The sequence below is a fragment of the Procambarus clarkii genome, chromosome 11, assembly GCF_040958095.1.
Source record: "Procambarus clarkii isolate CNS0578487 chromosome 11, FALCON_Pclarkii_2.0, whole genome shotgun sequence".
Classification (NCBI taxonomy): domain Eukaryota; kingdom Metazoa; phylum Arthropoda; class Malacostraca; order Decapoda; family Cambaridae; genus Procambarus; species Procambarus clarkii.
Window position 1 is genome coordinate 47,212,750 of NC_091160.1, and position 61,335 is coordinate 47,274,084.

Sequence of the window (61,335 nt, forward strand, 5' to 3'; positions counted from 1 at the left end):
ACAATTATGTCGACAAACAGCGCTCTTTAAAGAAAAAAACAGACATTGGTTGACAATAGAAGGGTAAGGTAGGTTACAGGGAATTTATTAGGTATAGCTTCGTTTTTAACTTAAACTGGTTGAGAGAGGTACAGTCTTTAACATGGTTGGGAAGGTCATTCCACATTCTGGGCCCCTTGATTTGTAGAGCATTTCTAGTTTGATTAAGTCGTACTCTAGGAATATCAAAACTGTATGTATTTCTGGTGTGGTGCTCATGGGTTCTGTTACATCCTTCTATGAAGCTTTTGAGATCAGGATTGGCATTATAGTTTAGCGTTTTATATATGTATAATACACATGAGAGAATGTGCAGTGACTTAATGTCTAACATATTCAGAGATTTGAGTAGGGGTACCGAGTGATGTCTGGGGCCAGAGTTGGATATTGTCCTAATAGCAGCTTTGTGTTGAGTAATTAGAGGACGTAAGTGATTTTGGGTAGTAGAGCCCCAAGCACAAATACCATAGTTGAGATATGGATAGATAAGGGAGTAATAGAGAGTCACCAGGGCAGGGCGTGGTACATAATATCTGATCTTAGAAATAATGCCCACAGTTTTTGAAACTTTTTTTGATATATTTAGAATATGTCCCTGGAAATTCAGCTTGTGGTCAATGAGAATGCCAAGGAATTTGCCATCTAATTTGTTACAAATTTGGGTATTGTTTATTTTGAAATTTATTTGATTAGAGGATTTATTGCCAAACAGAATATAGAAAGTTTTGTCAATGTTAAGGGTGAGTTTGTTGGCAGTTAGCCACAGATGGACTTTATTTAGCTCAGTATTTACTGTGGCATTTAGAGCAAGGGGGTCAGGACTGGAGTAAATGAAGGTTGTGTCGTCAGCAAATAGAATTGGTTTGAGGTGTTGGGAGGCATTTGGAAGGTCATTATTGTAGATGAGAAAGAGGAGAGGGCCAAGTATGCTGCCCTGGGGAACACCAATGTTGATGGGTAGTGTCGGAGAAATTGTATTATTCACAGAAACATATTGGAGCCTGTCAGTAAGGTAAGACTGAAGGTATTGGAGGGAGTGTCCTCTGACTCCATAATGATGTAATTTATGAAGAAGGTTTTGGTGGTTGACAGTGTCAAAAGCTTTACGCAGGTCCACAAATAACCCAACAGGGAACTCATTTTTGTCAAGAGCTGTATGAATCAAGTTAAGCATACTAATAAGTGCATCGTTAGTGCTTTTTTTGGGTCTGAAGCCATATTGGCAAGGGCTAAGTATATTGAGTTTGGCTAGATATGAGTAAAGCTGCTTATAGATTAGTTTTTCAAAATTTGTTGACAAGTTTGGCAGGATTGATATAGGTCTGTAGTTGTTAACATCTGTGAGATTACCACATTTGTGGACAGGTGTTACTCTCGCTTTTTTTAGAATATCTTTAGAATATCATGCCAGACCTGTCTCCTGCAGCACATATCAAGAGGATAACATCAGCGGCATATGCCAGGCTGGCCAACATACGAACGGCATTCAGAAACTTGTGTAAAGAATCATTCAGAACTTTGTATACCACATATGTCAGGCCAATCCTGAAGTATGCAGCCCAAGCATGGAGTCCATATCTAGTCAAGGATAAGACTAAACTGGAAAAGGTTCAAAGGTTTGCCACCAGACTAGTACCCGAGCTGAGAGGTATGAGCTACGAGGAGAGACTACGGGAATTAAACCTCACTTCGCTGGAAGACAGAAGAGTTAGGGGGACATGATCACCACATTCAAGATTCTGAAGGGAATTGATAGGGTAGATAAAGACAGGCTATTTAACACAAGGGGAACACGCACAAGGGGACACAGGTGGAAACTGAGTGCCAAAATGAGCCACAGAGATATTAGAAAGAACTTTTTTAGTGTCAGAGTGGTTGACAAACGGAATGCATTAGGAAGTGATGTGGTGGAGGCTGACTCCATACACAGTTTCAAGTGTAGATATGATAGAGCTCAATAGGCTCAGGAATCTGTATACCTGTTGATTGACGGTTGAGAGGCGGGACCAAAGAGCCAGAGCTCAACCCCCCGCAAACACAACTAGGTGAGTACACACACACACACACACACACACACACACACACACACACACACACACACACACACACACACACACACACCTAGTCTTCACTCTGAACGACTCCGACATAAGAGAAATCGGTTTTGAGGATCCAGTAGGAATGAGCGACCACAGTGTATTGGTGTTTGAGTACTTGAGTGAAGAAGGGTTATTGAACTTGAGGAGGGATACCGAAACCAAAAGGTTAGCATACCGAAAGGGAAACTATGAGGAGATAAGAAAATTCCTAACAGATAACATGGAAAACAGAGCTCAGGGGAAAGACGGCCCAAGATATGATGGACTACATCACGCAGAAGAGCAAGGACGCAGCAAACAAGTTTGTCCCAGTCCAAAAGGAAAACAGTGAAATGAAGATGAGAAACCCATGGTTTAATCAGAGATGTAGGCTAGCTAAGCAGCAAAGTAAAAGGGCATGGAGAAACTATAGGAATAACAGGACACAGGAGAGCAGAGAAAGATACCAGAATGTCAGAAATGAATATGTCAGGATGAGAAGAGAGGCAGAAAGACAATACGAAAATGACATCGCAAGCAAGGCAAAGACTCAGCCTAAATTGCTCCACAGCCACATCAGGAGAAAAACAACAGTAAAGGGACAGGTTATGAAATTAAGGATAGGGGCGGAAGGATTCACTACAAATGACAAGGAAGTGTGTGAGGAACTGAATAGGAAATTCCAGGAGGTCTTCACTTTAGAGCAAGGAGAAATTCCAGAGATAAGAGAGGGAATAGCTAACCAGGAACCACTGGAAGAGTTTGAGATTACCAGCGGGGAAGTAAGGAAGTGTTTACTAGAGTTGGATATGACAAAGGCTATAGGCCCAGATGGAATCTCCTCTTGGATACTAAAGGAAGGAGCAGAAGAACTGTGCCTACCACTCTCCATAGTGTATAACAAATCTCTGGCAAAAGGGGAACTGCCAGATATTTGGAAAGCAGCTAACGTAGTTCCGATATACAAGAAAGGGGATAGACAGGAGGCACGGAACTACAGGCCAGTGTCCCTAACCTGCATACCATACAAGCTGATGTTGAAGATTGTGTGAAGAAAGCTAGTGGAACATCTGGAGCGAAAGAACTTTGTAACACAGCATCAACATGGGTTCAGGGATGGCAGGTCCTGCCTCACAGGGTTACTTGAATTCTATGACCAGGCAAGAAAGAGAAGGGTGGGCAGACTGCATATTTTTGGATTGTCAGAAAGCCTTCGATACAGTACCACACAAGAGGCTAATGAAAAAGATGGAGATGCAGGCTGGAGTGAAAGGGAAGGTACTCCATTGGATAAAGGAGTACCTAAGCAACAGGAGACAACAAGTCAGTGGGAGGGGTGAGATCTCAGATTGGCGAGACGTTACAAGTGGAGTCCCGCAGAGGTCAGTCCTTGGACCTATACTGTTTCTGATATATGTAATTGATCTCCCAAAGGGTATAGAATAGTTTCTCTCAATGTTTGCCGATGATGCAAAAATTATGAGGAGGATTGAAACAGGATGATAGTAGGAGGCTACAAAATGACCTAGACAGACTGAGTGAATGATCCAACAAATGGCTTTACAAGACTGTAATTACCATTTTATGTATCCTCACATTCCCAATGTACCTTCTTGTATATGCATAAATAAATAAATAAATAAATTAATTAATCTTAAATGTAAAAATAAACTACAGTATAAGCAATGAAGAAATGCATAAAGATATACTGGTGTACTGAAGACAGCTACCATACCACCATGGGATCAGTCACATGATGTTGGCTGAAGGCGGACGACGGGCGAGAGACACAAAGGTGATCCTAGAGCACTAAGGGAGAGACTGGCTCTCCAGGGTTGTTGTTGTTAAAGATTCGCTACCTGGAACAAAAAGTTCCAAGTAACACGGGCTATGGTGAGCCCGTAGATAGTTGCTCTCCAGGGAGGCAGCGCCCTTTATATAGTCCAGCGGTGATGACTCATCCAGTGTCAACGCGAAGCTGAACTATAACGTCAACGTCAAGAACAAGAAGCTGAACTATAACGTCAACGTCAAGAACTAGAAGCTGAACTACAACGTCAACGTCAAGAACAGTCACCGTGGTGTAGTGGTAAGACACTCGCCTGGCGTTTCGCGAGCGTTTTGTCATGGGTTCGTATCCTGGCCGGGGAGGATTTACTGGGCGCAAATCCTTAATTGTAGCCTCTGTTTAACTCAACAGTAAAATGTGTACTTGGTTGTAAAAACGATTCTTTGCGGCAGGGGATCGTATTCCAGGGACCATAGGATTAAGGACTTGCCCGAAACGCTACGCGTACTAGTGGCTGTACAAGAATGTAACAACTCTTGTATATTTCTCAAAAAAAAAAAATACAAGAAGCTGACTTACAACGTCGAAGAGAAGTAGAACGACTGCAAATCCTAGCTCAAGAGCTTCAACTCAAGAGACAAGAAGAGGAGGATGGAGTTGGCATCACATTAGGCTTGGAACAAGGTAGATCAGACACCGCTCTCGAGTTCCGGCGTCAGGAGTTACAACTTGAAAGTCCCCGCCTCTCTCAGCGCCGTGAAGCAGAAGCCAACTTACCGGTATGTTTTAAGCCTAAAGATTGTATTAAAATGATGCCGCCTTTTGTAGAGACAGAAGTAGATTAATTTTTTTGTGTCATTCGAGGCCTTGCCCACCCAGTTAGAATGGCCTAGGAATCAATGGTCTATACTTCTCAAGTCACACCTTACAGGAAGAGCTGCCTTAACCCTCAGTACTCTTGCCAACGAGACTGACTACGATGCACTCAAGCAAGCAGTCCTTGACGCCTATCTGCTTTCCACTGGGAGCTACCGACGACGCTTCAGGGACTATATAAAAACTCAGGCTCAAACCTACGTGGAGTATGTGCAGACCAAAACCAGGTATTTTTTAAATTGGTTAGAATCAGCAGAGGTGACCACATTTCAAGAACTTATCAATTTAATACTGATGGAAGAGTTTACCCGCAGAGTACCAAACCCCATACACCTATATCTTGCAGATAAGGGAGAGACGAACCTCAGTAAATGTGCACAGTTACCTGATACTTACAGTTTAATTCATAAATCTTTTGACTCAGGTTACAATAAACCATCTTGGTCCAGTCAAGCTTCACTTAGAGGAAGGCACTAACTATGCAGATTATGATTTTTTAAATTCTTACTAATCATAACTCTCAGATCCCTTTCGCAATCCGACTTTGTAATCTCAACACGACCCAGTTCGTATCTTGTAACTCTATCATCATTACCTAGCCTCAAAACTTTACATTTATCACCATTAAACTGCATCTGCCAATCTTTTGACCATTTCAAAACTCTATTTAGATCAACTTCAAGAGATAGTGAGTCTTCTTCCGTGTTAATTTCCCTACCGATTTTTGTATCATCGGCAAATATGTAAATGTTGCTACTCAAACCTGAATCTAAATCATTTATATATATTATAAACAACAGAGGTCTCAGGACAGAGTCTTGAGGCACTCCACTTACAACATTTTCCCACTCTGACTTGACTCCATTTATACTAACTCTCTGTTTCCTTTGGTATAGCCATGCCATAATCCAGCTTAATATAGCACCCCCAATACCATGAGCCTCTATCTTTTTAATCAGTCTTTCATGTGGCACTGTATCAAAAGCTTTGCCAAAGTCAAGGTACACAATCCTTACCCTATCAACTGCCTCAACTATGCTAGAATAAAAAGAAAACAAATTTGTTAAACATGAACGGCCATTTATAAAACCATGTTGCGACTCAATTGTTAATTTATGTTTTTCAAGATGAAGACGAATTTTATATTCAATTATAGATTCGAGTAACTTTCCCACAATAGACGTTAGGCTAATTGGTCGATAGTTAGACGCAAGTGATCTATATCCTTTCTTAAAAACTGGTATCACATTAGCAACTTTCCATAACTCTGGCACTTTGCCTGACTCTATTGATTTATTAAATATGGTAGATTGTGGGTCGCAAAACTCCTCTTTGCATTCTTTAAGCACCCTGGCAAACACTTCATCTGGCCCTGGGGATTTGTTTGGTTTGAGTTTTACTATTTGTTTAAGAACATCCTCCCTGGTAACTGCTAAACTCGTCAACCTGTCCTCGTCCCCACCCACATAGACTTGTTCGGCTGAAGGCATATTGTTAAGTTCCTCTTTAGTAAAAACAGATACAAAATATTTATTAAAAATACTACTCATCTCTTCATCACTATCTGTTATTTGACCTGTCTCTTTTTAATGGACCTATCCTCTCCTTAATCTTTGTCCGGTATAATTGGAAAAACCATTTAGGATTTGTTTTTGCTTGCTCTGCTAGGCAAGAATGAGGAAGTCAGTTTAGAACAGGAATTCGTATAACTGGTTAAGTAAGTAAGTAAGTAAGTAATTATCAAAAGAAGGCACCAAACCGGGAAGGCTATGTAGCACCATCAAATACGCAAAATAATCAGAGGGCGCTAAATATCACCAAGGATGCCAATACGAGAACAAAAACGCATAAGGCGAACGATATCAAAAGTATCCGAGTCACCAAGAATTCTATCGAGGGACAGGTGACCGCGAGGGGTGGTCGGAAAGCAAGACACACGCTCGTCCTGGAAGTCAGGACATTCAAGAAGGACATGCACGACCGTAAGAGGGACAATGCAACTAGGACAATAAGGAGCAGGGCGGCGCTCCATCAAGTGACCATGGGTTAAGCGAGTATGGCCAATACGCAACCTCGCCAGAGCTGTTTACCTGGTTAGAAATGTTAAAAAAGAGATAAGGAAAGCAAAAAGAAACTATGAAGGCAGATGCAGTTTAATGCTGATAAATGTAAAGGTCTGAGGCTAGGTAATGAGGATAGAGTTACAATATACGAGCTAGATGGTGTTGAGATTGCGAAAGGGATCTGGGAGTTATGATTAGAAAGAATTTAAAACAAAAGGACCAATGCATAAATGTTCGCAATAAGGCAAATAGGGCACTGGGATTTATTATTCGAAGCGTTAGTAAGAAGACAACTGGTGTGGTTCTTCAGGTATATCTTGCTCTAGTTAGGCCCCATTTAGATTATGCAGATTAGTCGCCATACTATAGAATGGATATAAATTCACTTGAACGTGTCCAGCGTAAGATGATTAAGTAAATTCCCTAAATTAGAAATCTTTCATATGAAGAAAGATTAACAGAGCTCAAATTGTATTCACTGGAAAGGGGAAGAGTTAGGGGTGACATGATAGAGGTTTACAAGTGGATGAATGGACACAACAAAGGGGATATTAATATTGTATTCCCTTTGTTATCAACACAAGACAGAACACGAAGCAATGGCTATATATTGGGTAAATTTAGATTTAGGAATGACTTGGGTAAATACTGGTTCGGTAATAGGGTTTTTGATTTGTAGAACAAATTACCGCGTACAAACGAGGGATCCCTCGATTGTTTCAAGCGTGGATTGGATATGTATATGAGTGGGATTGGGTTGTTATAGATAGCAGCTGCCTCGTATGGGCCAATAGGCCTTCTGCAGTTGCCTTTATTCTAATCGGCGAGGAGGGATGGAAGGACATGTTAGGAGAGGTGTATATACACTAATAAAAACGGCATCTGGATCGCTGGTGCTCAGTATTGAGAAGACACAGTCGCAGTAACAAATCATACGAGATCTTGTCTGAAGCAAACATGGAAGTAAAGAGTGAAAATACGAATGATGTGTCGTCCTGGACGAAGGAGTTGAATGGCCTTGTGAGGCGGGAAAGGCAGTTTCCTCGACCATTTTACCATCCCTATAAGAGACACCTCTCAAGTGGCCGCAAAGAAACCCCAGGCACAGCCACTGCTGAAGTCTCTAGAGTCGTAGCAAAGGACTTTACTCTACAGAGTGTCGTAGCTGAGGACTTTACTCTACAGAGTTTCGTTGCAGAGGATTTAAATAAACACAGTGATGTAAAGCAGGAGTCGCATGGCCTTGTGAGGCAGAAAAGGCAGTTTCCTCGACCATTTTACTATCCCTGTACAAGTCACCTCTCTAGTGGCCGCAATGAAACCCCAGGTACAGCCACTGCTGATGTCTCTAGTGTCGTAGCAAAGGACTTTACTCTACAGAGTGTCGTAGCTGAGGACTTTACTCTGCAGAGTGTGCTAGAGAAAGATTTATATCTCAGTGATTCAGACGAGGAAGGCACAATCAACATTGATTCAGACGATGAAGGCACACGCAACATTGATACAGACGATAAGAGCACTATTAACATTTATTCTGATGACGAGGGCACTATCAACATTGGTTCAGATGATGAAGGAACTATCAACATTGATTCAGATGATGAAGGAACTATTAACATTTATTCAGATGATGAAGGAACTATTAACATTGATAGTTGATGAAGGAACTATCAACATTGATTCAGACGATGAAGGAACTATCAACATTGATTCAGACGATGAAGGAACTATCAACATTGATTCAGACGATGAACGATATTAGTGAGTCAGACGATGAAGAGCAATAGTTATAAACCAGTCAAACAATGTGGAAACGGACAATAATAGTTAAGACCCTAGAGAAATATTTGCACCCGAAGGCAAGAGTGATACTGCAAATTCCTATTATGTACAATATGACTAACTCATATTGTAGCCCTGTTACAATTTTAATGATGTAAATGAACACTATTCGCGATAAGGGCACTATTAACATTTATTCAGATGATAAGGGCACTATCAACATTGATTCAGATGATGAAGGAACTGTCAATATTGATTCAGATGATGAAGGAACTATCAATATTGATTCAGATGATGAAGGAACTGTCAATATTGATTCAGTATTTATCCTGCACTTTCAGTATTTATCCTGTATGTTATTATTTGAAAGTAAAAAAAATGTTATTTTGTTTTCCAAATAAAAAGTTACTTTATCCTGGTAAACATATTTTTGTTAAACATAATTAACCTTTTAATAAAATTTAATAATTATTCAAAAAATCCAGTTTTGGGTGCCAATGTTAATCCCTCAGATTAGAAACCTCTCATATGAACAAAAATTAACAAAGCTTAAGTTACATTCTCTGGAAATGTGAAGAATTAAGTGACATGACAGAGGTGTACAAGTCGATGAATGTTAAAGGGGAAATAATTGAGTTATTATAATTATCAACACGAAACAATGGGCATAAATTGGGTAAGTTGCAGTTTAGGAAAGACCTGATTGAATACTTGTTCTGTAACAGGCTTGTTGATTTGTGGAATCAATTACCGCGTAGATTAGACATATTCAAACTGTTATATTTTCCGCTCATTCATATATATCGACATATATATGATATATATATGATGTATATGATATACATCATGATATACATATATGATATATATATGATGAATGAATATGACACATTCATATGAACATATGATACATTCATATATATGAATGAGATTGGGTGGGTATAAATAGAAGGTGCCTCGTATGGGCTAATAGTTATAAATCTTTCTTCATGTCCACTTTCTTTAGACTCTTGACCAGATTATCCGTCCATGTACTTGTCTCTATGGAAGGTTCCTTTGTAAGTTTCTTCTGTTTTCTTTGCATGCTATCTTTGATTGACAGTCTGGAGGTGGTTCCAACAAGTTTTGTTGTTATGGTGACTACTCTTTGTTTGATCCTGTTTTCTAAGGCTGGTAGTTAGTTTCCATTCTTAGATTCTCTCGACGCGTCCACATAGGTGCTCCCAGCATTGTTCTGAGGGCATCATTTTGTGATAGCTTTGTGGGGAGCACAAAGCTTAGTTACTGGAATACGTTCCAGTAACTAAGTGTCCAGCGTAACTCCTCAATAACGCTGGACACGTTCAAGTGAATTCATATCCATTCAATAGTTTTGCGACCAAAACTGAACTGCATAATCTAAATGGGGCCTAACCAGAGCAAGATATAGCTGAAGAACAACACCAGGTGTCTTGTTACTACCGCTTCGATTAATAAATCCCAGTGTCCTATTTGCCTTATTTCGAACATTTATGCATTGATCCTTTTTGGTTTTAAATTCTTACTAATCATAACTCCCAGATCCCTTTCGCAATCCGACTTTGCATTCTCAACAAGATCCCATTCGTATCTTGTACTCTATCATCATTACCTAGCCTCAAAACTTTACATTTATTACCATTAAACTGCATCTGCCAATCTTTTGACCATTTCAAAACTCTATTTAGATCAACTTCAAGAGATAGTGAGTCTTCTTCCGTGTTAATTTCCCTACCGATTTTTGTATCATCGGCAAATATGCAAATGTTGCTACTCAAACCAGAATCTAAATCATTTATATATATTATAAACAACAGAGGTCTCAGGACAGAGTCTTGAGGCACTCCACTTACAACATTTTCCCACTCTGACTCCATTTATACTAACTCTCTGTTTCCTTTGGTATAGCCATGCCCTAATCCAGCTTAATATAGCACCCCCAATACCATGAGCCTCTATCTTTTTAATCAGTCTTTCATGTGGCACTGTATCAAAAGCTTTGCCAAAGTCAAGGTACACAATCCTTACCCTATCAACTGCCTCAACTATGCTAGAATAAAAAGAAAACAAATTTGTTAAACATGAACGGCCATTTATAAAACCATGTTGCGACTCAATTGTTAATTTATGTTTTTCAAGATGAAGACGAATTTTATTTGCAATTATAGATTCGAGTAACTTTCCCACAATAGACGTTAGGCTAATTGGTCGATAGTTAGACGCAAGTGATCTATATCCTTTCTTAAAAACTGGTATCACATTAGCAACTTTCCATAACTCTGGCACTTTGCCTGACTCTATTGATTTATTAAATATGGTAGACTGTGGATCGCAAAGCTCCTATTTGCATTCTTTAAGCACCCTGGCAAACACTTCATCTGGCCCTGGGGATTTGTTTGGTTTGAGTTTTACTATTTGTTTAAGAACATCCTCCCTGGTAACTGCTAAACTCGTCAACCTGTCCTCGTCCCCACCCACATAGACTTGTTCGGCTGAAGGCATATTGTTAAGTTCCTCTTTAGTAAATACAGATACAAAATATTTATTAAAAATACTACTCACCTCTTCATCACTATCTGTTATTTGACCTGTATCTTTTTTAATGGACCTATCCTTTCCCTAATCTTTGTCCGGTATAATTGGAAAAACCATTTAGGATTTGTTTTTGCTTGCTCTGCTAGGCAAGAATAAGGAAGTCAGTTTAGAACAGGAATTCGTATAACTGGTTAGAAATGTTAAAAAAGAGATAAGGAAAGCAAAAAGAAACAATGAAGGCAGATGCAGTTTAATGCTGATAAACGTAAAGGTCTGAGGCTAGGTAATGAGGATAGAGTTACAAGATAAGCGCTAGATGGTGTTGAGATTGCGAAAGGGATCTGGGAGTTATGATTAGTAAGAATTTAAAACAAAAGGACCGATGCATAAATGTTCGCAATAAGGCAAATGGGACACTGGGATTTATTAATCGAAGCGTTAGTAAGAAGACACCTGGTGTGGTTCTTCAGCTATATCTTGCTCTGGTTAGGCCCCATTTAGATTATGCAGTTCAGTTTTGGTCGCTGTACTATGGAATGGATATAAATTCACTTGATCGTGTCCAGCGTAGGATGACTAAGTTAATTCCCCAAATTAGAAATCTTTCATATGAAGAAAGATTAACAGAGCTTAAATTGCATTCACTGGAAAGGCGAAGAGTTAGGGGTGACATGATAGAGGTTTGCAAGTGGATGAATGGACACAACAAAGGGGATATTAATATTGTATTCCCTTTGTTATCAACTCAAGACAGAACACGAAGCAATGGGTATAAATTGGGTAAATTAAGATTTAGGAATGACTTGGGTAAATACTGGTTCGGTAATAGGGTTTTTGATTTGTAGAACAAATTACCGCGTACAAACGTGGGGTCCCTCGATTGTTTCAAGCGTGGATTGGATATGTATATGAATGGGATTGGGTTGTTATAGATAGCAGCTGCCTCGTATGGGCCAATAGGCCTTCTGCAGTTGCCTTTATTCTTATGTTCTCATGTATTAGAAATCGTTGTTAATCGGCGAGGAGGGATGGAAGGACATGTTAGGAGAGGTGTATATACACTAATATAAACGGCATCTGGATCGCTGGTGCTCAGTATTGAGAAGACACAGTCGCAGTAACAAATCATACGAGATCTTGTCTGAAGCAAACATGGAAGTAAAGAGTGAAAATACGACTGATGTGTCGTCCTGGACGAAGGAGTTGAATGGCCTTGTGAGGCGGGAAAGGCAGTTTCCTCGACCATTTTACCATCCCTATAAGAGACACCTCTCAAGTGGCCGCAAAGAAACCCCAGGAACAGCCACTGCTGAAGTCTCTGGAGTCGTAGCAAAGGACTTTACTCTACAGAGTGTCGTAGCTGAGGACTTTACTCTACAGAGTGTCGTAGCTGAGGACTTTACTCTACAGAGTGTCGTAGCTGAGGACTTTACTCTACAGAGTGTCGTAGCTGAGGACTTTACTCGACAGAGTTTCGTTGCAGAGGATTTAAATAAACAGAGTGATGTAAAGGAGGAGTCGCATGGCCTTGTGAGGCAGAAAAGGCAGTTTCCTCGACCATTTTACCATCAATATAGAAGTCACCTCTCAAGTGGCCGTAATAAAACCCCAGGCACAGCCACTGCTGATGTGTCTAGAGTCGTAGCTAAGGACTTTACTCCACAAAGTGTCGTAGGAGAGGATTTCAACCTCCTACAGAGTGTTGTAAAGGAGGACGAGTCGTGTGACCTAGTGAGGCGGGAAAGGCAGTTTCCTCGACCATTTTACCATCCCTGTACAAGTCACCTCTCTAGTGGCCGCAATGAAACCCCAGGTACAGCCACTGCTGATGTCTCTAGAGTCGTAGCCAAGGACTTTACTCTACAGAGTGTCGTAGCTGAAGACTTTACTCTACAGAGTGTCGTAGCTGAGGACTTTACTCTACAAAGTGTCGTAGCACAGGATTTAAATCTACCGAGTGTAGTAAAGGAGGAGTTAACTCTACAGAGTGTTGTAAATGAGAAGTTAACTCTGCAGAGTGTGCTAGAGAAAGATTTATATCTCAGTGATTCAGACGAGGAAGGCACAATCAACATTGATTCAGACGATGAAGGCACACGCAACATTGATACAGACGATAAGAGCACTATTAACATTTATTCTGATGACGAGGGCACTATCAACATTGGTTCAGATGATGAAGGAACTATCAACATTGATTCAGATAATGAAGGAACTATCAACATTGATAGTTGATGAAGGAACTATCAACATTGATAGTTGATGAAGGAACTATCAACATTGATAGTTGATGAAGGAACTATCAACATTGATTCAGACGATGAACGATATTAGTGAGTCAGACGATGAAGAGCAATAGTTATAAACCAGTCAAACAATGTGGAAACGGACAATAATAGTTAAGACCCTAGAGAAATATTTGCACCCGAAGGCAAGAGTGATACTGCAAATTCCTATTATGTACAATATGACCAACTCATATTGTAACTCCTGTTACAATTTTAATGATGTAAATGAACACTATTCGCGATAAGGGCACTATTAACATTTATTCAGATGATGAGGGCACTATCAACATTGATTCAGATGATGAAGGAACTGTCAATATTGTTTCAGTATTTATCCTGCACTTTCAGTATTTATCCTGTATGTTATTATTTGAAAGTAAAACAAAATGTTATTTTGTTTTCCAAATAAAAAAATTACTTTATCCTGGTAAACATATTTTTGTTAAACATAATTAACCTTTTAATAAAATTTAATAATTATTCACAAAATCCAGTTTTGGGTGCCAATGTTAATCTCGCAGATTAGGAACCTCTCATATGAACAAAAATTGACAAAGCTTAAATTACATTCTCTGGAAATGTGAAGAATTAAGTGACATGATAGAGGTGTACAAGTCGATGAATCTTAAAGGGGAAATAATTGAGTTATTATAATTATCAACACGAAACAATGGGCATAAATTGGGTAAGTTGCAGTTTAGGAAAGACCTGGTTGAATACTTGTTCTGTAACAGGGTTGTTGATTTGTGGAGTCAATTACCGCGTAGATTAGACATATTCAAACTGTTATATATTCCGCTCATTCATATATATCGACATATATATGAATGAATATGACACATTCATATGAACATATGATACATTCATATATATGAATGAGATTGGGTGGGTATAAATAGAAGGTGCCTCGTATGGGCTAATAGTTATAAATCTTTCTTCATGTCCACTTTCTTTAGACTCTTGACCAGATTATCCGTCCATGTACTTGTCTCTATGGAAGGTTCCTTTGTAAGTTTCTTCTGTTTTCTTTGCATGCTATCTTTGATTGACAGTCTGGAGGTGGTTCCAACAAGTTTTGTTGTTATGGTGACTACTCTTTGTTTGATCCTGTTTTCTAAGGCTGGTAGTTAGTTTCCATTCTTAGATTCTCTCGACGCGTCCACATAGGTGCTCCCAGCATTGTTCTGAGGGCATCATTTTGTGACAGCTTTGTGTGTCCAGCGTAACTCCTCAATAACGCTGGACACGTTCAAGTGAATTCATATCCATTCAATAGTTTTGCGACCAAAACTGAACTGCATAATCTAAATGGGGCCTAACCAGAGCAAGATATAGCTGAAGAACAACACCAGGTGTCTTGTTACTACCGCTTCGATTAATAAATCCCAGTGTCCTATTTGCCTTATTACGAACATTTATGCATTGATCCTTTTTGGTTTTAAATTCTTACTAATCATAACTCCCAGATCCCTTTCGCAATCCGACTTTGCATTCTCAACAAGATCCCATTCGTATCTTGTACTCTATCATCATTACCTAGCCTCAAAACTTTACATTTATTACCATTAAACTGCATCTGCCAATCTTTTGACCATTTCAAAACTCTATTTAGATCAACTTCAAGAGATAGTGAGTCTTCTTCCGTGTTAATTTCCCTACCGATTTTTGTATCATCGGCAAATATGCAAATGTTGCTACTCAAACCAGAATCTAAATCATTTATATATATTATAAACAACAGAGGTCTCAGGACAGAGTCTTGAGGCACTCCACTTACAACATTTTCCCACTCTGACTCCATTTATACTAACTCTCTTTTTCCTTTGGTATAGCCATGCCCTAATCCAGCTTAATATAGCACCCCCAATACCATGAGCCTCTATCTTTTAAATCAGTCTTTCATGTGGCACTGTATCAAAAGCTTTGCCAAAGTCAAGGTACACAATCCTTACCCTATCAACTGCCTCAACTATGCTAGAATAAAAAGAAAACAAATTTGTTAAACATGAACGGCCATTTATAAAACCATGTTGCGACTCAATTGTTAATTTATGTTTTTCAAGATGAAGACGAATTTTATTTGCAATTATAGATTCGAGTGACTTTCCCACAATAGACGTTAGGCTAATTGGTCGATAGTTAGACGCAAGTGATCTATCTCCTTTCTTAAAAACTGGTATCACATAAGCAACTTTCCATAACTCTGGCACTTTGCCTGACTCTATTGATTTATTAAATATGGTAGATTGAGGGTCGCAAAACTCCTCTTTGCATTCTTTAAGCACCCTGGCAAACACTTCATCTGGCCCTGGGGATTTGTTTGGTTTGAGTTTTACTATTTGTTTAAGAACATCCTCCCTGGTAACTGCTAAACTCGTCAACCTGTCCTCGTCGCCACCCACATAGACTTGTTCGGCTGAAGGCATATTGTTAAGTTCCTCTTTAGTAAAAACAGATACAAAATATTTATTAAAAATACTACTCACCTCTTCATCACTATCTGTTATTTGACCTGTCTCTTTTTTAATGGACCTATCCTCTCCTTAATCTTTGTCCGGTATAATTGGAAAACCCTTTAGGATTTGTTTTTGCTTGCTCTGCTAGGCAAGAATGAGGAAGTCAGTTTAGAACAGGAATTCGTATAACTGGTTAGAAATGTTAAAAATGAGATAAGGAAAGCAAAAAGAAACTATGAAGGCAGATGCAGTTTAATGCTGATAAACGTAAAGGTCTGAGGCTAGGTAATGAGGACAGAGTTACAAGATACGAGCTAGATGGTGTTGAGATTGCGAAAGGGATCTGGGAGTTATGATTAGTAAGAATTTAAAACAAAAGGACCGATGCATAAATGTTCGCAATAAGGCAAATGGAACACTGGGATTTATTAATCGAAGCGTTAGTAAGAAGACACCTGGTGTGGTTCTTCAGCTATATCTTGCTCTAGTTAGGCCCCATTTAGATTATGCAGTTCAGTTTTGGTCGCTGTACTATAGAATGGATATAAATTCACTTGATCGTGTCCAGCGTAGGATGACTAAGGTTATTCCCCAAATTACAAATCTTTCATATGAAGAAAGATTAACAGAGCTTAAATTGCATTCACTGGAAAGGCGAAGAGTTAGGGGTGACATGATAGAGGTTTACAAGTGGATGAATGGACACAGCAAAGGGGATATTAATATTGTATCCCCTTTGTTATCAACACAAGACAGAACACGAAGCAATGGGTATATATTGGGTAAATTTAGATTTAGGAATGACTTGGGTAAATACTGGTTCGGTAATAGGGTTTTTGATTTGTGGAACAAATTACCGCGTACAAACGTGGGGTCCTTCGATTGTTTCAAGCGTGGATTGGATATGTATATGAATGGGATTGGGTTGTTATAGATAGCAGCTGCCTCGTATAGGCCAATAGGCCTTCTGCATTTGCCTTTATTCTAATCGGCGAGGAGGGATGGAAGGACATGTTAGGAGAGGTGTATATACACTAATAAAAACGGCATCTGGATCGCTGGTGCTCAGGTATTGAGAAGACACAGTCGCAGTAACATATCATACGAGATCTTGTCTGAAGCAAACATGGAAGTAAAGAGTGAAAATACGAATGTTATGTCGTCCTGGACAGAGGAGGAGTTGAATGGCCTTGTGAGGCGGGAAAGGCAGTTTCCTCGACCATTTTACCATCCCTATAGGAGACACCTCTCAAGTGGCCGCAATGAAACCCCAGGCACAGCCACTGCTGATGTCTCTAGAGTCGTAGCAAAGGACTTTACTCTTCAGAGTGTCGTAGCTGAGGACTTTACTCTACAGAGTTTTGTTGCAGAGGATTTAAATGTACACAGTGTTGTAAAGGAGGAGTCGCATGGCCTTGTGAGGCAGAAAAGGCAGTTTCCTCGACCATTTTACCATCAATATAGAAGTCACCTCTCAAGTGGCCGTAATAAAACCCCAGGCACAGCCACTGCTGATGTGTTTAGAGTCGTAGCTAAGGACTTTACTCCACAAAGTGTCGTAGGAGAGGATTTCAACCTACAGAGTGTTGTAAAGGAGGACGAGTCGTGTGACCTTGTGAGGCGGGAAAGGCAGTTTCCTCGACCATTTTACCATCCCTGTACAAGTCACCTCTCTAGTGGCCGCAATGAAACCCCAGGCACAGCCACTGCTGATATCTCTAGAGTCGTAGCCAAGGACTTTACTCTACAGAGTGTCGTAGCTGAAGACTTTACTCTACAGAGTGTCGTAGCTGAGGACTTTACTCTACAAAGTGTCGTAGCACAGGATTTAAATCTACCGAGTGTAGTAAAGGAGGAGTTAACTCTACAGAGTGTTGTAAATGAGAAGTTAACTCTGCAGAGTGTGCTAGAGAAAGATTTATATCTCAGTGATTCAGACGAGGAAGGCACAATCAACATTGATTCAGACGATGAAGGCACACGCAACATTGATACAGACGATAAGAGCACTATTAACATTTATTCTGATGACGAGGGCACTATCAACATTGGTTCAGATGATGAAGGAACTATCAACATTGATTCAGATAATGAAGGAACTATCAACATTGATAGTTGATGAAGGAACTATCAACATTGATAGTTGATGAAGGAACTATCAACATTGATAGTTGATGAAGGAACTATCAACATTGATAGTTGATGAAGGAACTATCAACATTGATAGTTGATGAAGGAACTATCAACATTGATAGTTGATGAAGGAACTATCAACATTGATAGTTGATGAAGGAACTATCAACATTGATTCAGACGATGAACGATATTAGTGAGTCAGACGATGAAGAGCAATAGTTATAAACCAGTCAAACAATGTGGAAACGGACAATAATAGTTAAGACCCTAGAGAAATATTTGCACCCGAAGGCAAGAGTGATACTGCAAAGTTTTATTATGTACAATATGACTAATTCATATTGTAGCCCTGTTACAATTTTAATGATGTAAATGAACAATATTCGCGATAAGGGCACTATTAACATTTATTCAGATGATGAGGGCACTATCAACATTGCTTCAGATGATGAAGAAACTGTCAATATTGATTCAGTATTTATCCTGTATGTTATTATTTGAAAGTAAAAAAAATGTTAAAAAAAAAAAAAAATGTTTTTCCAAATAAAAACTTACTTTATCCTGGTAAACATATTTTTGTTAAACATAATTAACCTTTTAATAAAATTTAATAATTATTCACAAAATCCAGTTTTGGATGTCAATGTTAATCCCTCAGATTAGGAACCTCTCATATGAACAAAAATTAACAAAGCTTAAATTACATTCTCTGGAAATGTGAAGAATTAAGTGACATGACAGAGGTGTACAAGTCGATGAATGTTAAAGGGGAAATAATTGAGTTATTATAATTATCAACACAAAACAATGGGCATAAATTGGGTAAGTTGCAGTTTAGGAAAGACCTGATTGAATACTTGTTCTGTAACAGGCTTGTTGATTTGTGGAATCAATTACCGCGTAGATTAGATATATTCAAACTGTTATATATTCCGCTCATTCATATATATCGACATATATATGATGTATATATGATGTATATGATATACATCATGATATACATATATGATATATATATGATGAATGAATATGACACATTCATATGAACATATGATACATTCATATATATGAATGAGATTGGGTGGGTATAAATAGAAGGTGCCTCGTATGGGCTAATAGTTATAAATCTTTCTTCATGTCCACTTTCTTTAGACTCTTGACCAGATTATCCGTCCATGTACTTGTCTCTATGGAAGGTTCCTTTGTAAGTTTCTTCTGTTTTCTTTGCATGCTATCTTTGATTGACAGTCTGGAGGTGGTTCCAACAAGTTTTGTTGTTATGGTGACTACTCTTTGTTTGATCCTGTTTTCTAAGGCTGGTAGTTAGTTTCCATTCTTAGATTCTCTCGACGCGTCCACATAGGTGCTCCCAGCATTGTTCTGAGGGCATCATTTTGTGATAGCTTTGTGGGGAGCACAAAGCTTAGTTACTGGAATACGTTCCAGTAACTAAGTGTCCAGCGTAACTCCTCAATAACGCTGGACACGTTCAAGTGAATTCATATCCATTCAATAGTTTTGCGACCAAAACTGAACTGCATAATCTAAATGGGGCCTAACCAGAGCAAGATATAGCTGAAGAACAACACCAGGTGTCTTGTTACTACCGCTTCGATTAATAAATCCCAGTGTCCTATTTGCCTTATTTCGAACATTTATGCATTGATCCTTTTTGGTTTTAAATTCTTACTAATCATAACTCCCAGATCCCTTTCGCAATCCGACTTTGCATTCTCAACAAGATCCCATTCGTATCTTGTACTCTATCATCATTACCTAGCCTCAAAACTTTACATTTATTACCATTAAACTGCATCTGCCAATCTTTTGACCATTTCAAAACTCTATTTAGATCAACTTCAAGAGATAGTGAGTCTTCTTCCGTGTTAATTTCCCTACCGATTTTTGTATCATCGGCAAATATGCAAATGTTGCTACTCAAACCAGAATCTAAATCATTTATATATATTATAAACAACAGAGGTCTCAGGACAGAGTCTTGAGGCACTCCACTTACAACATTTTCCCACTCTGACTCCATTTATACTAACTCTCTGTTTCCTTTGGTATAGCCATGCCCTAATCCAGCTTAATATAGCACCCCCAATACCATGAGCCTCTATCTTTTTAATCAGTCTTTCATGTGGCACTGTATCAAAAGCTTTGCCAAAGTCAAGGTACACAATCCTTACCCTATCAACTGCCTCAACTATGCTAGAATAAAAAGAAAACAAATTTGTTAAACATGAACGGCCATTTATAAAACCATGTTGCGACTCAATTGTTAATTTATGTTTTTCAAGATGAAGACGAATTTTATTTGCAATTATAGATTCGAGTAACTTTCCCACAATAGACGTTAGGCTAATTGGTCGATAGTTAGACGCAAGTGATCTATATCCTTTCTTAAAAACTGGTATCACATTAGCAACTTTCCATAACTCTGGCACTTTGCCTGACTCTATTGATTTATTAAATATGGTAGACTGTGGATCGCAAAGCTCCTATTTGCATTCTTTAAGCACCCTGGCAAACACTTCATCTGGCCCTGGGGATTTGTTTGGTTTGAGTTTTACTATTTGTTTAAGAACATCCTCCCTGGTAACTGCTAAACTCGTCAACCTGTCCTCGTCCCCACCCACATAGACTTGTTCGGCTGAAGGCATATTGTTAAGTTCCTCTTTAGTAAATACAGATACAAAATATTTATTAAAAATACTACTCACCTCTTCATCACTATCTGTTATTTGACCTGTATCTTTTTTAATGGACCTATCCTTTCCCTAATCTTTGTCCGGTATAATTGGAAAAACCATTTAGGATTTGTTTTTGCTTGCTCTGCTAGGCAAGAATAAGGAAGTCAGTTTAGAACAGGAATTCGTATAACTGGTTAGAAATGTTAAAAAAGAGATAAGGAAAGCAAAAAGAAACAATGAAGGCAGATGCAGTTTAATGCTGATAAACGTAAAGGTCTGAGGCTAGGTAATGAGGATAGAGTTACAAGATAAGCGCTAGATGGTGTTGAGATTGCGAAAGGGATCTGGGAGTTATGATTAGTAAGAATTTAAAACAAAAGGACCGATGCATAAATGTTCGCAATAAGGCAAATGGGACACTGGGATTTATTAATCGAAGCGTTAGTAAGAAGACACCTGGTGTGGTTCTTCAGCTATATCTTGCTCTGGTTAGGCCCCATTTAGATTATGCAGTTCAGTTTTGGTCGCTGTACTATGGAATGGATATAAATTCACTTGATCGTGTCCAGCGTAGGATGACTAAGTTAATTCCCCAAATTAGAAATCTTTCATATGAAGAAAGATTAACAGAGCTTAAATTGCATTCACTGGAAAGGCGAAGAGTTAGGGGTGACATGATAGAGGTTTGCAAGTGGATGAATGGACACAACAAAGGGGATATTAATATTGTATTCCCTTTGTTATCAACTCAAGACAGAACACGAAGCAATGGGTATAAATTGGGTAAATTAAGATTTAGGAATGACTTGGGTAAATACTGGTTCGGTAATAGGGTTTTTGATTTGTAGAACAAATTACCGCGTACAAACGTGGGGTCCCTCGATTGTTTCAAGCGTGGATTGGATATGTATATGAATGGGATTGGGTTGTTATAGATAGCAGCTGCCTCGTATGGGCCAATAGGCCTTCTGCAGTTGCCTTTATTCTTATGTTCTCATGTATTAGAAATCGTTGTTAATCGGCGAGGAGGGATGGAAGGACATGTTAGGAGAGGTGTATATACACTAATATAAACGGCATCTGGATCGCTGGTGCTCAGTATTGAGAAGACACAGTCGCAGTAACAAATCATACGAGATCTTGTCTGAAGCAAACATGGAAGTAAAGAGTGAAAATACGACTGATGTGTCGTCCTGGACGAAGGAGTTGAATGGCCTTGTGAGGCGGGAAAGGCAGTTTCCTCGACCATTTTACCATCCCTATAAGAGACACCTCTCAAGTGGCCGCAAAGAAACCCCAGGAACAGCCACTGCTGAAGTCTCTGGAGTCGTAGCAAAGGACTTTACTCTACAGAGTGTCGTAGCTGAGGACTTTACTCTACAGAGTGTCGTAGCTGAGGACTTTACTCTACAGAGTGTCGTAGCTGAGGACTTTACTCTACAGAGTGTCGTAGCTGAGGACTTTACTCGACAGAGTTTCGTTGCAGAGGATTTAAATAAACAGAGTGATGTAAAGGAGGAGTCGCATGGCCTTGTGAGGCAGAAAAGGCAGTTTCCTCGACCATTTTACCATCAATATAGAAGTCACCTCTCAAGTGGCCGTAATAAAACCCCAGGCACAGCCACTGCTGATGTGTCTAGAGTCGTAGCTAAGGACTTTACTCCACAAAGTGTCGTAGGAGAGGATTTCAACCTCCTACAGAGTGTTGTAAAGGAGGACGAGTCGTGTGACCTAGTGAGGCGGGAAAGGCAGTTTCCTCGACCATTTTACCATCCCTGTACAAGTCACCTCTCTAGTGGCCGCAATGAAACCCCAGGTACAGCCACTGCTGATGTCTCTAGAGTCGTAGCCAAGGACTTTACTCTACAGAGTGTCGTAGCTGAAGACTTTACTCTACAGAGTGTCGTAGCTGAGGACTTTACTCTACAAAGTGTCGTAGCACAGGATTTAAATCTACCGAGTGTAGTAAAGGAGGAGTTAACTCTACAGAGTGTTGTAAATGAGAAGTTAACTCTGCAGAGTGTGCTAGAGAAAGATTTATATCTCAGTGATTCAGACGAGGAAGGCACAATCAACATTGATTCAGACGATGAAGGCACACGCAACATTGATACAGACGATAAGAGCACTATTAACATTTATTCTGATGACGAGGGCACTATCAACATTGGTTCAGATGATGAAGGAACTATCAACATTGATTCAGATAATGAAGGAACTATCAACATTGATAGTTGATGAAGGAACTATCAACATTGATAGTTGATGAAGGAACTATCAACATTGATAGTTGATGAAGGAACTATCAACATTGATTCAGACGATGAACGATATTAGTGAGTCAGACGATGAAGAGCAATAGTTATAAACCAGTCAAACAATGTGGAAACGGACAATAATAGTTAAGACCCTAGAGAAATATTTGCACCCGAAGGCAAGAGTGATACTGCAAATTCCTATTATGTACAATATGACCAACTCATATTGTAACTCCTGTTACAATTTTAATGATGTAAATGAACACTATTCGCGATAAGGGCACTATTAACATTTATTCAGATGATGAGGGCACTATCAACATTGATTCAGATGATGAAGGAACTGTCAATATTGTTTCAGTATTTATCCTGCACTTTCAGTATTTATCCTGTATGTTATTATTTGAAAGTAAAACAAAATGTTATTTTGTTTTCCAAATAAAAAAATTACTTTATCCTGGTAAACATATTTTTGTTAAACATAATTAACCTTTTAATAAAATTTAATAATTATTCACAAAATCCAGTTTTGGGTGCCAATGTTAATCTCGCAGATTAGGAACCTCTCATATGAACAAAAATTGACAAAGCTTAAATTACATTCTCTGGAAATGTGAAGAATTAAGTGACATGATAGAGGTGTACAAGTCGATGAATCTTAAAGGGGAAATAATTGAGTTATTATAATTATCAACACGAAACAATGGGCATAAATTGGGTAAGTTGCAGTTTAGGAAAGACCTGGTTGAATACTTGTTCTGTAACAGGGTTGTTGATTTGTGGAGTCAATTACCGCGTAGATTAGACATATTCAAACTGTTAAATATTCCGCTCATTCATATATATCGACATATATATGATATATATATGATGTATATGATATACATCATATATATGATATATATATGATGAATGAATATATGACACATTCATATGAATGTATCATATGAACATATGATACATTCATATATATGAATGAGATTGGGTGGGTATAAATAGAAGGTGCCTCGTATGGGCTAATAGTTATAAATCTTTCTTCATGTCCACTTTCTTTAGACTCTTGACCAGATTATCCGTCCATGTACTTGTCTCTATGGAAGGTTCCTTTGTAAGTTTCTTCTGTTTTCTTTGCATGCTATCTTTGATTGACAGTCTGGAGGTGGTTCCAACAAGTTTTGTTGTTATGGTGACTACTCTTTGTTTGATCCTGTTTTCTAAGGCTGGTAGTTAGTTTCCATTCTTAGATTCTCTCGACGCGTCCACATAGGTGTTCCCAGCATTGTTCTGAGGGCATCATTTTGTGACAGCTTTGTGGGGAGCACAAAGCTTAGTTACTGGAATACGTTCCAGTAACTAAGTGCCCAGCGTAACTCCTCAGTTACGCTGGACACGTTCAAGTGAATTTATATCCATTCTATAGTTCTGCGACCAAAACTTAACTGCATAATCTAAATGGGGCCTAACCAGAGCTAAAGAACAACACCAGGTGTCTTGTTACTACCGCTTAGATTAATAAATCCCAGTATACTATTTGCCTTTTTACGAACATTTATGCATTGATCCTTTTTCGTTTTAAATTCTTACTAATCATAACTCCCAGATCCTTTTCGCAATCCGACTTTGTAATCTCAACACGATCCAGTTCGTATCTTGTAACTCTATCATCATTACCTAGCCTCAAAACTTTACATTTATCACCATTAAACTGCATCTGCCAATCTTTTGACCATTTCAAAACTCTATTTAGATCAACTTCAAGAGATAGTGAGTCTTCTTCCGTGTTAATTTCCCTACCGATTTTTGTATCATCGGCAAATATGTAAATGTTGCTACTCAAACCTGAATCTAAATCATTTATATATATTATAAACAACAGAGGTCCCAGGACAGAGTCTTGAGGCACTCCACTTACAACATTTTCCCACTCTGACTTGACTCCATTTATACTAACTCTCTGTTTCCTTTGGTATAGCCATGCCCTAATCCAGCTTAATATAGCACCCCCAATACCATGTGCCTCTATCTTTTCAATCAGTCTTTCATGTGGCACTGTATCAAAAGCTTTGCTAAAGTCAAGGTACACAACAACACAATCCTTACCCAATTAACTGCCTCAACTATGCTAGAATAAAAAGATAACAAATTTGTTAAACATGAACGGCCATTTATAAAACCATGTTGCGACTCAATTATTAATTTGTATTTTTCAAGATGAAGACGAATTTTATTTGCAATTATAGATTCGAGTAACTTACCCACAATAGACGTTAGGCTAATTGGTCGATAGTTAGACGCAAGTGATCTATCTCCTTTCTTAAAAACTGGTATCACATTAGCAACTTTCCATAACTCTGGCACTTTGCCTGACTCTATTGATTTATTAAATATGGTAGACTGTGGATCGCAAAGCTCCTATTTGCATTCTTTAAGCACCCTGGCAAAAACTTCATCTGGCCCTGGGGATTTGTTTGGTTTGAGTTTTACTATTTGTTTAAGAACATCCTCCCTGGTAACTGCTAAACTCGTCAACCTGTCCTCGTCCCCACCCACATAGACTTGTTCGGCTGAAGGCATATTGTTAAGTTCCTCTTTAGTAAATACAGATACAAAATATTTATTAAAAATACTACTCATCTCTTCATCGCTATCTCTTATTTGACCTAAGAACATAAGAACAAAGGTAACTGCAGAAGGCCTATTGGCCCATACGAGGCAGCTCCTATCTATAACCACCCAATCCCACTCATATACTTGTCCAACCCGCGCTTGAAACAATCGAGGGACCCCACATCCACCACGTTACGCGGCAACTGGTTCCACAAATCAACAACCCTGTTACTGAACCAGTATTTACCCAAGTCTGTCCTAAATCTAAACTTATCCAATTTATAACCATTGTTTCGTGTTCTGTCTTGTGTTGATATTTTTAATACCCTATTAATATCCCCCCTGTTATGTCCATTCATCCACTTGTAAACCTCTATCATGTCACCCCTAACTCTTCGCCTTTCCAGTGAATGCAACTTAAGCTTTGTTAATCTTTCTTCATATGAAAGATTTCTAATTTGGGGAATTAACTTAGTCATCCTACGTTGGACACGTTCAAGTGAATTTATATCCATTCTATAATACTGCGACCAAAACTGAACTGCAAATGCCTAATGCCTAACCAGAGCAAGATATAACTTGCTTAAGAACCACACCAGGTGTCTTGGTGTGGTTCACCACACCAAGTGTTGAACCACAACAAAGGGATGTTGTGGTTCACCAACATCCCTTTCGCAATCTCAACACCATCTAGCTCGTATCTTGTAACTCTATCATCATTACCTAGCCTCATAACTTTACATTTATCAACATGGACAGGTTGACCTGTCTCATTTTTTAATGGACCTATCCTTTCCCTAATCTTTGTCCGGTATAATTGGAAAAACCATTTAGGATTTGTTTTTGCTTGCTCTGCTAGGCAAGAATGGGGAAGTCAGTTTAGAACAGGAATTCGTATAACTGGTTAGAAATGTTAAAAAAGAGATAAGGAAAGTAAAAAGAAACTATGAAGGCAGATGCAGTTTAATGCTGATAAATGTAAAGGTCTGAGGCTAGGTAATGAGGATAGAGTTACAAGATACGAGCTAGATGGTGTTGAGATTGCGAAAGGGATCTGGGAGTTATGATTAGTAAGAATTTAAAACAAAAGGATCAATGCATGAGTGTTCACAATAAGTCAAATAGGACACTGGGATTTATTAATCGAAGCGTTAGTAACAAGACACCTGGTGTGGTTCTTCAGCTATATCTTGCTCTAGTTAGGCCCCATTTAGATTATGCAGTTCAGTTTTGGTCGCCGTACTATAGAATGGGTATAAATTCACTTGAACGTGTCCAGCGTAGGATGACTAAGTTAATTCCCCAAATTAGAAATCTTTCATATGAAGAAAGATTAACAGAGCTTAAATTGCATTCACTGGAAAGGGGAAGAGTTAGGGGTGACATGATAGAGGTTTACAAGTGGATGAATGGACACAACAAAGGGGATATTAATATTGTATTCCCTTTGTTATCAACACAAGACAGAACACGAAGCAATGGGTATAAATTGGATAAATTTAGATTTAGGAATGACTTGGTAAATACAGGTTTGGTAATAGGGAACAAATTACCGCGTAACGTGGTGAACGTGGGGTCCCTCGATTGTTTCAAGCGTGGATTGGATATGTATATGAGTGGGATTGGGTTGTTATAGATAGCAGCTGCCTCGTATGGGCCAATAGGCCTTCTGCAGTTGCCTTTATTCTAATCGGCGAGGAGGGATGGAAGGACATGTTAGGAGAGGTGTATATACACTAATAAAAACGGCATCTGGATCGCTGGTGTTCAGTATTGAGAAGACACAGTCGCAGTAACAAATCATACGAGATCTTGTCTGAAGCAAACATGGAAGTAAAGAGTGAAAATGCGACTGATGTGTCGTCCTGGTCAGAGGAGTTGAATGGCCTTGTGAGGCGGGAAAGGCACTTTCCTCGACCATTTTACCATCCCTATAAGAGACACCTCTCAAGTGGCCGCAATGAAACCCCAGGCACAGCCACTGCTGAAGTCTCTAGAGTCGTAGCAAAGGACTTTACTCTTCAGAGTGTCGTAGCTGAGGAATTTACTCTACAGAGTGTCGTTGCAGAGGATCTACACAGTGTTGTAAAGGAGGAGTCGCATGGCCTTGTGAGGCAGAAAAGGCAGTTTCCTCGACCTTTTTACCATCCCTATAGAAGTCACCTCTCAAGTGGCCGTAATGAAACCCCAGACACAGCCACTGCTGATGTGTCTAGAGTCGTAGCTAAGGATTTTGCTCCACAAAGTGTCGTAGGAGAGGATTTAAACCTACAGAGTGTTGTAAAGGAGGACGAGTCGCGTGGCCTTGTGAGGCGGGAAAGGCAGTTTCCTAGACCATTTTACCATCCCTATAGGAGACAGCTCTCAAGTGGCCGCAATGAAACCTCAGGCACAGCCACTGTTGAAGTCTCTAGAGTCGTAGCAAAGGACTTTACTCTTCAGAGTGTCGTACCTAAGGACTTTACTCGTCAGAGTGTCGTAGCTGAGGAATTTACTCTACAGAGTGTCGTTGCAGAGGATTTAAATCCACACAGTGTTGTAAAGGAGGAGTCGCATGGCCTTGTGAGGAAAAAGCAGTTTCCTCGACCATTTTACCATCCCTATAGGAGACAGCTCTCAAGTGGCCGCAATGAAACCCCAGACACAGCCACTGCTGATGTGTCTAGAGTCGTAGCTAAGGATTTTGCTCCACAAAGTGTCGTAGGAGAGGATTTAAACCTACAGAGTGTTGTAAAGGAGAACGAGTCGCGTGGCCTTGTGAGGCGGGAAAGGCAGTTTCCTCGACCATTTTACCATCCCTATAGGAGACACCTCTCAAGTGGCCGCAATGAAACCCCAGGCCGCTGCTGATGTCTCTAGAGTCGTAGCAAAGGACTTTACTCTTCAGAGTGTCGTAGCTGAGGACTTTACAGAGTAGCGTAGCTGTGCTTTACTCTACAAAGTGTCGTAGCAAAGGATTTAAATCTACACAGTGTTGTAAAGGAGGAGTCGCATGGCCTTGTGAGGCAAAAAAAGCAGTTGACCTCGACCAATTTTACAACACTACCTAGTGTTGTTAACTCTACAGAGAGAAGTTAAGTTGCAGGTTGTGCTAGAGGAAGGCACAATCAACATTCGATTCAGACGATGAAGGCAGACGCAACATTGATACAGACGATAAGGGCACTATTAACAATTATTCTGATGACGAGGGCACTATCAACATTGATTCAGATGATGAAGGAACTATTAACATTGATTCAGATGATGAAGGAACTATCAACATTGATAGTTGATGAAGGAACTATCAACATTGATAGTTGATGAAGGAACTATCAACATTGATAGTTGATGAAGGAACTATCAACATTGATAGTTGATGAAGGAACTATCAACATTGATAGTTGATGAAGGAACTATCAACATTGATAGTTGATGAAGGAACTATCAACATTGATAGTTGATGAAGGAACTATCAACATTGATAGTTGATGAAGGAACTATCAACATTGATAGTTGATGAAGGAACTATCAACATTGATAGTTGATGAAGGAACTATCAACATTGATTCAGACGATGAACGATATTAGTGAGTAAGTTCATAGTTATAAACCAGTCAAACAATGTGGAAACAGACAATAATAGTTAAGACCCTAGAGAAATATTTGTACACGAAGGAAAGAGTGATACTGCAAATTCCTATTATGTACAATATGACCAACTCATATTGTAACTCCTGTTACAATTTTAATGATGTAAATGAACACTATTCGCGATAAGGGCACTATTAACATTTATTCAGATGATGAGGGCACTATCAACATTTATTCAGATGATGAGGGCACTATCAACATTGATTCAGTATTTATCCTGCACTTTCAATATTTATCCTGTATGTTATTATTTGAAAGTAAAAAAAAATGTTATTTTGTTTTCCAAATAAAAAAGTTACTTTATCCTGGTAAACATATTTTTGTTAAACATAATTAACCTTTTAATAAAATTTAATAATTATTCAAAAAATCCAGTTTTGGATGCCAATGTTAATCCCGCAGATTAGAAGCCTCTCATATGAACAAAAATTAACAAAGCTTAAATTACATTCTCTGGAAATGTGAAGAATTAAGTGACATGACAGAGGTGTACAAGTCGATGAATGTTAAAGGGGAAATAATTGAGTTATTATAATTATCAACACGAAACAATGGGTATAAATTGGGTAAGTTGCAGTTTAGGAAAGACCTGATTGAATACTTGTTCTGTAACAGGCTTGTTGATTTGTGGAGTCAATTACCGCGTAGATTAGACATATTCAAACTGTTATATATTCTGCTCATTCATATATATCGGGATATATATGAATATATCAGGATATATATGAATGAATATATCAGGATATATATGAATGAATATATCAGGATATATATGAATGAATATATCAGGATCTATATGAATGAATATATCAGGATATATATGAATGAATATATGACACATTCATATGAATGTATCATATGAACATATTATACATTCATGTATATGAATGAGATTGGGTGGGTATAAATAGAGGCTGCCTCGTATGGGCTAATATGCCTTCTGCAGTTATCTTTATTCTTATGTTTTGATTTTCATGTCCACTTTCTTTAGGCTCTTGATCAGATTATCCGTCCATGTACTTGTTCTATATGGAAGGTTCCTTTGTAACTTTCTCTTGTTTTCTTTGAAAGTCTGGAGGTGGTTCCAACAAGTTTTGTTGTTATGGTGGCTACTCTTTGTTTGATCCTGTTTTCTAAGGCTGGTAGTTGGTTTCCATTCTTAGATTCTCTCGACGCGTCCACATAGGTGCTCCCAGCATTGTTCTGAGGGCATCATTTTGTGACAACTTTGGGGGGAGCGCAAAGCTTAGTTACTGGAATACGTTCCAGTAACTAAGTGTCCAGCGTAACTCCTCAGTTACGCTGGACACGTTCAAGTGAATTTATATCCATTCTATAGTTCTGCGACCAAAACTTATCTGCATAATCTAAATGGGGCCTAACCAGAGCTGAAGAACAACACCAGGTGTCTTGTTACTACCGCTTCGATTAATAAATCCCAGTATCCTATTTGCCTTTTTACGAACATTTATGCATTGATCCTTTTTCGTTTTAAATTCTTACTAATCATAACTCCCAGATCCTTTTCGCAATCTGACTTTGTAATCTCAACATGATCCAGTTCGTATCTTGTAACTCTAACAAAAGGGCTTACCTAGCCTCAAAACTTTACATTTATCACCATTAAACTGCATCTGCCAATCTTTTGACCATTTCAAAACTCTATTTAGATCAACTTCAAGAGATAGTGAGTCTTCTTCTTCCTCCTTTACAACACTGTGTGGATTTAAATCCTCTGCAACGACACTCTGTAGAGTAAATTCCTCAGCTACGACACTCTGACGAGTAAAGTCCTTAGGTACGACACTCTGAAGAGTAAAGTCCTTTGCTACGACTCTAGAGACATCAGCAGTGGCTGTGATGAACGACGCCCGCCACTGCCCCCCGAATGAGAAGGCAGGAGGCAAACCGGGAGTCCCCCTAATATTTGACAAAATTTCCCTGGCACACTACTTACAGATTTGGGTTGGGTTTCATTGGGTTTACAGATCCAATGAAACATAGCTGAAACATAGTTTACTCCTCAGTAAAACTGAGGAGTAAACTTTTTTACTTTCCTCCTCAGCTCTCTCTTGCCTATTTATTGCCTGTCCCTACCTGTCCTCATCCGGCACCATTTGGTCCGGGAGACATCTCCCGTCACGCAGGGTGCAGTCGCACCTCCACAGATCTCCAGTATCATCTATTGATACTGGTGATGGCTCAAAAGGGCCACCACTTACGAGCTATTCATGCCTGTGCCACCTTTTGGGTGGCTTCATCTTCATCTTAACACATTCATAAGGGAGACATCTCCCGTCATGCAGGGTGCATTCGCACCTCCACAGATCTCCAGTATCAGCTCTTGATACTGGTAATGGCTTAAAATGGCCACCACTTACGGGCTATTTATGCCCGTGCCACCTTTTGGGTTGCTTCATCTTCATCTTAACACATTCATAAGGGAGACATCTCCCGTCATGCAGGGTGCATTCGCACCTCCACAGATCTCCAGTATCAGCTCTTGATACTGGTAATGGCTTAAAATGGCCACCACTTACGGGCTATTTATGCCCGTGCCACCTTTTGGGTTGCTTCATCTTCATCTTAAACACATTCATAAGGGAGACATCTCCCGTCATGCAGGGTGCATTCGCACCTCCACAGATCTCCAGTATCAGCTCTTGATACTGGTAATGGCTTAAAAGGGCCACCACTTACGGGCTATTCATGCCCGTGCCACCTTTTGGGTGGCTTAATCTTCATCAATCAATCTGTCCTCATCACAGGTACATAATAATCACGCAGGGTGCAGTCGCACCTCCACAGATCTCCAGTATCATCTATTGATACTGGAAATGGCTCAAAAGGGCCACCACTTATGGGCTATTCATGCCCAAGCCACCTTTTGGGTGGCTTAATCTTCTCTCACACAATCATCACAATCGACTTGAGAATGGTCCAGGACGGACCGAAACGTCGTCGTCCCTTCAACTTCTAGTGTGTGGTCTGGTCAACATCCTAAGATAATTCTCATGGCTTCATTTTGTACCTTCTCCTACTTGCCCATCCTACCTTTACCAAAACAAGAAATGACAGGTGCAGCATAATCAATAAGAGAACTTACAGTACTCAAGTATATCCACCACCATTTGGTCAATACTTGGTCCGGGAGACATCTCCCGTCACGCAGGGTGCAGTTGCGCCTCCACAGATCTCCAGTATCATCTTTTGATACTGGTAATGGCTCGAAAGGGCCACCACTTACGGGCTATTCATGCCCGTGCCACCTCTTGGGTGGCTTAATCTTCATCAATCAATCAATCAAGTATATCATTCGTAGCACAGGGACTCCCACTCCCTTTCCACAGCATGCCAAGGCCTTCAGAGGTTGTAACCAAAATTGAACTGCATAATATAAATGGGGCCTAACCAGAGCAAGATATAGCTGAAGAACCACACCAGGTGACTTGTTACTAACGCTTCGATTAATAAATCCCAGTGTCCTATTTGCCTTATTACGAACATTAATGCATTGATCCTTTTGTTTTAAATTCTTACTTATCATAACTCCCAGATCCCTTTCGCAATTCGACTTCGCAATCTCAACACCATCTAGCTCGTATCTTGTAACTCTATCATCATTACCTAGCCTCAAAACTTTACATTTATCAGCATTAAACTGCATTTGCCAATCCTTTGACCATTTCAAAACCCTATCTAGATCAACTTGAAGTGATAGTGAGTCCTCCGAATTAATTTCACTATCGATTTTCGTATCATCGGCAAATTTGCAAATGTTGCTACTCAAACCTGAATCTAAATCATTTATATATATTATAAACAACAGAGGTCCCAGGACCGAGCCCTGAGGTACTCCACTAACAACATTATCCCACTCTGACTATCATTATCCCACTGACTCAACATTATCCCACTCATTATCCCCATTTATACTAACTCTCTGTTTCCTTTGGAATAGCCATGCCCTAATCCAAGTTAATATAGCACCCCCAATACCATGAGCTTCTATTTTTTTAATTAGTCTTTCATGTGGCACTGTATCAAAAGCTTTGCTAAAGTCAAGGTACACAACATCACAATCCTTACCACTATTAACTGCCTCAACTATGCTGGAATAAAAAGTTAGCAAATTTGTTAAACATGAACGGCCATTTGTAAAACCATGTTGCGACTCATTTATTAATTTATGTTTTTCAAGATGGAGACGAATTGTATTTGCCATTATTGATTCAAGTAACTTTCCCACAATAGACGTTAGGCTAATTGGCCGATAGTTTGACGCAAGTGATCTATCTCCTTTCTTAAAAATTGGTACCACATTAGCTACCTTCCATGACTCTGGCACTCTGCCTGACTCTATTGATTTATTAAATATGGTAGACAGTGGCTCGGAAAGCTCCTCTTTGCATTCTTTAAGCACCCTGGCAAACACTTCATCCGGCCCTGGGGATTTGTTTGGTTTTAGTTTTTCTAATTGTTTAATTACATCCTCCCTGGTAACTGCTAAACTAGTCAACCTGTCCTCGTCCCCACCCACATAGACTTGTTCGGCTGAAGGCATATTGTTAAGATCTTCTTTAGTAAATACAGATATAAAATATTTGTTAAAAATACTACTCATCTCCTTGTCATTATCCGTTATTTGACCTGTCTCAGATTTTAATGGACCTATCCTTTCCCTAGTCTTAGTTCCATATAACTGAAAAAACCCTTTAGGATTTGACTTTGCTTGCTCTGCTATGCGAACTTCATAGTTTCTTTTTGCTTTCCTAATCTCTTTTTTAACATTTCTAACCAGTTGTATGAATTCCTGTTCTAACCTGACTTCCCCATTCTTAATCCTTTTGTACCAAGCTCTCTTTTTACCTATAAGGTTCTTTAAATTATTTGTTATCCACTTTGGGTCATTAGTATTCGAGCTATTCAATTTGTATGGTATACTACGTTCCTGTGCTTTGTTTAGAATATTTTTTATTCACATTTCTTAGGCTATTAAAATCAGCTTTTCGAAAATCTGGCACTTTAACAGAATTTTCTCCTACAGGTCTATTCCATTCTATGCTAAATCTGATTACTTTGTGATCACTGTTCCCTTACCTTGAGGTTACCTTGAGGTGCTTCCGGGGCTTAGTGTCATCGCGGCCCGGTCGTCGACCAGGCCTCCTGGTTGCCGTACTAATCAACCAGGCTGTTGGACGCGGCTGCTCGCAGCCTGACGTATGAGTCACAGCCTGGTTGATCAGGTATCCTTTGGAGGTGCTTATCCAGCTCTCTCTTGAACACTGTGAGGGGTCGGCCAGTTATGCCCCTTATGTGTAGTGGAAGCGTGTTGAACAGTCTCGGACCTCTGATGTTGATAGAGTTCTCTCTCAGAGTACCAGTTGCACCTCTGTTTTTCAACGGGGGTATTCTGCACATCCTGCCATGTCTTCTGGCCTCATGTGATGTTATTTCTGTGTGCAGGTTTGGGACCAGCCCCTCTAATATTTTCCACGTGTAAATTATTATGTACCTCTCCCGCCTGCGCTCAAGGGAGTACAGTTTTAGGCTCTTTAGTCGGTCTCAATAGTTTAGATGTTTTACTGAGTGGATTCTAGCAGTAAAGGATCTCTGCACGCTCTCCAGGTCAGCAATTTCTCCAGCTTTGAAAGGGGCTGTCATTGTGCAGCAGTACTCTACTCTAGAGAGCACAAGCGTTTTGAAAAGTATCATCATCGGTATAGCATCTCTAGTGTGAAAAGTTCTTGTTATCCAACCTGTCATTTTTCTTGCAGTTGTGACGGCTACTTTATTGTGTTCTTTAAAGGTAAGGTCTTCCGACATGAGTACACCCAGATCCTTTACATTGCCTTTTCGTTCTATGTTATGATTTGCCTGAGTTTTGTACGTGGTTTCCGTTTTTATATTTTCAATTTTTCCATAGCGCATGAGCTGGAACTTATCTTCGTTAAACACCATATTATTTTCTGTAGCCCATAGAAAGACCTGATCTACATCTGACTGGAGGTACGCCGTGTCCTCTATGTTGCCTACTCTCATGAAGATCCTAGTGTCATCTGCAAAGGATGATACAGTGCTATAGGTTGTGTTCTTGTCTATGTCCGAAATGAGGATGAGAAAAAGTACTGGAGCAAGCACAGTACCCTGGGGGACTGAGCTCTTCACGGTTGATGGGCTGGATTTTATTTTGTTGACTATTACACATTGGGTTCTGTTGGTCAGGAAATTGTAGATCCATCTGCCTATTTTTCCGGTAATTCCTTTTGAACGCATTTTATGTGCAATAACACCATGGTCACATTTATCAAAAGCTTTTGCGAAATCTGTGTAAATTACATCCGCGTTATGTTTGTCTTCCATAGCATCTAATGCCATATCATAGTGGTCCAGCAACTGCGACAGGCAAGAGCGCCCTGTTCTGAAACCATGTTGTCCGGGGTTATGGAGTTGCTGTGGTTCCATGTATTTTGTGATTTTACTTCTTAGCACTCTCTCAAAAATTTTTATGATGTGCGATGTTAGCGCTATCGGTCTGTAATTTTTTGCCTCTGCCTTATTTCCTCCTTTATGAAGTGGTGCTATCTCTACTGTTTTTAGTATATCAGGAATAACGCCAGTATCTAGGCTTTGTCTCCACAGAATGTGGAGGGCCTGCGATAGTGGTTTTTTTACAGTTCTTTATGAATATGGAGTTCCAAGAATCCGGGCCTGGTGCAGAGTGCATAGGCATACTGTTTATGGCTTCTTCAAAATCCAGTGGGGATAGGGTGACGTATGATATATGATTTGATGTTGGTATCGTATCCATGAAAAATTCATTTGGGTTATCAATCTTTAGTGTGTTTAATGGCTCGCTGAAAACAGAGTCGTACTGCGTCCTCAGTAGCTCGCTCATTTCTTTGTTGTCATCGGTGAAAGTTCCATCTCCCTTTCGCAGGGGCCAGATACTAGATGTGGTTTTTGATCTTGATTTTGCATAGGAGAAAAAAATATTTCGGATTTCTTTCTATTTCACTGATGGCCTTTTGCTCTCTTTGCCTCTCCTGGGTTTTGTATGATTCTTGTAGCTTCCGTTCAATTGTTTCTGTTTCTCTACCTAACCTTCTTCGCCGTTCTTGAGATAGGGTGCGACTCTCAAGTTGTTCCGCGATGATTGATTCATTGGTAAAGATTAAGCCACCCAAGAGGTGGCACGGGCATGAATAGCCCGTAAGTGGTACATTTTATTTTTTTTTCTCAGTATTCTGAGGTTGCATTTAACCATCAAGCTGTTATCGTGGGGGAGGATACTGCTTCACAGTCTTTATGAGGGTGTCCAGCTGCTGGACACCCTTGTTGACCAGGAGAGTGGCTGTGTTGATGGCTTCAGGGTGGCCACTGCATGATTCAGGAACTCTTTAAGCTCTTCTAAGGTCATTGGTTGCTTCACATTCCAGAAGATAGTGAAGTAATGGCTTTTCTGTGACAGTTTGGCAGACGATGCACTCTCTCTGTCGGGGTTCACCAATCTCCCAGTTGCATCTGTAACCTAGACGTAATCTATATAGCCTAACTGCTATTTCCCTGTGGATTCCTTTTGGGATATTTAACCTTTCTAATTTGGTTGCCTGAAGATACCATGTTGCAGATGGCGAACCTTCAGCTATTCTCTGGTGCAGGTAGGCTTTGTTGAGATGTGAGAGTAGTTCCGGGATTCGTTTTCTTCGCCTATATAGGGAACGACGTTCCCGTTCCAATCTGCATCTCTTCCTCTTTTTTCTTAGAGGTATGCGGTTTGAACATATTTCTAGTGCTACTGAGCTTATTTTTTCCAGGCACTGGTTCAGGTTTGCATTTTCTAGCTGTTCTTCCCAGTTTATTTCTGTGAAGTCCTGGTTTATTTGCTCCCATTTCGATGTCATTAATTTGTGTTTCCCTGTTAGTTAACACTAAATCTAAAATATTATTTTCCCGCGTTGGTTCCTTAATGTGTTGCGTAAAAAAGCAATCGTCAATTAATTCTAGAAAATCTTCTGCTTCACTATTCCCTGTTTTGTTCACCCAGTTTATTCCACTAAAATTAAAGTCACCCATGATATAAATACTGTTAGATCTAGATGCTCTAGATATTTCATCCCGTAGATGCTTTGCTTCCATTCTGTCTAAATTTGGTGGCCTATATATAACTCCTATTATAATATTATTTGCTTTTTCGTTTAATTCTATCCAAATAGTTTCTGTGTGTGGCTCAGTTTTGATTCCCTCTTTGAGACTACATTTCAAATTGTCCCTAACATATATGGCTACTCCCCCTCCTCGTCTAATATATCTATCTGTGTGAAATAGTTTAAATCCATTTATTTGATATTCAGCTAATAGTTCTCTATTTTCTACATTCATCCACGTTTCGGTAAGTGCAATAATATCTATTTTTTCTGTGCAGACAAGAGCATTTAATTCATTTAATAAATCAATAGAGTCAGGCAGAGTGCCAGAGTTTTGGAAAGTTGCTAATGTGATACCAGTTTTTAAGAAAGGAGACAGATCACTTGCGTCTAACTATCGACCAATTAGCCTAACGTCTATTGTGGGAAAGTTACTCGAATCTATAATAGCAAATAAAATTAGTCTTCATCTTGAAAAACATAAATTAATAATTGAGTTGCAACATGGTTTTATATATGGCCGTTCATGTTTAACAAATTTGTTATCTTTTTATTCTAGCATAGTTGAGGCAGTTGATAGTGGTAAGGATTGTGATGTGTACCTTGACTTTAGCAAAGCTTTTGATACAGTGCCACATGAAAGACTGATTAAAAAGATAGAGTCTCATGGTATTGGGGGTGCTATATTAAGCTGGATTAGGGTATGGCTATATCAAAGGAAACAGAGAGTTAGTATAAATGGAGTCAAGTCAGAGTGGGAAAATGTTGTAAGTGGAGTGCCTCAAGGCTCTGTCCTGGGACCTCTGTTGTTTATAATATATATAAATGATTTAGATTCAGGTTTGAGTAGCAACATTTGCAAATTTGCCGATGATACGAAAATCGGTAGGGAAATTAATTCGGAGGAGGACTCATTATCACTTCAAGTTGATCTAGATAGGGTTTTGAAATGGTCAAAGGATTGGCAGATGCAGTTTAATGCTGATAAATGTAAAGTTCTGAGGTTAGGTAATGATGATAGACTTACAAGATACGAGCTAGATGGTGTTGAGATTGTGAGGTCGGATTGCGAAAGGAATCTGGGAGTTATGATTAGTAAGAATTTAAAACAAAAGGATCAATGCATGAATGTTCGTAATAAGGCGAATAGGACACTGGGATTTATTAATCGCAGCGTTAGTAACAAGACACCTGGTGTGGTTCTCAAGCTATATCTTGCTCTAGTTAGGCCCCATTTAGATTATGCAGTTCAGTTTTGGTCGCCGTATTATAGAATGGATATAAATTCACTTGAACGTGTCCAGCGTAGCATGACTAAGTTAATTCCCCAAATTTGAAATCTTTCATATGAAGAAAGATTAACAAAGTTTAAGTTGCATTCACTGGAAAGGCGAAGAGTTAGGGGTGACATGATAGAGGTTTACAAGTGGGTGAATGGACATAACAAAGGGGATATTAATAGGGTATTAAAAGTATCAACACAAGACAGAACACGAAACAATGGGTATAAATTGGATAAGTTTAGATTTAGGAAAGACTTGGGTAAATACTGGTTCAGTAACAGGGTTGTTGATTTGTGGAACCAATTGCCGCGTAACATTGTGGAGGTGGGGTCCCTCGACTGTTTCAAGCGCGGGTTGGACAAGTATATGAGTGGGATTGGGTGGTTATAGAATAGGAGCTGCCTCGTATGGGCCAATAGGCCTTCTGCAGTTGCCTTTGTTCTTATGTTCTTATGTTCCATAATTACAATTAATAAGCCGCCAAATATTGAGAGAGGTGCGTAAGTACTTGCTTGATGAATTTGGTGAACTGCCTCTGCCGCTGTTAGGTGAAGGGGGAGTATAACTTGTCTGAACCACAGTCATAAACTTTTAGTTCCGAGTAGCTGAATCCAAAGCTGCAACAGACAGCAACTTTCGGGCTATTCATGCCCGTGCCACCTCTTGGGTGGCTTAATCTTCATCAATCAATCAGAGAGCAAGAGTATCTCCACCAGTTGTTCAACGGACCATCACCATGATCACCACCCATGGTGACACTGGACTGCTCCCACACTGCCACACCATTCAGCATCGCGCTTCCTCTTCAAAACCACTGTAAGTCATAAATATTTTCCTGATTTACAGGATGCCAGCGGCTTGTCGACCCCCCCCCCACTTGCCTTGATTAGCTTTCCAGGTATATTTTAAAACTCAATTCCCGCCAAACACACACCGAAACTACGACGTTGGTACAACGTTGGAACAAGATTTAACACCTCCTAACCAGTTATAACAACCAATATAGCAAGTTGCAACAACGTTTTAATACGTCATAAACACGTTAAGTCAAGATGTAATAACTTTATTACAAGTTGTAACAAGCGGAAAATAGAGACTGTTTCGGTTTCCAGGGGCACAGTTTTGGCAGGTACGGCTGGGCGGGTAGGCGGTTCCACTGGTTAATAACCCCGAAGGTGAAAAAGCATCTCTTGTTGCTCCTATAGCATTAAATTACTATGCTCATTTTGTCTGTCTCCAAAACAAATGTATGGATAAAACATGTTGATCTTTGAGGCACTATTTAGGGTCTCTGTAGCACAGTCGGGTTCGTTCTCGACTCACAATCGGGAATCCCAGGCGGGTCAGAAATCATTTAGCGCGTTTCCTATCACCTAATGCGTCTGTTCACCTAGCAGTGAATATATATATAGTGTATATACACTGGCTACCTGTCCCACAACACAATGAATTATTGCATTATTATATATGTTAAAAGCATCCCATATCAGTTATCTAACTTCCGAACACCTATTTTACTGATTAGCGATCAAAGGCTTCATGTACAGAGGAAGCTCGTCCAACCGTTTCTGTACCGCGCGAGGATATTCGATTGTGAGACGAGGACGTAGACCACTGCTCTACGAGCCGCTACAAATACAGATTAGCATATTGAACGACAGTTGCTCTTCAATAACTTATTTCCTGATCGAAAAGGGGAACATTTGACAATCCACGGGTTTCCTGTCCCCGCCGAGGCCACTAGTAAGATGGTAGCCCTCAGGTAAATTCAGGTATACAGACGGAGTCACAATAGCTGAAGCTGTGATAACCGAACATCACAAGATGGAGAAAGGATAACGTTTCAGTCCGTCCTGGACCATTATCCCCACACAAGACTTGATAATGGTCCAGAACAGAACGAAACGTCGTCGTTTCCCCCATTTCCTGATGTGTGGTCTGGTCATTATATAGAGGTCCATTGAGAGCCATTCTATCGTGTATTTTGAATCCGTGTGTGGCGCCTGGTGACGTCACGATCTCGCGGGTTCTCGGCGGGCGCGAGACTCCAGCAGTGGCTGGCCAGTTTTCCCTTGTGTGAGTCGTGTGATGAAATATTTCTACCATTTTCAGCGGATTTACCCTCCGTAGGTGGATTCCTCCGTGAGGAAGGCGTCGAGGGACATTCGTCTGTGAGTATAGACTGGGATAAGAGGAGGAGGGCGGCCGTTCTCTGTATTTTTTGTGTGAAAACGGGAAATGTTTTGAGAGGAGAGAGACTGGGATTCCACACGAAGGCGTCGCCTCCCCCCAAAATGTCCATTCCCGTGTGCCTATTGATTTTCAGGCTTCTAACGCCGCTTTTGACGTAGATACGGTGCTCTGCTGGTCATTTAGAGCGGGGAGAAGGTCTCTGCAGGTGACTGGAGCTTGGACATGTCTGTTTGTTTACTCTAATTTGAGATTTAAGGAGAACGGGAAACGAAGTTGTGAATTTTTCTTTCATTAAGGAAATGATTGAGAATGGGAACTGTGGCGCGCTAAAATGTGGTATTTTAGCGCTGTGTCGGCCGTTTACCGCCCTTGAACACTAATGGCCTGCTCTATAGCACTCGGGCCTACCTGTGGCAAGTGAAATTGGTGAGATAAATGGAGGGGAAGGGTGGAAATGTGCGATAACGAGTGGAGGTGAGAGAACGGCTGATAAGAAAGAAAATGGCGACATCCTCCCCCCCAAGGATATGATCTACGGGTAATGTAAATAAAATGATATTTTTCGGGTTTGTCCTCAAACTTGTTTGTCTTTGGCGATATAAAGCGTTGTTTATGGGGTGTTGGTGCTTGGGGCTGGGAGAGTGGGCTTGTTTACCTTGGTGGCTTAATGACTTGTTTACCTCATTTGTTTTGATTATTTTTTTTCTCTAAGAGATAATTTTCAGTTGGAACATTAGTGTTGTGTTAGTGCTCTTGACCGCCTGCTTCTTCACCTGTGTGCCTCACACGCTCCATTTGTAACGTTCTAAGTGCCTCTTTATTCGTGTAGTTATGAAAACTGGTTGATATTATTATTGTGTAGGAGGAAGGCATTGAACTATACCCACTTATGGTATGAACTTTGAGGTCTTATTTGAGTGCCAAATTCTACTATGAAGGCTCTTAACACTAATAAATGAAACACTAAAGTCTTGTATTAAATGATAATTTCTTTTTAGCAATATTATAGAAGTTTTGCTGGTTATAACAATCCTTTGCTATGGTTATCTTGAGGTGATTTTGGGGCTTAGCGTCCCCGCGGCCCGGTCCTCGATCAGGCCTCTTTTTTTTTTTTTTTTTTTGTTACACACCCCAGGAAGCAGCCCGTAGCAGCTGTCTAACTCCTAGGTATCTGTTTACTGCTAGGTAATAGGGGTATCAGGGTGAAAGTATGGTCAAATTTTTACATACGACCTTGTGACGCCTCATTTCCCAATTATCAAATACTACATATAGTATATACAGTATATTGCAATTTTATGATGTATTACCTTAGGCTCTGTTAGGTTCAGTTGGGTTATGTTTGGTTGGTTAAAGTAAGGTTACGTTAGGTAAGTTTTAAGGTGCGTCCGTGTGCCGTCTTGTGTACGATCTGACATATTCACATTGCTACACTTCGTTTGGGGGTGAATTTGTTTTATATATATTTTGTAAAGTTGAAAATAGAAAAAAATACAGAACTTTCTCAGGATTTGATGTTTATGGGAAAATTAATTTTGTTGTTTGTTTTTTGTTTATGGGATCCTTCAGTGTTGGTTCATCTAATGGTTTACCATAGTCAAGGACAGGAAGCCTGTGAAGCTAATATAGGGCCCCCACACTCCCAGAACCCCATCAACCAGGTACCAGGTCAACTAATGAGCTTCCCTAGGATGCAACCCACAACAGTTGCCTAACTCCCTGGGTACCTATTTACTGCCAGGTAAACATGCACACCAGGTGAAAGGAAATGTTGCCCAAACACTTCCTGTCTTTAGAATCGTACCCAGACTTTTTGGTTGTGACCCGAATGCCCGCACCACTTTGCAACAGGTCTATGAGGTAGCCGTCACTCAGATTGTTGGCTTCCCTTGGTGTCACCTGGGATGTATTTTCATTTTTTTGTTATAAAATGTGTGTACAGTATTTCCAAAAGCAAAACTGCAAAAGCAGTTTTTTATTCACTTTCTAAATTCATTCACTCTTCTACATCCATTATAGTAAGAAGATAATTTAATGTCTACTTTATATATGTAATTCCAAGAGGTAATTCTATGGACTGTTACAGTCCATAGAATTACTGTGCTACATAAATGAAGAATAAATTGATTCGCTGTACATCTTGCACAGAGTACTGATTAATATGAATTCATAAAAAAAAATTATTTTGATTAGGTTATGCAGGGTTTATTTAGAGAGTAGCACAAATGTAGCATGATTAATCTTGGTGCCTTTTTTTTTAACCCTACATAAACCATATCAAAAGAGCACATTTACTTAAGCCAGAATTTAGCATCTTAGTTTAACTACCTTAATCCTGCCAAACATAACTCTTAACATCAATCTTTTGATCACTGTTTTATCTTTTATCTCTGATTTTAATGGCTCCAGCCTTTCAGTCTATTTCTCCTATAAATCATATCAAATCAAATGTTTATTTAGGTAAGGTACATACATACAAGAGATTTTACAAAGAGTGATGGATTTATAGATAGGGCTATTACATACAATGCCTAAAGCCACTATTACGCAAAGCGTTTCGGGCATGAAATTTGTATGCCTTGCTTTTTCATCTCGGCTAAGTTGGGTCTCAGTATTCTTCGTGTTAAATACAGTACTGAGAAAGTGAATGATAACCGAATCACAACAGAAAATGGTCCGTTCTAGATACTGTGATAATGCCCGAGGACGGACCAAAACATTGTCATTTCTCCATTTTCTGATGTTGATATAGGCGTGACAACAATCGTGGGATCGGATGCGCCCAGTGTGGTTTGGTCATCATATCTTCAGTGACATTGTGACTTGTCGTTTGCACAAGAAAGTTAATGTTTTAAATGGTTCCTTTGAGCTTGCAATTATATTAACTACCTTCAGTATTTTAATCTAAAAAAAATCCCCTTATCTTGGAAATATTCTTTTTTCAAGAAGAAAATATTGAAGCTGTGCGATGGAATAATACTGGCAGTCCTTTACAAGTCCAGGGGACACGAGTCTCATCCCATCACATGGCTTCAATATTTTTTCATAGAAACCTTACATTCTCATGAGTCTATCATTTTGTTGCCCAAGTTTTTAACTTAAGTGTTGAATCTATCTTTAATTAGTTTTTAACACCATGTTGTAATTTTCATAATCATCAGTATTGTTTCCATAATGCCATTGTACTAGTAAACTCTCATCTCATTTACATATGGTCTACCTTAATACAGGGGTACCTTGGTTTAAGAGTTTAATCTGTTCCTGGAGACGGCTCATAACCCGAAGCTAATTTCCCCATAAGAAATAATGGAAAATGAATTAATCCATTCCTGACTACCCAAAAATCTCTCGTCAAACTAAATTTTATACCTAATTCATCGAAATCTACACTACAAAACTATGTTCAAGTTATTACTTACCCTTGCTGATGACTGCTGTTGGCGTATAGAAGATGGTGAGGAGGGGGGGGAGGAGGAGAGGTGTTACTGTTTGGAAGGGGAGTCCCCTTCCATTATCACATCAGGCAGTGAGGACTTCTCTGGTGTGCACTCTCTGGCAAGTTTTGCCTGCATACCACTAGGACCAGCTTGTGGCTCACTGCTTGCTTGTCTTACTAAGAATCTGTCTAAAGACATTTGTTTTTCCCTACATTTTAACACTTGTCTGTAGTAAGACATCACATTGTCATTTAAAAGGTCAATGCAACAGCTTGCTACAGCTTTATCTGGGTGAGTTTTTTCAACAAAACTTTGCAGTTCTTCCCATACTTCACACACACACTTCTTAATGAAGAAGGGCCATTCTCTACTGCCTCTACTTAACTATTTTCTTAGGCTGAACCTTACCACTGGCTTTCTTGGAACCCATTGCGAGATATATAATAACTTTTATGTTCAAATGGCCAAATATCCAACAAAACACTGTAAATCCTGGTGAAGAATTGAGGTGGGATAGTCACTGGGCACAAGGCACTGGTAAACTGAGATCCCCGTGCCACCACACGCTAGTTGGCATGTATGCATATCAACACCCTCGTATCCTGAGGCAACCCTCGTATCCCGATACAAATTTTCCGAGCAAATCCTGCTCGTAACCAGGGGTGCTCGTAAGCTGAGGTACCACTGTATATGATTATAGTACAACTTTTGTCAAAGCTCAAGGTATTTTCAATGGGTCTGACAGGATGTGGTACAGATTTTTACTCTATGCCTTCCAATTTTTTCTTTGCTTCCACCTCTTGCACTTACTGTATTTCCAGTTTTCTAAATCAACTGTGTTCTACAAAGCTCTGTTCTGTTGCTTACTCATATATATCATTGTTGTTTAATGATCGTCTTGGTTGCTGCATCTGTTGCTATTAATTCATGTACTGATGACTCCAATTTGCACTTCTCAATAACCTATAACCTATAGGAAGGGAAAGCTCTCAGCCTGCTAACAGGAGTCAGCAGTCGTCTGCTCCTGTACCCACCTGTGTGTGTAAAACTAGTAGGATAAGGCTTATCATGAGCTATGAGAAGAGAAAGCTCTCAGACTGCTAACTGTCAGGCTGAAAAGTCTAACTGGTAACTTTTGTCTTCTGTGAGTGAGTGAATCTTAGGATGGTGTTTTTTTATTTAGCGAGATTAGAAATTAGTGTAATTGCAGGCGATGAGTCACAATAACGTGGCTAAAGTATGTTGACCAGACCACACATTAGAAGGTGAAGGGACGACGACGTTTCGGTCCGTCTTGGACTATTCTCAAGTCGATTGTGTAATTATAAGTGTAATTTGCCATTCAGTGCAAAGGGAGGGCATGGGGCTTGACCCCAACAGTCCTATGACTAATTAATGCCAAGCTTTCTGGCAGTACTGTACAGTTTTTAAATTAAATAAATGTTCCTTGAACATTTGTGGTATTTCAAAATTCTGTCATTTTAAATGGCTTGTATTGCGGTCTTTTTATTCCGCAGCACTCCTGTGGAATTTAATACCACCCAATATTTTCCCACACACCTTTGATCACTTCTAAAGTATAACTTCTGAATCTGTTTTCTTGACCTCTAACCCTTTCCCATTTTCCCAAATTTATGCACTTTAGTTTTTGCAGTTTTTACTTTTTGTAGTCACTTATTCTAAAAAAGAAAAGTATATACTGTACGCCTTTCCTTTTGCTAGGGTGAAATTTCATATTATCTTTGACTCGTCTTTTGGGTTATTGTAATGTTATTTTCCCTGGGTGCCATTAACTTCCCTCCTCTCTTCCAGTTAGTTTCTGTACTTTATGTTCACACAGTTACAATTAAGTCACACAACCATTATAATTTCCTGATTTTGGAATGATCAGAATTTTTGCAGGCGATGAGTCACAATAACGTGGCTGAAGTATGTTGACCAGACCACACACTAGAAGTTGAAGGGACGACGACGTTTCGGTCCGTCCTGGACCATTCTCAAGTCGATTGATCAGAATTTTTCTTTTTTCTTTCTCTGGCTGTTCCTAGGGCATTGGTCCCTTTGTAAAGATGTATTTGACATCACTTGTTTTGCAGCCATATTGGCATCTCAAATATCTAGTAACTTTTTAATATTAATAACACTAGTACTGTACTATAATTAATTTTCTTCGGGACGACCTCATAGGTTATACTGAGGTTGCCCTAAGGCCAATTGCTGACCTTTCCCTAGGACAGCTGCCTAACTCCCAGGTACCTATTTATTGGTAGATGAACATGGGGGGAACATTATTGCATTAGGTGAAAGGAAACATGCCAAACTATTTCTGTCCTGCCCAGGAATTGAACCCAGGATCCCAATTGTGAGCTGAGAATACCTGTAAGCCAACTGTACTACAAGGCCTCTGAGACAAATGGTGCTATGTAGTCCTAAGGGGCCTGGCACTTTCTTTTGAGTGTTCCTTATCTCATTCAATTTACACACGCACATCCACGCATACACGCACGCACCTAATGACCTTGTAAGTTTAAGAGCTTCACCCTCCTGGTTTCATGCTTATGCCATATAATGTAAATATTTTACTGTACTTATTTTTTTTATGAGTCAATGCTATTACAGTATTATGTAATTTTTATAATTGTATCCAGCATTATTATCCATTGTTTTATGGGGTAAGGCAGGTGAATTATAAAGGAGGGTGGGACTGTCCAAAAATGCCTGGGGTGAAAAGTACAGTATATTTGTGGAGTGTATATGTGGGAAAGCCCAGACAAGCACTAAAACTGGGCACATTGATCCAACTTTGATATTTCTTTAGCTCTGGGTGTCAATAGAATGACAAGATTATATCAAGTCACATATAAGTTGCCCTTTTATAATATGCAGATTGCAATTCGTTTCTCAAAACCTTTCTTTACCTGAAATCTTATTTGTTTTCAGATAAATATATCATCACCTTTATATTTTGCATGAAAAATATAAACGTGTATACTGTACTGCATGCAGTATAGTATACACTTAAAAATGTTAAAAATGCAGTATACTGCGCTGTATTTTTATATGATTTAGTTCAAGTACTCATCTGGACTTTGTAGGTCTGTGTCTCAAAATAATTCTTATGTTGAAAATACTTTGTGTATTTACAAGACATGTCTTGCCATGTCTTGTAAGTCTCAAGGGTTTTGTAGTACAGTTGGCTTCGTTCTCAACTCACAATCGGGGATCGTGGGTTTGATTCCTGGGTGGGACAAATGGTTGAGCATGTTTCCTCTGTTCACCTAGCAGCAAATGGATACCTGGAAGTTAAGGAACTGTTGTGGGGTTACATCCTGGGTGAGGGTCAGTAGTTTACCCTTGGGGGGAAACCTCAATACATTTATGTAATGTATGTATGTGCATGCATGTATTGTGGATCAGTTCTGAAATTCTGATCTATAAATATAACGTATTAACATAGAATACTGAAAAAGACCGATATTGGTTAAAATGACAATACGTACCAGTATAGACATCAATAGAGCTCTAGTTTTCATATGCAGATTTATTATGACTTGACTATTGTGCCCCTTGCAGATTTAATTTCTCTTCTTGACCTTCTTGCCCAATGACTTGAGCTGGACAGTAGAGCAACAGTCTGGCTTCATGCAGGTTGGCATTCAATCCCTGACTGTTCAAGTGGTTGGACGCCATTCCTTCCTCCCATCCCATCCCAAATCCTTATCCCTTCAAAGTACTATATAATTGTAATAGCATGGCACTTTCTCCTAATAGTTCCCTTCTCTTCTTGACCTTCTAATACAGTACTGTACAGTAATTTACATTGACCATGTTTTCAATTTAATTGACATCAGATAAGTCCAGCACACTTAGACTTTAAGGTTTTGCTCCTCTCTCACTCTACCATAGTTTTGTTTGACTTTCAGGCAATGGCTTCATCTTCTATTGAGGTGTTGGGCATGGGGGGCGGGGAGGTGAAAGTAATGCTGATGGACGACAGTGCTGAAGGAGACGTTGAAGAACAGATGCATACCATTATTACTGCCAGTAATGCAGATGGACAGATGATATCTGCTGTAGAACCACAACCAGCATCCAGCCAGGAAGAGGTAAGCAAGCTAAAATTTCAAACCATGAGAAGTTTTTATGATTGTGATGTTTGTTATAAAGTCTTAACACTTTCGCGCTCTCCGCAAAGGTCACTCAGCCAACCGAATGTGCGCGCTGCGTTTTTATCGCTTAAGCGTAAAAACAAAAATGTGTATACTCTTTTTACTCTTCTGACCTTAGTTCTCATGCTACGTATTTCATTTTGGTACCAACGTGTTCGCAATAAAATTCTCTAGAAGAACATTAGTAAAATAAGTCACGAAACATATAGGGATACCAGCACCAAATAAATAACTACGTAGATGACTCGCCGTGAGCGCCCATCAGCAACAAAATGTTTTTACTCTTGGGATTGTAATCACCTCCACACTTGTTCTACAGCGTTAATTTTGGTATCAATGGACTCGCAATGAAATTCCCAACACGGTGATATGAATATAAGCGTAGAATAATGATGCAGCCCGCCCGCAAGAGTGTGGGAAGTGGTGAAATTGTTACCCGGTATCGGTGACAGGACGACGCACGGCGCTTTGAAAGTTTATACTTATTTCACTCTCATGACATTAATTTTCTATGTACGTCATTCATTTTTATGTCAATGTGTTCGCAATAGAATGTTCTATGTGCCCATAGGTAAAAAATATCAACAAAGCGTAAGTTAGAATAGCGACAAATATAAAACAACGCTGGAACATATCAGTGAGCGTCAAACACACACGAAATATTTTTACTTTTGTTATGTTTGTCAAGATTATACTTGTTGCACACAGTTATTTTTGGTTGTATATTGATCGGAATAAAATTCCCTAAACAGACATATGCATATAATACATAATATGGGGGAAGAATTACCAGTATAAACGGCTAAAGTCACCCACCTGCAACCCGTTTGGGACAAAATACCATTTGATCGAAGTTATCCACACCTTTCATGAACTTATTGTACCATGCAGCCTAGTGGTGAGAAAGAGAGCCTCATAGCGCGCAGTTTGAAACAAACCCAAAGTAAATCGGATAAAAATTGAATTTTATACAAATATTTTAAAAGTTGACATAACTTTATGTCCACTATGCGTTTACGTTAGACGAAACCGAACGCGCCGGCGCGTCCAGATAGCGCGAAAGTGTTAAACCCCTAAACTGCGCAAAATGTCATATGAAGTGTGACATTGAGCTCGGTTTTTTAAATTTTCTTAAACTGTTTTCAAATGTTTTGTACATAATCTACTAGGCAAATGCTCCAACTTTGTCTAAATGATACCAGCGTAACTTGAAAAACAAGAAAATAAATAATAATTATAAAATTGAATATTGAAAACTTCAGATTTTGAAATCGGCTGCAAAAATATATAATATCACCAATTGTTAATTTTGTGTTATTATGCTCTCAGAATAGCATATGATCTTCATTTTCATATATTTAGAATATAGGTTTTCAGTATAGTTTACTGTAAAAAAATTTGTCAATATGGCATTTGAAATATGTGCAAATTTAGACAAACATTTAAAACTCCAAACGTTTAGAGTTTATGAAAAATCAATTCTATAGGGATTGTTGAACAGACAGCTGTGCACACTTTATGTAAAAATGGGGAGAATCTGTCAGAAACTAGATTTTTGGATACTGAAGTACAGTGGGGGCCTCGATTTACGATGGTAATCCGTTCCCAGATACTGAAATATGTAAGTCGAAATATCGTAAGTCGAAAAGATTTTTCCCATAAAAATAAAAGGAAATGAATTAATCCGTTGCTGACTCCCCACAAAATTAACTTCAAAGTAAATTTTGTATCTAATTCACCCAAATCTTCACTACAAAAGTATGTACAAGTTATTACTTACCTTTACTGAGGACTCCTGTTGGCGTATGGAAGAGGGTGAGAAGTTGGTAGGAGGAGAGGTGTTACTGTTTGGAAAGGGAGTCCGCTTCCATTATAACATCAGGCAGTGATGATTTCTCTGGGGTACACTCTCTCTTACGTTTTGCCTGCATACCACTAGGACCTGGTTGTGGTTCACTGCTAGTTTGTCTCACTAAAAATTTGTCTAGCAACACTTGTTTTTCCCTTCATTTTAACACTTTTGCGCACCCCGCCAGCCACCCCTCAACTGTGCGATATGGGACCCAGGGTGTCACGGGAGCGTGCGTAAATTCTGAAAAGTGTATACTCTCCAACTTTGTCACCTTAATTCTCGTCCTACGAGATTAAATTTTGTATCATTGTGTTCGCAATAGAATTCTCTACAGCACTAAATGCATATAAACTCCAAAAGCCCGGCTAATTACCCGCAGCAAACATAAAGTGTGAACGAGTTACCCAGGAGCACGCAAACGCGATAAAATGTTTTCACTATTTTCACTCTGGTCACCTCAATTTTCGTCCTAGGTCTTTCATTTTGGTCTCAATGGGTTCGCAATAGAATTCTCTATAGGAACATTAGCATATAAAATAAAAAACCTGGTCATGCTCCAACCGCCGACGAGTTGAAGACGGGCCACGCGTTAGCTGCAAGTGAGCGCTCAGATGCCTTCCAGCTACACTCCCAATTCCCGCCCTTTTCAAGCCTTTCTTTCGCAATTTTCTTCCTGGAAGGGCCTTGTTCATGATCACTATCCATCGTGGAGTAAGCGTAGATAGTTTCTAAAGCCGCAGTAAGAAATATAGCCACGGAAAATAGCCGAAATGTTCACACGTTTGAGATGCGAGGGGAGGCAACATTGGTCACAACAGTGGAGCGAAAACAATGGGCCCACGGCGTGTGCCAAGCCGCCTGAGGGCCACGAGGCTCAACAAAGAAAATGGGAAGACATCGGCACGCATTTTAAAACCAGTCCCAAAAAAATCGGATAAAAACCTGATTTTTGGCGATTATTTAAAGTGGATGACGCAATGCTGTGTCATCCCCGGTATTACCGCCAGTAAACGGATGACGCAATGCTGCGTCATCCCCGGGCGAAAGTGTTAACATATGTCTGTAGTGATGCATCACAGTGTCATTGAAAAGGTTAAGGCAACGGCCTACTACAACTTGATTTTGGCGAGTCGTTTCAGCAAAAGTTTACGGTTCTTCCCATGCTGCACACATTTTCTTAATTTTTGAGGAAGGGATATTCTGTACAGCCTTTATGGTCCTCCTTTCATGTGTTTTCATATGTTGAACCCTTTCCCTGACTTTCTTGGGACCCATGGCGTGATATATAATAATCAGTTTTATGTTCAAAAAGCAAAAAATCGCCCCAAAAATATAATTTTTTATAAGCATGATTGCTACTAAGCGGACGACTCTAGTAAACTGAGGCAGGTCAGCCCACGCGACCGGGAACCATGCGCTCGGTTGACCCGAACGTGTATCAACAAATATCGTTAGTCGAAGACACTATCGTAAGTCGAGTCACATTTTCCAATCAAATTTATATCTTAACTCGAAATTATCGTAAGTCAAGGCAATTGTAAGTCGAGGTGCCACTGTAAGTTGAAATTCTACTTACAGGTATAATTGAAGTTGAAGTTATCGACAATGAATGAGGCCGTTCTAATTTATTAATTTACTTGTATGTTTTAATAAACATTGTTTGGCATTCGTACTCGAATATGTGAAAGTTGTAGGTCAGTGTGTGTTGAAATGAAATCAAGAAAAACTAACCCTCCAAAAAACTAAATATTGGGATAATTATAAGTTATAATGATTTAGGGGATATATATTTAGGGTATACTTTATATAAGTCAAAAAGCCCTAATCTGGTCCCTAATCATCAAAACAACCTAAAGAAACAAGGAAAATAGAGTTTGAAATCTGACAAAAATCAGCCCCCCAAAAAATCAAAGTGCCAACTTTTGAGAGTTGTGACTGATTTATTTGTTGACCAATTTCATTTTGTCTTCATATAGTTAGGGGAAGGCATGCACTCTGCACGATGTAAAGCTTATAATAAATTCAAATAATAAACAAAGAAAAAACTAGAAACTTAAAAAAAAAAAAATCCCCTAAATAAATATTTTTTGGACGTTGTTGAAAGTAACTGATAATAACATTGGAGAATGTATTTATATGATATACCTTGAGGCTACCTTGAGGTGCTTCCGGGGCTTAGTGTCCCCGCGGCCCGGTCGTCGACCAGGCCTCCTGGTTGCTGGACTGATCAACCAGGCTGTTAGACGCGGCTGCTCGCAGCCTGACGTATGAGTCGCAGCCTGGTTGATCAGGTAACAGGTTGATATATAACAAAATAGAACATAATATCATATTTATTCATTATTATTTGTGTTATTATGTATTACTCAGCAATGCTATAAAGGCACCAACTGTATATCCACTTTGTGGACACTTCTTACTACTATTGTTCTCTGTGCATCAGACAGGTGCTTGCATCTCTTTATTATTGCTTTATCCATTAGTTCCACTTAATAGGAGCTGTTCTCTTTATCAACAAAAACATTAGTCTAAAATCAATTTCTGAAAATATTTTGATGAAAGTTTCATGACACTGAAGCCAATAAGTCGAAGATCTGTTTTAACATTTTGTAAGAAATTTTACATAATTCAAATATTTTTCACTTCCCTGCCCCCCCTTATGATGTGCAGTTTAAAGGTTAAATGTGTCACCAATAATATAGTAAATTTGTTTGTTTAATTTTTTTTATATTAGATGTCATGCTCATAATTCTAAATTATTTCAGGACTTCCCAGACATGGAAAGTGAATTTCACACCCTTGAAGGAATGGAACCACCACCAGGCACTATCATATTCTCTCCACAAGACCTTATGAGACCAAGCAAACCCATGGGCCGGGGCAGAGGCAGGGGAGCACGTAGTGGCTTGGCATCCATCAAACAAGAGCCTGGAGGCCCTTCGACATTTAGTGGTAATCAAACCTTGGAAATGCCTGTTTCTTGTGAAATTTGTGGCAAAGTGATGATGACAGGAAAGACACTTGTACAACACATGGCCATACATTCTGATCTGAAGCCATTCCAGTGCCCACATTGCCCTAAATCGTTTGCCCGCAAAGTACATCTTCAAGGACACTTGGTAGTACACGGAATTGAAAAGCAGTTTGAGTGTCCTGTTTGCCACCAAAGATTCAGTCGTCAAGATTGTGTTAAGGTACACATGCGTCTCCATGACAAAAGTAAATGTGTATATTGTGATGTGTGTCACAAAGCTTTTCTCACAGTTGGGGCTTTAAATATTCATCTTCGCATTCACAGAGGTGAGAAGCCCTTCAAATGTCATCTCTGCAGTAAATGTTTCACTCAGAAAAATCACCTCATTACCCACATCAAACGTCATACAAAAGTAACTGATGAACATTTTACCAAAAAATTGGGGCCTCGGATGTTCAAGTGTGAACATTGTCCTCGTTCATTTATCCGGTTAAGTGATTATGAACGGCATGTCCAGTGGAATCACGGTGCTGTGGCTGATGGTAGTATTCTCGATAAACTGCCCACAGTTGGCAATCTTCTGGATGGAGAACTCAGGCAAACTGGCCTTGCACCACAGATATTCAAAGCTCCCAAAGATGCACTGAATAGCAAACCAAAATCCCGAAGATCTAAGAAGGTAATGTGCACAACCTCAACTCAAACGGACGAAGAAGGTGGTCGTGTCATTATTCCACGGCAGTATCAAGGACAGGTGTCTGCAAGCACACAGGTCTCTGCACCCCCTACACCACGTCCAGCAGATGATGACATGTATGAGAATGATATATTTGATGAAGGTATGGACCGCAATTACAGTTCGGATGAAGAAGAGGAGGACCAGCAGCAACAGACAGGAGAAGACGAACATATAGATAGAAAAGTTTTTGCTATGCCTGATTCAGAAATGGCATCTGATCCAATACAAGATGCAGCATTTGATGCAATAGTTCAAGGAAGCTCAAAACCATCTCAAGAGCATGTTGAAGAGGGTACACAAGATGCACATAGAGTATTACAAGAAGTGGTTTCATCTATGGCCAAACAAGGTTTAGTTACAAAATCACCAGATTCAAGATTAGAAGAGACGGTACTGGAAGAGGAAAGTGACGTGGGAGAGAAAGTGGCCAGTATTGAAAGAGAAGACCAGGAAGGGGTTTCGCAAGATACTTCTCCAGAATTTAATGCCATTAACAGAGTAGAAATTCAAGAGGAATCACAAGATGGACAAACAATGGAACCAATAATAAGAGAAGGAAATAGAGCAGATGAAGCACAAGAGAGTGAAAATAATAACCAAATTTTAAATATGCCAGGCCTTACAGCTAGAAGTGAAAATACTTACATGCCCGTAAGGAGAGGGAGAGGGAGAGGTAAGAAGTACAGTCCATATGGACTGTCAGGGGCTGCTGAATTGCGTGCGATAAGAAAAAGTATGATGAAAAACCTCTTGGTCGCTGATCCATTAGAGGTCAAGGGTTCAAACACTTCAGAGACTGAAGATTCAAGAACGAACAGTGGAGCAGATGTAAAAAATACAAACATTACACCTGATGAGGGAGAAACAGAGGGGCGAGGTAAACGTTTGGCCAAAAACAAGCAGCATGGAAAAGATTTTGTATGTAATATGAAGAACTGTGAAACATGCTTCTCCTCACCAAAGCCAGGTGTGAAGACCCAAATCAAAGTTAAAGTTAAGGTGAAGGAAAAAGATTCTCCAGAGAAACCTGAAGTAGTAGTACCGGCGAGAAAAGTTGTACCTGTTGCATTTTACGACCCAGTGAAGCAAATATTAAAAGATATTACAAGACAACCAGAGAAGCGGCCAGTTAATATGACAAATACAGGTCACAATATGAGCAGCAATCCAGAGAAATCCCAAGATCATGGTGTTAAAAGAATGAGAATAGAGAATAGGTTAGAAGAACCTAAAATGAAAGTTGGCAATCGGGTTGGTTCTTACCCTGTTGATATTACAGCTAACCCTCTTAGTAACAAGGCAAAGAAGGAAGACTACTTTGTGACGTCTAATAACTCTGGCAATATAGTTTCACCGCCTGTTGAATTGATGTCATTTTGTATTCCCACATACTCCTGTAAATTGTGTAGTAGAGAATTTAGATTTGAAGGCAAGCTTCATCGTCACATAGAGTCAGTACATCAAAATAAGGCAATTTTTTCCCCGGATGTGAAACCAGGTCGTGGTTCCAGCAAGTTAATTCCCAGCACCAGTCAACCAACAATTATGCCAAATCCTGCACCACCTTTGGAGCCTGAAAATCCGGAGATAGCAGCATTACGATCAGAGTGGGATGACGATGATGAAGACGATGGCTTAGAACCAGCAGCAGTCAGTTCTAGTGCTGCAGTTACCAGTTACACAGGTCCTCATCCAGTCATGACCATAGTAACTCGTGAAATAGCACCAGTGACCACAACTGTTACTGATGTGTACAGCTCTGGTGTCAAAGTTAATATGAATAAATTAGCAGGGCTTCTTCCACAGGTTGGTAAAACCATTCCAGTAGAATGTGAAGGGCATAGAGTAAAGAATGAAATCAGCACCCCAATTTCATCAGTAGTATCAGTAGTTGAACAATCACATCCAGAAACTATCATGGCTGATACATTGGACATGAAATGTCGACGATTGTTGGAAAAGTTATTTGATCATGACTTGCTTCTTGGCTGTGGACTGTTAGAAGAGCATGTATCTGTAGTGCTGGGTAGGGTTCTGCAGCATTATGGTGTAAAGATGATTGAAGACTATGGTCAAGGGCAATACGAAGTACTCAAGTACAACTTATGGCGGTTAATTGAATGGAAAGTTACAATGGAACAAATGGAAGAGTTTTATACTGCTGGTAAGAGTGTTGAAGAGATGATGGATGACATAATGAATGAACAAGTGCCTCTAGTGTCTCACCACTTTGTACCACATGAACAGGCAGCTCAGGGACATGTACAGGTGAGCCAGGCTGGTCAGGTGGCACAAGTAGAGGCTGTAGATGTTGGTGATGGCCAGATGGTGCTGCAGCACGTAGCTGGGGTACTGGGAGGTCAGATCAATTTGCCTGAAGGCGTTACACAGGTGGTACTCTCCCAGGATGTCTCGCCCGATCTCCTTCAAGGAGCTCACATAGTCACTATTGATCCTACCACAGGCCAAGTGATTTCACAAGTAACTGCTGACCAAGTTATTCTAGCTGACAGCATCGGTGATGAACTGGAACAGCAAGTTGCAGCACTGGATGGCCAGGTAGTGGTGTCCCAGGCTCATGTGGTGAATCAGAGTGTTAGTCAAGGAAACATAGTGGTAACTCACTCATCTGCTATGCCAGTTGAGGCGAATCACACACACATAAGTCATGGTCAAGTCATAGTGCACGCAGCACCCCCACAACACGGTGTTAAGATGGAGACTGCAAGTAGCAGTGTGAGCCATCACCACCACCACCACCACCACCAACAGTGAAGTTGGCTTTACAACACCACTGCCCTGTACAAAATGACAAGATGCTTAAAAAAGACTTACTGTTAAGCTTTCTATATACATTATATAGATAATTCCTGATGGCTGATCTTGTCCCACTATAAGTTGACTTATGCAGTTTTATCACATTTACATACGGCTGTAAAGCTAAAGTTTTCAAGGAAATTTGCAGATGTTTCCTCAGGTTTCTTGTAAATATATTCAACAATTGGCTATGATAAATTGTGTAGTGAGTGCCTTTCTTTACAAAACTACTGTATGCATATCCACTTCTGTTCCCTTTAAATAATTATTGTATACTATTTATAAGTTAAATATATTGACAACTGGTGAGCTAATAAGGAACTGGTTATTCACAAAAGTATTAAGTAATTTGAGGCATTCCTCTGTACTTAGATGTGTTTGTATTTGTTAAATATATTTGAATTTAATTAAATTATTGTAAATTGGTTAAATCTTCAATTTATGGTTCCTTTTTTCTACAGTTGTGTGACATTCAAGTGTGATATGAAAATACACATACTTGCACTTTATTTATATTCTAATAAAGATGATTAAATATAACATTGTACTCTGCCATTTTCCTAAACAAATATTAAAAAATATTAAAACCTGATGTGAACTTACTGTAAACTGTACCTGCCCCTCTAGTGAGAGTAAAGCTACCTGCTTACTTTATGATAATTCCAAGAGCTACAATCCTATTAAGCCAGGGTGTTCACTTCTGAATTTTAAACAAAAGCAATACAATACAGTACAGTATTCTGAAGTGTTGCGTTAAACCATTGTGCCCCAATTCTTTAATAAACTAAAGTACTCTTGTTACAAAAACAAATTTCAGAGCTTATACCTTACAATTATTTAATACAGGGGGCACATCACATGGTACCAGTTTGTTACCATAGATTTTAGGGGACGTGATTTAATTGATGTACTTAATGCATAAGGAAAAAGTACTCTGCCAGTACTGTGTGATTATATAGCACTTTGAAGGGATATGAGGACAAAGTTTAGGTTAATATACATATAGGGATTAAATTGAAATGCAGCTTTTTGTAAAAAATACTGTATTGTAATTAAAAATACAACATTCACAATATCATTTAAATGTGCTGGCTGAGGTTCTTGCAAACGTTAATTTATAAAACCAGATTAAAGATGACATTTAATTCACAGTATTGTAACTGTGTATTACAATACCTGTGTATACAACTCTTCACATACCATTCTTAATCTATCTCAGCTGTTTGGTGAGAGTCTATTTTCTTGAACACGTACTAATTCTTTAATATTTATAAATTCCGTACCAAAATGTGGACATTAGCAAACAGCTCGTGTCAACCATTGTGTGTGTGATGGGGTCGCGGCCTCCACAATAAGGGCAACTTATTCACTTCATGATGCTGGAGAGAATGTTTAGGTAATTAATCTGAAGTGAATTTGGTGGTAAGCCTTTGGAACAAAATCTAAGGCTACACAGAGGGGAACAAGGGAATCCTTTCCCTCCACAGGATGATACTTGGAACACATGACATGTAAATGTAATGTTGTCTCAGGATTATTGTATCGTTTAAAAACTTGTGCTGGTGAACAATTGAAAAATAACTTCCTAAAATATTCTTGATACTACAGTATCTATATACAGTATATATATGTAGCTATGATGCCTTACTTCCTTTCTAGGTTTTATTGGTTAATAAAAACCGATTAAGGGGCAGTCATAACCAGTTTCTCGAGGAGACTTAACACCCATCAAACTTTTCACTTTCAAGCAAGTTGACCCCTTCCTGCCATGCTTGATTCCTTATCATTCCCTAATTTCACCCTTGTATACCCTTCTTGCTAAATATTTCCAAGGCATTCTACAAACATTGTGTTTGGAACACCATACTTCTAAATGTATTGTGTTTCATGCACTCCACATTTAAGTTCCTCATCCCTTTTGCTCATACTATGTACTGTACTTATGTACTCCTTTGCTATATCTATGCCACATAGATCAGTGGCTTTTCTCAAAAAGCCAATTACCAATGCTTGCACACTACAGCATTACCCCCTCTCTGTACCCAAGCTTCAATTCCATTATCTCAGTCCCTCATCTTAAAACCCATAACAACATTCGTTCCTTTCATTAATTCTTGGTATTCACCTGCTACCACTCCCCCCACCCTCCCCTTACGGTTTTTACTCGTGCACCCTTTTCACCATATGTCAGAATGTTCCCTTTTCCAAGATGGGTCTGACTCAAAGGTTGCATTCCAAATAATATACATATAATATTGAAAATTCAGTATATTTTCTATATTGGTACATATACATTTAATATGATTATTTTTATTGTAGAGTTTGACAAATTTAATAGCAATAAGAATGTTGATGGATTTTAAAACTTGAATATTCATTAGTATTCCAACAGTTTGAGTCCGTGGTCCCAATTAACCCTTCCGCCCTGGGCAAAATTTCCACCTGGTTACAAACCTCTGTACTGAGTATTTACCTATTCACAGCTTCTCTATTGTTTTATACTTAGTAATGTTAAACTGATCTTCCACCAACTCCAGTCTTTCCAAAACATGCTAATACAGTATAGCATTTTCTTCATTTCTAACTTAAGATATTCACCTTACCTATTGATAACATGATTCACAGCTTTCAAAACAATCTATCCCGCCGCATAATTCTAATTATCGCCTTCATTTCCACACCATTACTATCTTTACCCCTTCCTCGAAAATAATTTATTATTTCTCACAAAATCCTCATATTAATATGATGCTATGAATACATATTATGACAACATATACTGTACTATATTCCAATACAGTATATCCAAATCCTGAATGTTGCTCTCTCTCAGCACCCAGCTTCCTAAAAGGGGTGGCCCCCTCGTGTATAATTTATTCCCATATAAAATGCCGTCAAGTAAAAAAATGAAGTATTTGAAACATTAGTCATAAAATTCTTGAAGCTAGTTTGGTTATCAGGGAACTTTTGCACTCATCTCTAATTTGCACTGAAGCACAAGCATGCCTGGAAAGAATAAGGTTAGTGTCTGCAAGTATAGGAAGTGTGGAAGCAACAGGACAAGATGACAGAGTACAGTACTGTAAGAAGTGTTTTATCTATATTTAGTAACTTGTGCCTCCCAAAACACCAACAGACATAAAATCTGCTAGACAACTCTTATCAAGTCGGGAATCCATGATTACAGTCGACTTGTACATCTTCCTTTGAAATACTATGACATCCATTCTAATGTCCAACCTATTCTGTATTTCTGGGGGAAGTCTCTTGTGGCTCCCTGAAGCTAGTATACTGACACAGTGCCAAACTATTAGGTTTCATCAGTCATGGAGTTCTTATTGGCCTACTGGGGACCACAAGCCAGAACCTGGCCCCCTCAGAGAAGCGTGGGGCAGTGGCTCTATGAGTAATTTGTATATGTAAATGTTTTCTTGTCAGTCACCAATGAAAGGCACCCAGAAAATAAATTTGTGTAACTAGATCGCGCTAGTTACACACATTGTTGATTACAATGTTGGGGAAAGTTCTTTTGGCAGTTTTGGGGCTGCAGTCTCATTTCTAATCAAACAGCGATCTGTTTTGTTTCACTGACTTTCAGGGTGCCTTTCCTTGGTGGTGGCAGACATGAATAAATTTAAAAAAACAAAAAAACAAAATTAGAGCCACTGCTCCCTATGCCTATCTGAGAGGGCCAGATTATGGCTCGTGGATTTTTTCGTGGAAACATCTCAGAACCCGAGATGTTTTCTGAGTAAAATCTTACCTAGATTGCTGCATCAAGTGACTCTTAAGGGCCATCAAGTGATCTTACCTTGTAGGCAAACAGAACTCCGTGACTGATGGCACCTAGTAGTTTGGCACTACTGTACAGAATATCAGTATATTAGCTTCAGGGAGCCACCATGGCTCATTCAGTAATTGGCATTACATTAATTTCCATTTTTTTTGGTACCCTATGCCAACACATCTGTCTGTTATGTAGTCTTGCATCATCCATATACAGTACAATGTAGAGTTTATCTTTCTGAGCTAATCCCATCAGTTGCTCCATAAGATAAGATCTAACTGGGCCTAATGACCAGGATACATAGGGCAATGTATCAAGTGACAAAGTTTCAGTTTGTTTCAGTGTCAGTTTCAACAGACCTGCAGGAAAATACTTAAATCAAGAAGTGTTGGAGAACATTCAATCCAGCATCAAGACGCATGATAGAGAACTCATTTAGAACTCCAAACCCCTCCCAGCACTCAAGATTAAACAAGATTGCAGAATAACACTGCTAATTATGAAACCAAGGTCACAGAACTCCTGACCAGCAACACTGATTGGGTGGAATGCTGCTTTCTTTTACTACCGACCAGCTTTAGACATGGTGTGGGTTGCTGACCGTTAAATGACTATTTCAAGTTTTCCCACCACAGTGTCTGCAGCTCGTGGTGGCACACAGATGTGTATACAGTATAAAGTCT

At 39.4% G+C, this 61,335-nt stretch overlaps 2 protein-coding genes across 6 annotated transcripts in view; both read left to right on the plus strand.

The window, feature by feature from the left end:
* Window positions 1–5,293, plus strand: part of LOC138363714 (golgin subfamily A member 6-like protein 25) — a 19,456-nt gene extending 14,163 nt beyond the window's left edge. The window contains exons 5-6 of the mRNA XM_069323103.1: window positions 4,477–4,685; window positions 5,207–5,293. Coding sequence (XP_069179204.1) covers window positions 4,477–4,685; window positions 5,207–5,293 — 296 coding nt within the window. The remainder of the gene's footprint in view (window positions 1–4,476; window positions 4,686–5,206) is intronic.
* A 35,404-nt stretch (window positions 5,294–40,697) lies between these two features.
* On the plus strand, window positions 40,698–57,405 carry LOC123758426 (uncharacterized). Of its 5 annotated transcripts, none has more exons than XM_045742830.2 (3): window positions 40,698–40,855; window positions 48,238–48,420; window positions 53,101–57,405. In XM_045742830.2, the coding sequence occupies exons 2-3, from the start codon at window positions 48,241–48,243 to the stop codon at window positions 56,821–56,823; spliced, it is 3,903 nt and encodes a 1,300-aa protein (XP_045598786.2). In that variant the 5' UTR covers window positions 40,698–40,855; window positions 48,238–48,240; the 3' UTR covers window positions 56,824–57,405. The 5 variants fall into 5 exon arrangements, with proteins under 5 accessions (XP_045598786.2, XP_045598787.2, XP_069178918.1 ...); XM_045742831.2 differs by lacking the exon at window positions 40,698–40,855 and adding an exon at window positions 40,921–41,415; XM_069322817.1 differs by lacking the exon at window positions 40,698–40,855 and adding an exon at window positions 40,923–41,082.
* Window positions 57,406–61,335: the final 3,930 nt, after the last annotated feature.

Bases quoted from the DNA above. Each gene is read 5' to 3' on its own strand.
- LOC123758426 (XM_045742830.2), top strand. From the start codon at position 48,241: ATGGCTTCATCTTCTATTGAGGTGTTGGGCATGGGGGGCGGGGAGGTG. The intron at 48,421-53,100 runs GTAAGCAAGCTA...AAATTATTTCAG, and splicing joins CAGCATCCAGCCAGGAAGAG to GACTTCCCAGACATGGAAAG.